This window comes from Nuphar pumila, chromosome 4 (genome assembly GCF_984573655.1).
Source record: "Nuphar pumila chromosome 4, dmNupPumi1.hap1.1, whole genome shotgun sequence".
Classification (NCBI taxonomy): domain Eukaryota; kingdom Viridiplantae; phylum Streptophyta; class Magnoliopsida; order Nymphaeales; family Nymphaeaceae; genus Nuphar; species Nuphar pumila.
Genome location: NC_143252.1, coordinates 129791380 through 129863468, shown reverse-complemented (window position 1 = coordinate 129863468; position 72089 = coordinate 129791380). Strand labels below are relative to the sequence as shown.

At 39.3% G+C, this 72089-nt stretch overlaps 2 protein-coding genes and 1 pseudogene across 4 annotated transcripts; 1 reads left to right on the top strand and 2 right to left on the bottom strand.

Moving 5' to 3' along the window:
• Window positions 1-5788: 5788 nt before the first annotated feature.
• On the top strand, window positions 5789-7096 carry LOC149841044 (plasmodesmata-located protein 6 pseudogene; annotated as a pseudogene). Its single transcript, XR_016431424.1, has one exon. The product of XR_016431424.1 is annotated as a plasmodesmata-located protein 6 pseudogene (transcript).
• Window positions 7097-17666: 10570 nt separating this feature from the next.
• LOC149841043 (ubiquitin-conjugating enzyme E2 variant 1D-like) lies at window positions 17667-36091 on the bottom strand. Of its 2 annotated transcripts, XM_090003547.1 has the most exons (6): window positions 35955-36091; window positions 19478-19617; window positions 19276-19401; window positions 19062-19188; window positions 18914-18977; window positions 17667-18066 (listed from the first exon to the last, which is right to left on the bottom strand). In XM_090003547.1, exons 1-5 carry the CDS (start codon window positions 35980-35982, stop codon window positions 18919-18921), a joined length of 480 nt encoding a protein of 159 aa, XP_089859673.1. In that variant the 5' UTR covers window positions 35983-36091; the 3' UTR covers window positions 17667-18066; window positions 18914-18918. The 2 variants fall into 2 exon arrangements, with proteins under 2 accessions (XP_089859673.1, XP_089859672.1); XM_090003546.1 differs by lacking the exon at window positions 17667-18066 and having other exon boundaries at window positions 18693-18977; window positions 35955-36086.
• A 14886-nt stretch (window positions 36092-50977) lies between these two features.
• LOC149841042 (nudix hydrolase 18, mitochondrial-like) lies at window positions 50978-57268 on the bottom strand. Its single transcript, XM_090003551.1, has 5 exons — window positions 57066-57268; window positions 53655-53766; window positions 53198-53281; window positions 51589-51720; window positions 50978-51501 (listed from the first exon to the last, which is right to left on the bottom strand). The coding sequence occupies exons 1-5, from the start codon at window positions 57134-57136 to the stop codon at window positions 51274-51276; spliced, it is 627 nt and encodes a 208-aa protein (XP_089859677.1). The 5' UTR covers window positions 57137-57268; the 3' UTR covers window positions 50978-51273.
• Between the last annotated feature and the right edge of the window lie 14821 nt (window positions 57269-72089).

Genomic DNA, 72089 nt, shown 5'->3' with positions numbered 1-72089 from the left:
GTAATAAGATTCACAATTTGGAAATGATTCTTGAAAAAATCATGTGAATGTGAAAATTGGAAATTTGTTTCTTGAAAATCCGTGTGAATGTGATAGAATTCACAAATGGAAAATGATTTCTTGAAAATTCGTGTGAATGTAATAGAATTCACAAATGAAAAATGGTTTCTTGAAAATTCATATGAATGAGATAGAATCTACTAAATGAAAATGTTTTTTGGGAAATTCTTGTGAACATAAGGAAATTCACAAAGTGGCAAATGATTTCTTAAAAAAAATATATAGCCATTCAAGACTCACTCAAATTCTTAATCTTTTTGATGAAATGAGTTGTCTAAATTAGTAATGATATGTTTTAAAAGTAGAATGTATGTTCATCATAATGCTTCTCACCTTGTTGAGATTTCTCTTTTGAAAGTAAAACAACAAATACATTTGATAAATTAAGTGTTTGAAGAAAGATGCAATATAAAGAAGAAATTCTTATTGAATACACAATTGGATGTGATTAAAACAATGATGCATTGTTCAAAAATCAAATACGTGTATGATTCAATTTAGTGCAAGATGATTTCGTACATAGAATGGTCTACACTTATACTTGAGACAATGCAACTTGAAAAAATGTGTGCGTCTATGCGTATGAAGGGTGCTTGACCAATATTTTCACATGCCTACGATGAAGGCTAGGCAACATTGCACTAACTATGCTTATGAAATTTTCCATATGACAAATATTTAAGGAAATCATATTTTTTTTATGCTCATAAAAGTGATGAGTGCACTTGATAGCATAACTATACTTATGCTTGACATAAACGCATTGAATCATAATGTCTATACATGGGCCGAGTGCCTTATGATAACACTTGTGTTGTAGTATGCTAAATTGACTATGAAATGATAAAGTTATGCAAAAAAGAAAATTGCATATGATATGTACATGCATATATTGCATAAAATTTTGTGATCATGATGTTCATATTTTTCATATAAGATAATTGCCTCTAATTGGCCATAGTGCCTGCACAAAATGATATGCATAGTACTTGGAAGTACATTTATTTGCATCTTAAATGTTATGCTATGACATGATGAATAGCATTTGACTTATGTGTGGTATGAACTAACTGTGAAATACAATAATGCTCTAATGTGAGCTTGGGTGGGCTACGAGCCTACATCATGATCTTGGTTATCGCCTTCATAGGCAAGGTGCTCACTTGGAAGTACGTGATTTGGGCTGGGCAAGACCTTGTTAAGTTATACTGCCCTACGGGGAATATGAAGGCTATTGAGCCTAACTACTTCATGAAATGAGAGCATGACTACTAATTACCCATAATGAAAATGGATCTGCCTATGTCACCCATTCACACTTTGGTCCACCTAAGAGAGGGTGAAACGATATAACCCCGAGTGACAAATGTCGCATATAGATATTAGCTACATATCATACCAACTTGAAAAATAAGGAGTAGAGGCATCCTTAGACCTCCGTCACTCAGAGTTAAGGAGGTTCAGATCATCGAACAATCAGGATGCCATAGTTGTTGCTGTGATAGGGATTACAATCCATGGTTGCTATAGCGCCAAATATTTCTCGGTTCTTTGGTGGTCGTGGGCTTGGGTTGGTTTATTCGGTCAGGAGGTACTATGGAAAATATATAATTTACATAATAAATATTGTAGTATACTCTAGCTGACACGATGACAAATGTCTCTGCGTACCTAGAGGAGTAAAGACTATCAAAACATAATAATACTAACCCTGTTGACTTACTGACATAGTTAATTATGATTTATTACATATTTAAGATTGTGATCATGTTATTTATATTGTTATTGCATAATTGTGATTATGATCGTGTTATTCATATTATTATTGTAGAATTGAGATTATGATGATGTTATTGATATTGCATAATTGAGACTGATCATGCCGTTCATATTGTTTATTTGATATTCTATGATATGATGATATGACTGCCCTGATGCATGTGATGATAGATGTTTTGATTACTTATCATAATGCATGATGCTTAAGTTTGCTTACCGGTTTATGAGAGTTTTGACCCAAGGTAATGAACAATGATGCAGTGAGAGAGTTCAGTGTGTGGCGAGGCCACAATCCAACATTTCTTAACTAAGTTGTCGATCTTAGAACCAGCTGTTAAGTGTCTCGTTTTAATGAGATATTTTATAAAACATTTGGGTATATATAATATTTGAAACTCATAGAATGATATTTGCTTCCTTTGGTTTATGAATGGATCTCTAATTTAAATTTGTAACTCATTTCTGTAACCCGTCAAAATTGTCCGACTTTTAAAACCCAAACTATTTTTGTTGTGCTATTTCAAGAAAAAAAATTGGGGTTAAAATCTTACATTTTTAAATTAAGAATTTTGGGGCGTTATACAAAAAAAAGTAAAAGTGAAAACAATCATACTCGAAAGCAAGGATTTTACGTTGTTGGGCGAAAACTGCTTACATCTACAACCACACTGAGCCTTCTTGTTTCATTGATTGAGATACACAATACAAGGGAGGGTGTCAGTTCCTTAAATAAGAGGAGTCTACCAATTTTATAAAGTCTACTAGTGTTGTCGGATACACCAAAGTGTTTATGATAAAATTACGTTCTTTTATTGATTGGGATACACAATAAAGAGGAGGATGTCAATTCCTTAAATAAGAGGAGTCTATGAATTTTACATAAAGTCTACTCGTGTTGTTGGATACAACAAAGAGTTTATGATAAAATTACATAACTACCCTCTAAAAACTTTGCCAACAATACCTAAAGAAAACTTAAATCATAGCCATTCATTTTTAAGCCATTGATGCCATTCATCCAAACATTGAATATCATCACAAATTATTGTGTGGCCCCATCTAGGTGGGGGCCAATATTTTTAATGGGTTTTAGGTGTCGTTTATCTTGATGGAACGACATCCAAGGTGCTTGGGAAGTTTTATGACCTGTTAGGATATTTTAGCTATTCCTACTATCATGGATTTAGTCCCTCGTGCGTATGTTTTTGAGTTTGATAACTTTATAAAGAAAAAAATGGAAAAATCCATCCCCTAATAAACCCAAAACCCGTCCACATGTTTTTTGCCTACTTACCGAGAGTATTGAGTCTCGAAACATGGAGGGATGAGCGGAGGTGGTCCTCAATTGAGCTTCATCCTGTATACCAATGGACATCTCATCTTGATTTCTGGTCTCAAGATTGTTAGGGCACCTTCCCTCTTCCCAGTGTAATAAAGGTGGCTTACATGAAGGCATCGAGCCAAGCACTAGATATGCATGTACTCAAAATCTATTGATTGCACTATTAGTAGATGAGCATTTTACCTCCATGAGTTCACTAGTATCTCAGTAGGTGCTGCATACTTTTAGAGACAAACAACACCAACTAGTAGAAGCATTTTTCTTAGGGATGGTAGTGGACAGTGGGAAAACAGCCGTCATCAGGGATAGTGGACATGAAACGAAGAATGAAATGTGGATGAAGGTTAAAATCAAAACTCATGTGAGGATAAAGGCAAGGGATGGACTTACTCTTTCCCCTGCCCATCTCATCCTGCTCCATCCTCGATCTTTGTTAAGAAAATTACTATTAGAGCTCTATGTATGTTATATATATATATATATATATATATTTCTAATCCTAACATAAAGCCTTCTTGAGTTTCTTCTCTCTTCTTTCTCTAAGGAGCCAAGCAAAACTCCTTTTTCTCTCATCTCCTTACTATAAAAGCACAACAGTTGAAGGTGACAACAACAAAATGACCAGAGAAATAGAGTGTTGGATCATTTTTCAGATCGCGCAGTTTTACAATCAACATCATGGTATAAAACATGATATAAATCAATATATGAAGCAGAATACAAATCATGATTAACAGTAAATCGAAACAGGAACAAGGAGCAAGCATGTCAGTTTCCGCATAACACCCAAATTCAGATCACAACAAATACACAAACAGTTGCATAGAACATAATAAAAACAATGAAAGCATGTTAAATACTGTGTAAAAGGCTAAGGCGTACGGAAGTACTCTCCTTAGAGAAGATTCGCCCCCACATACAATGCAAACAGGGTTTGACGTCCTTCCCTCAGGATACAATAGCCTAGACGATCAGAATCGGTGCACTCTGACGGATCATCCTTCGAAGACAACCTCTTTAAACCGATGTTGCAGAAAAATCTCTTCAGGAAAAACTCAGGAGAGAGAGAGCGAGAGCAACAGGGAAAGAGAAAACGCAGAGCCTCTCTTCAGAATGTTGTGCGTCTAGGATCTACGTAACCTCAGCCCTAACCACGCATTTATAACTCACAAACGGTTACAAAACGTGGATGAAGCCCGTTACGAAATCCGAGGCACCGAGACCCGTTAACGGATTTCGAAGAGTCGAGATCTGTTACGTAATTCGCCCCCACATACAGTGCAAACAGGGTCCAACGTCCTTCCCTTAGGATACAATAGCCTAGACGATCAGAACCGGTGCACTCTGACGAATCATCCTTCGAAGACAATCTCTTTGAACCGATGTTGTAGAAAAATCTCTTCAGGAAAAACTCAAGAGAGAGAGAGAGAGCGAGAGCAACATGGAAAGAGAAAACGCAGAGCCTCTCTTCAGAATGTTGTGCGTCTAGGATCTACGTAACCTCAGCCCTAACCACGCATTTATAACTCACGAACCGTTACAAAACGTGAATGAAGCCCGTTACGAAATTCGAGGCACCAAGACCCATTAACGAACTTCGAAGAGTCGAGATCCGTTACGGAATTCGAAGAGACAAGACTCTTTAACGGACACGTACTACGAGAAGTCATGACCTGTTATCATTTTTCATCACCCATTAAAGCATCTAAATAAAAACAGAAACTTTGGGCCACGGCACGACACGGCAGGCGGGCGCGCGCATGTGTGGTAGTCATCACAACATCTTGTTCTTAAGAACAAGTGTGAGAGTTTACATGTAGGTTATAAAGCCTACAACAAACTCAAACCTAATTGGGACTATTTCACGTCATCAAGTCCAAACTTTTTCAAAAAGAAAACAGCCCAAGTATTCTTCATTTGAATTCTCTCTCACCTTCCCTTCTTACACCCAACACAGAGCCGCTCCCCCACCCTGCCTCATCCAGTTTGAATCAGGGATGAAGGACATGAAACATAAATAGAGGAACCCGTGCAGGGATGAATGAAGATGGAAGGCAAAATTTTGAAACTTAGTGGAGTAAGACTCCCATCCGCCCCAGTCCACTGACATCCCTAATTTTTTTAGGGTGTAATTTATTCTGGTTGGTGAACTTGCATTACATGGGTTGCTTAACTTTAGCAAACCAAGCGATTAAAATAAACCTTCCGGCAACTGCTTCAAAACTTATTACGTGGATTCTAATAGTGATTCTCACCCTCTCCCTCCCTCTCTCCATATATACATACATAACCCACCACCGTAATCAATTTAACAACCCAACCACGAGCGAGCGAGCGAGAGAGAGAGAGAGAGAGAGAGAGTATTTAGCAAACGCTACATAATCACAGGCCACCACGGTTCTTCACAGACCATGCATACCACCAACCAATCCTTCTCCTCCCCTTCCTCCAATTCCCTGCTTTCCATGTAAAGCGAAAGAGCTCTGACCAAGAAAAAGAAGGGAAAAGCACAAGCAAAGGAAAACCAGAGGAGCAGAAAGCATCGAATAAAAAAGAAAGGAAGAAGAGAGACAAAACCACCAAAAGAGAGAGAGAGAGAGAGAGAGAGAGAGAGAGAGAGAGAGAGAGAGAGAGAGGAATCACTTGATCCCCACATTCTTTCTCCCCCAACCCACCCTTACGTCGGCACTCCCAAACCTCAAAAAGAAAGAGAAGATGATGCCCAAGCCAAAACCACCTTCCTTCCTCCTCCTCTTACTCTTGATCTCGCTCGTACTCGTCCTCTTCCCCATCACCTCACGCTCCGCCTCCTCCGACACCTTCATCTACGGCGGGTGCTCGCAGCAGCAGTACCTCCCCACGTCCTCCTACCAGGCCAACCTCGACTCCCTGCTCGCCTCACTTGCCAACTCTGCCTTCTCCGCCCTCTACGCCAACTTCACCATCGGCAAGCCCGGCGACCCCAACACCGTGACAGGCCTGCTGCAGTGCCGGGGAGACCTCCCCACCGGCGACTGCTCCCGCTGCGCCCAAGACGCCATCGGCCAGCTCCACCTGCTCTGCCAGAACGCCTGTGGGGCAGCCCTCCAGCTCGGCTCCTGCTTCGTCAAGTACGACAACGCCACCTTCCTGGGCGTCCTCGACACCACCCTCATCTACAAGAAGTGCAGCCCCTCCTCCTCCGCAGCCTATGACTCCGACTTTCTCGGCCGAAAGGACGAGACCCTCCGCCAGCTCTCCTCCGACGACGCTGGTGGGTACTTCCGGACGGCAAGCTCCGGCGGGTTCGTGCTTGGGGTGGCGCAGTGCGTGGCCGACCTGAGCCCGGGGGACTGCTCGCAGTGCGTGTCGGAGGCGGTGGGGAAGCTCAGGGAGGTGTGCGGGTCGGCGATCTCCGGTGACGTCTACCTGGGCAAGTGCTACGCCCGCTACTACGCCGCCGGCCTCTACTCCCGCACCACCCATGGTCAGCCTCTCTGTCTCTCTCTCGGTTAGCCCAGCGAGGTTTTGACTTTGTCTTGGTTCGACGAGATTGGGGAATGTTCGTGTCTGGTAATGTGAAGAGTGATTGTCTTTTGGTTTTGAGTCGGGTTATAGATGGTTCGGATCAAGGGCCAGAACTGACGAGATTTTGAGTAGGGATGGCAGTGGACCGGGGTGGGGGCGGGGGATAAGGTCTCCATCCCCACCTCCATCCTCGCATGGGTTCTGATTTTAACCTTCATCCCCACCACCATCTTTGTTTCATGTCCTCCATCCTTGATCCAAACGGGGTGAGACAGGAAAAGCCCCTGTTTTTCCTCGGTTCAATGACCTCTCTAAAGAAAGATTGGAGATGGGACAAGGTGGGACAAGGCGGGGAGATCGAAGACAAGGACAAGGCGGAGCTGGAAAAAGCGTAGGTCCATCCCTGCCTTCATTTCAGCACCGGTTTTGATTTTAACCTCTATCCTTGCCTCCATTCAGTTTCATGTCCTCAATCCTCAGTCCAAACCAGACGAGGGAGACGGCCCCGTTTCCCCCCTCCCCCGGTCCACTGCCATCCTTAATTTTGAGAAGACGTCATTACTGTGCATAAGTTAGATTAGCTTAGGGTTACAATTGTGAACTCACGGATTTGGGTCCAACCTTGTCAGTCAGTTTTTCACTTTTTCTTTGATGATTGGGTGGGTGGAGCCTTGGAGCCGGGATCCATATCTCGTTATAACAGGAGCGTGCAAGGACCTAGTGTGGTTAGGCGTTGACTTTGGGATGAACTAATTGAGCCTTTGCAGATGGCAATGAGTCGATCGAACCAAGATTGCATAATTCCAGTTGGCTTTGTCCCGGGATATTGTGGCTAGACAAGTACTGTATTAGATAAGATTAATAATTCATGGACTGATTGTCCTACATCAACTGTGGGTCCCAATGGGTACATGGTCCGTTGCTTTTCTAAGGTATACATAAATTCATCACAAGGCATATTTAAAAAAAAAAAAGAGTACACGAGTCATCTAACCATTGGAGCAAACATGCCGCTTTCCAAAGTGCACAACATCTGCATTCTCTCTCTCTCGGTGCCTTTTATCACTTCTACTATACATACGTCATTTTTCAGGGTAGTTCTACGGTACGTAGAATGTCATCGTGTTTGTAAACCCTGTAACTTCTGTACAAAGTTTGGGGTAAAGAGCGTAGTCAGGTTCATCTTCAAGGATTTCACTAATGGGGCGCATAGTTTTTTTTCTATGATCACGAGGAACCCTCACGGAAGCGAGAAAAATATCGAGTGGAGCCCCACGACCACCCTGTCTTTCGTCCCCCCCCCCCCCGCATCTGAAAGCTATGGACACACCTGTGCATCAGCGAGTTTTGATCATACCTTCGCAGACCCGCGGTGGTAGGGATGTGCAGTTACCATCACTTTTGGGTAAATATATATTTCGTATGACACGAAACATGACAAAGTTCATGAAGTATGATACATGGTAGTATCATATCATCATTGACAAGACGGCCATGTTGGAGTTCATATACTTGGAAACATTCTAAACAATGCCAGACCAGCCCTTTAATTTACATGGTATGCTTTTATAATATCAATACTTTGTTTTCTTGCATTCTGGGTTAGATTCCAAACAGTCTAGATTACTTTGGATTCACACTGCTGCTTGTTAAAAAGTTTGAAAATCTAGAAAATTGTGGCAAAATCTCAAGTTTAAACCAGAGCCATTTTTCTTGAAGTAGCGGTAAACCTTTTCTTTATGGTAGAATCGATAGTTTTATGTGATGCTGCAGGTTTTGAAAAATTTTCGCTTGTTCCTTTCTGCTATACAGATTCATCCAACAGAGGAGACGAGGCAGGTAAGACATTGGCCATAATCATTGGATTGTTTGCTGGGGTTGCCCTCATCATCGTCTTCCTTTCCTTTCTAAGGAAGGTTTGCAGTGGCAAGGGTAAGATGTCCATCTGCTCATTCTCCTCTCTTCTTTTTTTTTTTCAATTTTTAAATTCAAAAAAATATTTCTTTCCTTTCAAAATTAAGGAAGAGCATGCTCACGAGAGGGTTCTGCTCATCCATTAGAGACACCTCATGAACGTCATCATGAGTGTGTGTCCCTTGCTGTGAGGCCTAAGCTGGCTATACTCTCTGGTGTGTGTGTGTGTGTTGTGGGGGTGGTGGGGGGCAAGAGAGACTGGGTTTTTACACCAATGAGCTTTAGTGAGTGAGGTAGTTTTTCTTCAGCCATCAATTTATTAACAAAGATAGACGTAGAAGTCCCTCGCTTTTTGCACCATTACGTATTTTGGTCGAGGCCAAAAAAAAATATGACAAACAAGGTCAATTCAAGACTCAAAATATAACAGATATGAGCAATTGATTTTTTTCTTAACGGTTTTACTATTTTGTCACCTGAAAAAATAAGCATCTTGGTCAAACCACTTGTCTAAGTTGTCGCTTGAAAAAAAACAATCAGGTATCATGTAAGTTTTAACCTGAAAAAAACAAGCATCATTTTTTCGATCAAACGAAAGAGAATCTGTAAAGGAAACAATAAATTATTGATGTTTGTTATATTTTTTGGTTGGAAATCAATTATGATATTGTACTAATTAAAAATTAGTGTCATCTACCTCAGTTCGAAAAAAAAAATAGAAAAGCAACCTAGCTTAGTGAGCTGAAAAATAACCCTTGGTTGAGATAGGAGTTGAGTTCTAGATGTTTCTATGCGCATTTCTTAAACATGTAACAAAAGTTTGAGGAGAACGTGACCAAGTTCGTGAACTATAGTCTACCCAAGAGACCTATCCAAGTCTTGACAAGGATCAACACTTGTTGAAACATGTTTTGATCGTTGCAGGTTATTAAAATGGAGACAGATCTTTTGCGTGGCCATCTCGAGATGTCTATTAAAATTGCACTTGCAATTTATGTTCAAGCTCAAATCAACGTGCTTAAGGCTGGTGGGCTTCCACTTTTTTTCTTTCCTTATTGTATTTTCTTTTTTCTTACTTTTCCATTCACAATTTTACCTTTCTTTACCTAAAAGGTTGAAATAATATTGCTACTTTTTACCCTCAAAGGTTGGTGCTTAAATGGTAACAGGTGCATCAAAAGAAGTGTGGATAAAGTTACTTTGGAATGAAGTGAGTGATTCTCCACCATCGCCATCACTAATAGGCAGCATGGTGTAGGGTAGCACAGGCCACGTTTGCTTGGCCCCTCTGAGAATCATTCTCTTGCATTTTATGAAAGTGAAATTTTATCAGAAGCCTAATTTTTTTTTATTTATAATCCAATGAAACGGCACCCGACACAAAGACCTAGTCATGCTGACTCAGCCTGTCACACCTATTAGGGATGGCAGTGGACCGAGGGACAACCGGCCCTGCCCCGTTTGGACCGGGGATGAAAGGCATGAAACGGGGATGAAGGTTAAAATCTAGGGGTGGCAATCGGGTCGGGTTGGCGTGTCAGCATACCTCAACCCGAACCCGACCCGTTTATTAAACGGGTCGGCTGTGGCAAACACGAACCCGACCCGTTTAATAAACGGGTAACCCGACACGACCCGCCAACCCATTTAATAAATGGGTTGGGTCGGGTAAACGGTTTTTCAGGTTCGTGGGTCAGGTTGGCGGGTCGGGTTGGCGGGTTGACGGATCGGGTTGGCAGGTAGTCAGGTTGGCGGGTCGGGTTGACGGGTCGGGTTGGCAGACGGGTTGGCGGGTTGGCAGACGGGTTGGCGGGTTGACCCACCCGCCTAACCCGTTTATTAAACGGGTCAGACGGGTTGGCGGGTTGGCATACCCCCAACCCGAACCCGACCTGTTTAATAAACGGGTTATGTGGGTCGACCCGTTTATTAAACGGGTTGGCTTAAGCCCAACCCGAACCCGCCTAAGAGGCGGGTTGGCGGGTCGGGTTGGCGGGTCGTGTCAGAAATTGCCACCCCTATTAAAATCTAACACTGTGCCGGGATGGAGGCGAGGATGGACTTACGCTTTTCCCTGCTCCGCCCCAATCCCTGCCTAGCCCCACCCCGCCCCGCCTCGCCCCCGTTTGGACCGGGGATGGAGGACATGAAACAGGGATGGAGCGTGCGGGGATGGAGGTTGGGATTTTGAAATGGGGCAGGGGTGGAGACCTTTTCCCCCGCCCCTGACCCAGTCCACTGCCATCCCTAATACCGATGGTCGTCGTACCAGCAGCGTAAAACTCCAAGGCTAGGACCCCTGGCCCAAGAGTCTATGTTGGGTTTTGGCTTGCATGCGCCCATGAAAGTCTAATCTTGACCACCTGTCTAGCGGCTAAGGCCCCACCCACTGCCCCTTGAGGCCAGAAGCCTATTTTCTTACATCATTACAAACATGAGAAAATGGGGCTGTGAGCGAATGAACCAAATGGGATTTATTCTCTTACATTTTATTTTGCAAGAGTCTGAGTCACGGCGTGGAGCTCGTGACTTCGATTCTCAAGAGAGTCGTTCTAGGGCCAAGCGAGACGTCTAATTCTAATAAGAAATTGATACCATGGCCCAATGAGTCTGCAGTTGGTTGCTGTCCAATGTAATTAAGTTAGTGTCTCTCCAAACCTTTTCAGCTTAGTATCTTCTCACTTGTAAATTGGTAGCATGAAGTGATGGGAGCTTGGCCTTTGGGTCCCATTCTTGTTCAAATCTATCAAAACCATTTTTCCCTTTTTCTCTTTTCTTTTTTTTTTTTCTTTCATTTTTGCTTGGGGAGAAATTTTTTGAGAACCTAGTAATTTCGAAGCCTGTGGTAAAAGGGTTACATAGAGCTTGATTGGCTCTGGCTTAAGGATGCAAGTGGGACGGATTCAACCGGATTGGTAATTACCAAATGTGACCTAATTGCGTATCTAGTATGGATCTGGACTTGGACTAGTAGCAGGATCATGTAAACCTTTGCCAGATCTAAACTCTATCACATTCCTGCACTTATCATATCGAAATTTACTTATGAGAGCTTCATCCCATTCAGATATGTAACAGATCTGCACCCTTTGATGTTTCAGTTGGAACCAGATTTGAAAATAGCATAATATACCTTAGCATGTAACTCACCAAGTGTCGAAATGAATTTGATGTTGCTATGATAACCAATGTCAGTTTCAGTATCCGCTCTTTATCGTTTGGCCAACGATTTAGGTGAATCGGTTGACACAGATACTCAAGTAGGGATGGCAGTGGGGCGGGGCTGGGGACAAGGTCTCCACCCTCACCCCACCTCAAGATTAGAACCTCCATCCCCGCCTCAAGATTAGAACCTCCATCCCCGCCTCCATCCCTGTTTCATGTCCTTCATCCCCGGTTCAAACGGGGATGAGGCGGGGCGGGGCTATTGCGGGGAAAAGTGGCGGGGATCGTGGTGGGGCGGGGAAAAGTGTACGTCCATCCCCACCTCCATCCCCGAACGGGGATTGATTTTAACCTTCGTCCCCACCTCCGTCCCCGTTTCATACCCTTCATCCCCGGTCCAAACGGGGCGAGGCGGGGCCCCGCTTTCCCGGGGTCCACTGCCATCCCTATACTTAAGTGAATCGTAGTGAATCAGCTAAAAAATAATTGAAAAATATTACGTGTCAATCAGAATGCAGTTAAAGCCATTAAAATAATTTTAACTATTTTTTACATTTATTAAAAAATAACCGATTCAGGGGGTAAAATGTATGCGATTTTCTGCCGATACAATAGGTATCGGTCGATAAGCACTGATACTGACAACATTGATGATAACAAGGAAGGTTGATATTGACACCACGTCTAGACTGACAACCCCCAAAACTTGGTCAATAATATATTAACGCTTGTTATTGCATTTTAAATGTCGTTTTATTTGTTCATATCCAAAAACAAAATGATTGCACAATCATGGTGCTATTGGACCCTCAATTGGTAGATCCACCATTCAAAACCAAGAACCGAAGTCCATGGTTTACTTTATTGTTAATACACTTTAGGTGTATTATTAGTTACCATCTGGCTATTCTTGACTTCCCATTGAAAACTAACTTGGTGACCAAGAATATGAGTCGTGAGCCTTAGCTTTCTTGGTGTCAATTTGCTTAGATTGGAATCATGAATATCATCATGCGATGCCCTTGATCCTTTTTATACGCCAATAATTAAGGCTTCTCTTGGTGCTTTATATTCTTCCCTTTTGCTACTCGATGGGCCCTACTGATATAATAGATCTCCTTTTCCTTGCTTTTTTTTTCTTTATCCTTAAAGTTTGGCACTGCTCCTTTGTTCTTTCTCATCATTCCATATTTGGAGAATGCTGTGGGCAAGAGGTTTCTAGACGGCATGCCTCATTATGTTTCTTTTGTCCAAGCACACTCAGTTTTGAAGTCTTTTATAAGGGGAGTCCAGGACAGCAATTTCAATCAACTTTTTTTTCTGAACCCCTACCAGTTACACTCCACCATTGGGTTTTGAACCTGCAATGTCCCAACATAAGGGACGTTCACTAGCTGCTCCTACAAGACAAGCAGAGCCCCCATTAGTAGCAATTTCAATCAACTTACCCCTTAGTCTTTACTTCTCGAAGATTAAGTGCTTTTTTTGTCAATATCATGATTTTTTTTAAGGCAAACTACTACCAGATATCTCTTATGCCCCAAGTGGGGGAGGGATTGGAACCTGGGCCTTTAGCTTGGCACAGGACCCTGCTTACCACATGGGATACCACCTCGGTGGTCAATATCATGATCTTATACTTATATTTTTTAAATCCTTCTCCATATCTATTTATGTCGTTTACACTTGAAATAATTTTATCAATAAATGTTAATCCATCTTTTAAGGTAAATGGCTTGCAAGTATACAGTTTGCAACATAATGAAAAAACACAAAAACAAAAAAGGAACCGGCTTGAACGAGTTTGCTGGTTTGGCTTGATCTGACTCAGCTTGTCACAAGCTCGAGCAACGTAACAAGCTGAGCTTCAACAGCCTAAGATCAGCTCATTTGGGTGGTAGGTTTTGAATTAATTTCTGAAGACATCCAGGGTTAATAGTGTTGACTCATTAACGATGACACAAAAAGTCGTCGTTATTGCTGGAGTGGAATTGTTGCAATAACAGTGACTTTATACATTGCCGTTATAGATATATGTATAATGGCAACTTTATATATAGCTGTTAAAGATATGTCCCTAATGATGATTATTAAATATCATCATTATAGATTATCTTTAACAGCAACAGATATGGCCGTTAAATATTATCGTTAAAATACTTTTGATGACAATATTTAATGGCCATTAAATATCACCGTTATTGATCAATAACGATGACATTACGACATCGCCGTTATAGGGTTTTACTCTATAACGATGACCTTGTATGTCATTGTTATCGATGTGTCATTAACAACGACATGTGTGGCCATTAAATATTGTCGTTAAACAACTTTTATGGTTATATTTAACTGCCATTTAATGTCGGTGTTATAGGCTTTACTTTATAATGTTGACATTCAGGTATCGTCGTTATAGGGTTTATAATTAAGGCCCAGTATCATGCCCTAATTCTATTTTGTTTCTCTCTCTTTCTCTGTGATCTCTTTCTATTGTTGAGCGGCCTCCTCCCTCCTCCCTTCATGCTCGGGTGATATCGCCTGACCGCCGTTGGACCGAAGATCGATCCTCTCTTTTTCTACGATTTCTCTGGGTGACACCACTGGCCACCACCTCCGATCTTTGCACAAGGTGACACCGCCTGATCACCGTCGGAGGATATCCTCTCTCTGCAATTTCTCTGGGTGACACCTTCGGCCACCACCTTTGATCCGTGCGCAGGGTGACACTGCCCGGCCACTGTCGGAGGATATCCTCTCTCTATGATTTCTTTGAGTGACACCACCTCCGAACCCTACTCAGGTGAGACTATCTGACCAACTAACCTCATTGCTCACCACACCAACTAGGGATGGCAGTGGACCGGGGGAAAGTGGGGCCCCACCCCGTTTGGACCGGGGATGAAGGGTATGAAACGGGGATGGAGGCGGGGACGAAGGTTAAAATCCATCCCCGTTCGGGGATGAACGTACCCTTTTCCCCGCCCCGCCACGATCCCCGTCCCTACCACTTTTCCTTGCCTCATCCTCGCCCCACCCCACCTCATCCCCGTTTGAACCGGGGATGGAGGACATGAAACGGGGATGAAGGCGGGGGTGGAGGTTAAAATCCATCCCCGCCGGGGATGGAAGCGGGGATGGAGGTTCTAATCTTGAGGCGGGGCGGGGTGGAGACCTTGTCCCCCGCCCCGCCCCATTGCCATCCCTAACACCAACCGTTTTAAAAAATACAGACAAAAATGCGTGACTGGACGTGGATAAATCTTACTATATTCTTTGAAGCTAAACAATGCAGATTATCAAATGGGGCAAAGGAAAAGAACACTATAGCTCAATCGTTTTCAGGATGCATCTATTATTTTACTCAATTAGTACTATGTTATTATATCTAATAATATTGTCATGTTGCCTCACTAGATCATCCATGCACTGATATGGACAGTGCTCAACCTATATCACATAGATACGGATATAGATATGGACACTGACTTGGATACAGGGCAAGAATTCATGGGTTTGGGAAAATTAAGAGACAAGAGGGACGCATAAACAAACACGTGCACACACTCATACACAAAAAAAAACATGCTAAATACCCTTCTTGTATGAGTAGAAATTTATGGCGCAGTCTGATGTAGTAAATCCTTTATTAGAAATTTAAGTTTTGGATATGTAAAAATCAGGAAGAATCATGCATAAGGTCACGAATTCCTAGGTAGGATCAACATCATCTTCCATGAGTTTCTTGGCACTTCATGGATGCCAACCGTACCCTAAAATTAAAAAAAAATCTTAGCCTTTGTTCTATACTATAGTTTGATAAATGGAACATTTATTTGGTTGACCACATCTTTTGTTAAGGTATCTCCAAAAAAGCTTGTGGATTAACAATAAAGGTTTTCGTCTTTATAATAATTCATGATTTTGTTGGCATCAATGATAAACACTACAAAATAAAAAAGTAACAGATACAGAGTATTAGCTAATTAAGGCTACGAAAAACAGTAGTTAAAAGTAGTTATTAATTATGATTTAATAAAGCGCCATAACTAATAATAGGTTTTTTTACCTTTAACTATGGCCCTGGCCATAGTCAATACTAAATTATAACACTTATAATTTTTTAAAGTATTTTTATTCTATAAAATAATATTAATAAGAATTTTTATGTGAAATAAATATAAAAATACAATTTAGTCTAAGTTGAATTATAAAAGGTATTTTGTAAAGAATTAAAATTTGATTTTAGTAAAAATTGTATTTAAAATTAAATTTATAAAAAAATAAAATTTAATAAAATAATTAGTAAATTTAGTGTAAATAAAATCAAATATGATTTTGAATGAATTTAGGTTTAATTTGATATACATGTAATTCGATTTATTAAAAATATAAACTAGATGAAAGTTCATTATCTATCTAGCCACTTAAGAACACCTACTTAAGTCGCGGCTACGTCGACCTAGCTCTAGAAGACCTCTTGAAACCTGCAGTTTTAATTATTAAGGGGGGTGAGTCTACAACTCTGTAAGGAATATATATAAGCAACTTAAACTTTGACTTACAACTATAGTGGGCTCTAAGCCCCTAATCTTAGTTTAGTTTTTTCAGTACATAATACATATGTTTGTCTTTTAACCTCTCATTAACCTTCTCAAAACTCATAAGTTAATACTTGCTCAACGTTAACTATTTCTCTAAATTGGCTATATTAGAAATAGCATACTATTGGCATAGCAACCTGTGTTGAATATCTTAATTCTACAATGTTGGTCAGACTATAAACTACTTTCAATGATCCCACTTGAGATTACTAGGCACTACAGTGAAAGAGGACCCACTGACAACTAGTCGGAGAGTCAGATTGAGGAGCTATATATGTACCTAAGGTTCATGGCTCATGCTACATCCTGGTCTGCCTAGAGTCTCAAATCACTATATGAAATAAACCCTAGGATACATTACACAATTCTTGTTTTCTCACGTGATTTACCATAAGTTCATTATTTACTTTGTATCTTAAATAAGCTTCTCAAGTTCTTTCTAAGGTTCGTATATTCAAAAAATCTAAGCATGCAGGAGATGTAGTGTTTCTACATCAATAAGGCACTAGTGGGTTACGCTTATGGCGGCTCTCACTCTAACTGTCATCAGATAGCCATTTTCATCTGTTGCCTCTTCCAAAATTTATGGGGTTAAGTCTAACATGACTTAAATTGCAGTAAATATAACTGAAAGAAGAGACTCAAGAAAATTATTCAAATATATTCTCATCCATAATAATTCTATTTTCTCAAAAGCATAAAATATAAATTTTTGTCTAAAATCCAATATTTCTCTAACATGCATATTATACTGAAAACTCAAGGATACATGAAATCATTCTCTGCATTGTAGATAACTAATATGCATTCATTATATCTCTCATGAAATATAAAAATACATTTTCATGATGCAATTGTATCACATACGAGTTTCAACTATGTTCACAAACATACACATTTTCAAGTAAGCTTGGGACACATGTTTGGTAAATTTTTCTTTGTGTTAAACATTTCACATTTGTTTCTCAATTCATTGCCCGGTTCGTTTCCCAATTCATTCTCGATCCCCATTTCACATGGACCTAAAAAACCTCATTTCCAGTTTTTGTTTTCCTTTCTGGCAACCTTGCCTGTGCCCCCATCAGCATGCACCATGCCACCTTAGATCCTTGGATCCCAAGGATTTAAAATGCACCCTAAAAGCCAGTGATCCCCACCCTAAACCTTATAAAAATCCATTGCTAGCAGTGAACAAAATCTCACACAGGCAGTGATCATAATCACCATAGGTCAAATTGCAAGATATCCATAATTACCATGAGAACCTATGGATTACTAACTAGCTACAACTTAACTGTGCAAACTGCTTGCAATTTTATATAGTAAATTTCAAAAAGTTCACTGGTACAAACACAACTTGGAAAGTCAAATTTGAGACAGAAGTGATGATTCATTCCTATAAAGGGGCAATGCTTACTCTTTAGAACATTTTGTGAAACAGCATGAGAATCCAAGAGGTCACCAACCTTAGCAGGCTCTTGTTCCTTCCACAAGCCTCAAGCACAAACGTTGCAAGCATATAAAGGGAAATGTAGAAAGAGCTTCCGAGAGGTTAACCATCCAACAATACGCCCTCTTTTCCCTTGTTTTTTTTCGATCCTCAAGATGGGTTATAGTTGAAAGGGGATTCATGCCCAATATGGGTTTATGACAGTGTGACCAAACTGTCTAGTATCTTATTCAACCCATCCAACACTGTAAAAAAATACATGCAAATAAGTCAAAACGCTACTAGTATGTTTAATTCTGGCCACCATGTCAAATTCTTTGCAATTAAACAAACGGACAATGACCTAGATGGCACTAACTTTTGACACAATACTGGAACTGGCCGCAAAATAGAAAATATGACACATCTAAGCAATTAACTTTTTCTTAAATGTTTTGCCCTTTTCTCACCTGAAAAATCAGGCCCCTTGATTTTTCAAGTGAGAAGCTTAGAGAAGTAGTTTTGACCAAGGAACCTAATTTTTCAAGCGAGAAAAGGGCAAAACCATCAAGAAAAAAAATCATGAGCCAGATTTGTCATATTTTCTAGTTCGCAGCCCAAAAGTTAGTGCCATCCAAATCATTATCGAAACAAAGAATCAACTTAGTGGACTAAATATTCTCCATAAAATGAGAGATCTGGCAACCAGCAACATTATTATCAGCATCTAGTGGAACAAAACCAACAGAAGACAGCCCATACATTAACTCCTGGTTTGAAAGACTAGTTGGAGAAATTCATAGAAAATATAATAAAAAGAGCCAATCTCCAAGCTAGTGGTAGACTTTCTTTCGGGTGTTCTATTCTCTCCAAGTGTAAGGGTTAAACCATCTTTTATATTCTTCAGTCTAGTAAGATTCGTTAGTGTTTATGAAATACTGCATAGATACATGTACTTCCAGGGGCAAACCCCAAATTTATCCAAATATGCCTAAAAGTTAACCATGTCTTCATTCCAATACTCCTTACGGGGGAGAGGGGAACCATGTTTAAAGGTCCTCATAAGCTCCATCCACTGATCTTAGTTACATATTTACATGTGCAAATCATTACCTCAATTAGAAAATGCAACACCTGAGAACCACAGTTTTCTGATCCATTCGTTGATCCTCATTTCCTGAAAGAAATAAATAAGAGATGCAGAGTTCGTATTGCAAAGCCCCAGCTAAAATAGATACTGTGAGAAAGTCAAAATAATAACCTTCTGGTGGCTGAACCAGCTTCCGGTTGTGAGGAGATGTCATTTCTTTCTTCAAATGGATCAGGATGTCCTCCATGGTGTACTCACGTTGCCAGTTTCCTAGAATAGAAAATTGATTTGGGTCGACCTAAAACAGGATGAAATGAAAAAGTGATGAAGAAATTCTTCGGCCAAAGACCTGAAAAGAACATTCAGCTAAGATCAATCTGCATACCAGTCCAGTTTCTTGATCAACGCAGGTCATGTTTATTCGGGTCTGGAATCTAACAGTTGGAGGTTTATCTGGATAATCTTTGTCACAGAATAGTTTCAACTGACAGATTTTTCCCTCATGCACAGTCTGAAAAGAGAAAGAGAACTCAGTCATCCAGCCACAAAAGTCATACACCAAAGTACAGCGGTCTGAAGACGCATACACCAGGAGGACCAATAATGGTCCCAGTCCATGATCGCATGTATATATCATCAGCATCATCCATACCATAGCTGACAGTTCCATCACCAATCCCTTTTTCTCCCCTCTCAAGTTCTTCTAGCAATCTGAAATTTCTAGGAACTGCACAGCATCCACCACAATATAGTGGTCATGAATATGCATGAAACATGAATGTGTAACTAAGAATTTTATCTGAAAGCATAGGAAATGCTGATTTTAGTTGCTTGTTCTGTGATGTGGAGAACCAATAATTGCATCTATATATATGCAAAAAGCAATATAAAGGAAACAAAAAGGCTAATACAAGGTATTCCAAAAAACAAGAACTCAGCTGCTGTAAGCACTAAGGCCACCATTAATGGATTAAACCAAAACATATCCTGGACAAAGTTTTCTATGTTTTTTGTCCCCATTTATGTCAAAAACAAAACATTAAGGGGTTGGATAATTTTTATCTTCATGTCAATTCCTTGATATGCTACCAATGAAAGTTCATTGTGAACAAATTTGAGAAAAGAAACAAAATCGCACAGATTGTAGAAGAAAGACCGTGAATCATGTTTTGAACTTAACAATATACATGAGTCGTCACAGGGACTCTTCAACTAGGTGTCGCACCCGCGTCTCACCCACACCCGATGCGGTCAACCTGACCCTGGGTGCAGTCATCGTACCCAGGGTCATTTATGTCCAACTTTTGGTATATATATATATATATAAATTTTTATATTTTTGCCGCACCCCCGCGCCCAAGTTTTTTGAAAGTGCCACACCCCCGCACCCGCACCCATGTGACATAGTACATGACCAAATTTAGTAATTATTGTTTTCTTCAGGATGTAAACACAAGGACAGATGGTGGCACAGTATCTAAGATGCTCTTTTACACCCATCTTTGCTTTTAAGGTATATTGGCTTACAAAGAGTTTCAATTTGATATATTAGACAAATAAGCTTTAATCTATGTCACAGGGATTCGGCTAGCAGGGTGCCGCACCCGCGTCGACGCGACTCGACGCGGATGCGGGTGCGGGTGCGGCACCGGGTGCGGTCAACCCAATCCTGGGTGCGTTGATCGCACCCAGGATCATTTCGGTCCATTTTTGTTTGGATTTTTTTTTTTTTAAAAAATTTGCCCTACGAAATGGGCTGCGAAATTTTTTTTTAAAAAAAATTCTGCTGACAGCTGCTGCTGATAGCAGCTGCCTTTTCAATTTCGTAAAAGATTTTCTCTCTCCACAATAAATGACAGCAGCTGCTGCTCCTGCCTTTTCAATTTCGTAAAGGATTTTCTCTCTCCACAATAAATGACAGCTGACAGCAGCTGCCTTTTCAATCCTTTTTCGTAAAGGATTTTCTCTCTCCATAATAAATGATAATGATGGTTTTTTTAGTAAAGGATTTCCACTGTTCTCCTGTTCTCTTGACGAAATGGGTGCGTGCAGCACTGCAGCTGTATATAAAATGAAATTTGAAAAAACCCGCGTCGCATATATATATATATATATATATATATATATATATATATATATATATATATATATATATATATATATATATATATATATATTTTATATTTTTGCCCATGCCGCACCCCCGCACCCGGGTTTTTTGGAAGTGCCGAATCCCCGCACCCGCACCCGCACCCGCACCCGCGCCCGCGCCCGCACCCATGTGACATAGGCTTTAATTTTCAGTGGAAGAGATTAAAATAATACCCTAGAAGGACGAATAAAGGAGGGGGAAAAGTTGCAGCATGGAAAAATCATTTAAGATGTTTAGGCGTTAGAAATTCCATTTTCTAGTGACAAGATTCATGCATGTGTGCACATACACATGTATGTATGTATGCATGGGTAACACTGTTAGGCAAAGAAAATAACACACTCCTGACCATTATCATTACTAGAACAAGCTGACAGCTATACAAAATTTTCTTCAAAAAGGAGACATGTCTTGAAAATACAACTCCGTTAGTTTCAGGATTAGAATATCTAACTTCCCATTAACTTGTAACCTGTGTTTTGCTTGAAAACCTTTTTGCAAAGAGCTAGCAATGATGACAAAAAAGGCTGCAAGCCAAACATTTTGAAAACAAACTATCTGAGACACTTGTAAAAAGAACGTGATATGGTGCCTCACCTAACAGCTCAAGTTCAGGTTTGATCAATAAGTTAACTGCAATCTAAAAAGCTTTGGTCTAAAGATTTGGCCATAGACCTGATTGATACATCATAATAAGAGCAAACCCAGTGGTGCACCAATACTCTCTCTGCTACACCATTCCAAGACGTAGCATGCAGGCAAAGAAGTTTCATGAATCATACTATCATCCAGTAAATTGTTAATATGTATTGATTCATATATATATATAGAGAGAGAGAGAGTAGTTGGTCCGTGCTAAACCACATTGGTGCTAAATCGGAGCTAAAGCGCGTTGACCGCCCATCGCGCACGTTGATGGATGGTCAGCGTGCAAAAAATGCAAAAATACTGTCAAAAACATGTTTTTTGGGCAAAAATACCTTTAGTGGCGCACTAAAAGCACCAGTAAAGGTCCCGCTAAGGTCTAGGACCTTTACAGGCGCTTTTAGTACACCACTAATAGCCGAGCACATTTTTTAAAAAGGTCTTTAGTGGCGCACTAAAAGCGCTAGTAAAAGTCCAAGACCTTTAGAGGGATCTTTACAGGCACTTTTAGTGCACCAATAAAGGGTTTTTGACGTGATTTTTTTGTGCGCTGATCATCCATCAATGCGTGCGATGGACGGTCAGCGTGCTTTAGCTATGGTTTAGCACCAAATGGGTTTAGCACGAACCCATTTCATTATATATATATATATATATAATTTTAAACTACTTTTTTATTGTAATAGGTTTTTGCCCTTATAGGGGCAGTTTAATCTTTTTACACCTATGTAATAGGTACTGCCTATTAGGGGCAGTTTTGCCTTTGTACATTTTTTTATCTTTTGTCTTTTCCCTCTAGTATGAGGGTATATTGGACAAAGTCCAATATAGTTGTTGGGATCTCCCCAACGGCTATATTTATACTCCCAACTACTATATTGGTTCTTGTAATGCTTAAATAAAGGGGTCAAAATCCCCTCTTGTTTTATAATGCTTTTCTAAGCATTTTCTCATACTAAAGATCAAAATTTTTACATGTTTTGTGTTCCTTTATATGCCCATTAGTAGCTGTTGTAATCTTTTGTATTAGTCATTGTTTGGCTTGTGTATTGTCCCGTTGTGGACTTGTGTTTGAGCACTCTCTTGTTGTCTATTGTACGCCCTTGGTGGCTCTTTTTGTATTCCTCTTGTTTTCATTACATAAATACTATGTGAATGCATCAAAGTTGCATACACCATCAGTCAATGTAATAGGGGTATTTTAGGCTTTTGCTTATGTAGGGGTATTATGGTCATTGTACATATCATTGTCCTCTTTTCCTATTTTTATTTTTGTTTTTATTTATTATTGTACATCTAAAATAGGCCATGGGCCTTATTGTAATTTGGCCTTAGAGTTGTTGAGAACTCCCTAAAGGCTACATTTTTAGCCATTGGGGAGGTCCCAACGTCTACATGGCTCTCCTCTCATGTATATATAGGGGTTGAAATACCTCCTCAAGGTGTGCTTTTCTCAAAGCATTTTATCAATATAATTGACATATTTTTTATGTACATTTTATGCCCATAAGTGGCAGATTTGTGTTCTTGTAATTAACCCATAAGTGGTTGTTGTATTTGCATTTGTCCATAAGTGACACTTGAGCAATTCTTTGTGTTTAGTTACATGGTATCAGAGTTTGGTGCTCTACTATTGTTATTGAGATATCCAAAAGACTTGTGATAGATCATGAAGATTGGATAAAGCCTCAGGAAGCATGCCTAAAGCCTCATTTGAAGATTGGTACTCGATCGTGTGGCTGGTTCTTTGAAGATTGTGGAGCTTTCACCTATTAGACATCTAAACAGGTACCTTCTATAACTCTTGTACTTTTATATTGTTTAGCTTTCTCTCTTCTCTCTTCTCTCTTCTCTCTTCAATGGCTGACAAGGAGGTGGTAACGGTGGTCCCAATTAAATTTGATGGAAATAACTATAACTTATGGGCCACCGCCATAAAAAAAAATTAATAGGAAAAGGTTTGTGAGAATACGTTGATGGTTTCTTAATGGAACCACAACCTATTCTCACAAAGACTATTAGTGTAAAAGATGAAACTACTAAAGAAGTTATTAGAGGAGAAGAGAAAGAGAAGGCTCTTTTGAGCTATAAGAAAGCTATGAAAGAATATGGGAAATTAGACATGCAAAGGTCTTTTCCTTATTTATGAGAAGTATGAGTGAAGATACATGTGAGAATATATTGGAATTCAAAAGATCCGATGAAGCTTGGTTCTTTATCAAGCAAACTTATATTTAAAGTGATGTTGAGTATAAATGGGAATTGCAAGACAAAATTGACACTTACAAGCAAGGTGAAAAGAATGTGAGAGAGTACCATGGGACTCTAAAAAGGTTGTAGGATCAAATGGTCAAGATGGAACCCATATGGGATACTCCAAATGATGCCCAACAAAGCAAGAAACAAATTGTGAATGAACAATTTTTCCAATTTATGACGTGTCTAAGACCCGAATTTGAACAAATGAGTAACATCCTTCATAGAAAGCAAGAAGAAGCTCCACCTATTCATGAAGTATTAGCCCAAGTTTGCATAGAAGAAAAGATTAAAATCTCTAACTGAATCAAATGAGTCCAAAGATAATGTCCCAGCCGTTTTAAGACCGGGTGTCAACTCTCATTCACACAAGCCTCCACATTTCTACAAAAACAATAATTTTAAAAAACCTCGGTCTTATGAGAAAAAAGAGATGGAAAGAAGAAAATTGTTTCTTACAACTTTGGAAAACCAGGACATATTAAGCCATATTGTATGGAATTTAAAGCTAAAGAGCAAAGGAAAATTGCTTCGGTGGATACTTTTCAAGTCGACAAAGAAAATTCAAGCAAATCCATAGGGAACATGTTGCTATCTCAATTGATGGAAGCCTTACAACCTCTTCTCAAAGGTTCCTCAACAACTGGTGTTGATGTCTCCACTTCATCACCTCCTAGAATGACTCCTTGGCTCCTAGATTTTGGTGCTTCATTCCATATGACATATAATGGTTCTATGCTTACTAATCATAGTATCGATTCAAGTAGAAAAAATATTTTCACTGTGGATGAAACCTCTCTTGATATCAAAAAAATTGAAAATTTTGAAAAATCTCCAAATTTTTGTATTCCAAAAATAAAATTTATTCCAAAACTCAATTTAAATTTACTTTCTGTCTCTCAAATCATCAATCATGGTTATAGTGTCTCCTTCACATCAGACCAATGCTTAATACAGGATCTCCAGTCCGAGAAGCAGATTGGAGAATACCATCGAGAAGGAGATCTCTAATATATGGATCAGTTAATTATTCAAAAGAAACTTATTTGTCTCAATATGCAAAAATTGGATCTAATTTTGCAGCACTAAAGACTAGGTCATCTTAGTATTACAATATTATCTAATATATCTCATTTGGGAAATTTTTGTAATGAAAAAATCCAATTTTTTATTGCATACTTGCAAAGATTTGGTTTCAAAACCACTTGAATTAATACATTCTGATGTTTGGGGGCCGGCCCCAGTGAAATCTAAAGGTGGATATATTCTAGATATACATGGATCTACTTTCTTAGGCACAAACATGAAGTATTTGAAAACTTCAAAAAAATTTACAAATTAGTTACAAACCTTTTTAAGACAAACATATCTATCTTTCAGTCTGATTCAGGGGGAGAATACATGTCAAATGATTTAAAAAATTATTTGGATTCCAATAGAATCTTACATCAAAGGTCATATGCAAGCACACATCAAGAAAATCAGTTAGCCGAAAAAAAACATAGGCATATAGTAGAAACAACATGAACTTTGATCATCTCCAAAGGTGTTCCAAAACATTTTTGGGCTGAAGCAGCCCTTACTGCACTCTATCTTATAAATTGGCTTCATCATCATTCATATGAAAAACTTTTTAAAGTTTTCTCCTGATTATTTTAGATTAAGAACCTTTTGGTATACATGTTTTGTATTGACTAATAAAAATGACAAGTTATCCTCAAGGACCATCCCCTGTGTATTTTTGGGGTAAGGTGAGAGTCAAAAGGGTTTTTGATGCTATGATTTTAAAAATGATAAATTGTATGTTTCAAGAAATGTCACGTTCTTGGAACAAGAGAGTTTTTTTTTTATAAAGATGCACCTAAGAGAGAAGATGAATATATATTCCTAGAATTAGATTCTAAGAATAATTATGAGCCGATATCAGAAGAGAATCAAGTTAATAATAATGAACTTCGAATACATGCTCAATATGGTAGACATCAAGATTACTCTGAAATCATTCAATATAAAAGAAGACAAAAGAACTATCATCCTAATGCCTTAGAAAAATATTTCAACCTAAATGACCAAGAAATTAGAAAGATTAGGCACTCTAAAAGATCACATGCAATCCCTAATAGATTTGTGACATATGAGCCTTTGCCCCTTAGAATAGAGTTTGTCTAGCAAAAAAAAAATCCTATTTCGAACCAGCCTCATATAATCAGGCCAAAAACTATCCACAATGGCAAAAAGTTATATGTGAAAAAATAAAAGCATTAGAAGAATCTAAAACTTGAGAATTGACCAATTTGTCTCTTGGAAAGAAATTAATAGGATGTAGGTGGGTCTTCAAGATTAAAACTAAGAGTGATGTAACATTAGAAAGACATAAAGCCAAATTAGTAGCCAAAGGGTACTCACAGGATTATGAGATAGATTACGATGAGACTTTTGCCCCCGTTGCTAAAATGACTGATGTCAAAAATATCTTTCTTAATGGAGAATTAAAAGAAAAAGTTTATATGGATCCCCTACCTGGGTATGAGATTTCTTTTGGAAAAGTTATTCATCTTAAAAAGGGCTTGTATGGTCTTAAACAAGACCCAAAGGCCTGGTATGATCGCTTTAGTTCTGATATGACTAATCTTGGATATATTTCATGTTATATTGACACAGATTTATTTGTTAAGAAATCCGTTGCAGGTATTGCGATATTGTTTCTCTATGTTGATGACATGATCATATCAGGAGACAAACAAGGAGTAAATTATATTAAGCATGTACTCAAACAAATTTTTGAAATGACTGATTTAGGTTTTCTCAGATTTTTCTTAGGGGACTGAAGTAGTCTACTCTCCCCGAAGATACTTATTAACTCAATCTAAATTTGCTACTGAGATTATTGACATGTCTGGACTAACTGACGAGAAAAGAGTGGACACTCTCGAGATTACCAATTCAAAGATGAAGATCGATGATGAAACTCCGTTGGATGATCTCACTCCATATCGACAGATGATCGGTGCCTTGACATACTTGACTATCACTAGACTAGACATATCCCATGCAGTGCACACTGCTAGTCAATTTCAGCACTCTCCTACCTTGGTTCATATGAGTGTTATTATGCATATTGTTAGATATTTAAGAAATTATGTTAATCAAGTATTATTATTGTCTTCCTCCTACACTCTTGAATTGACTGTGTAGAATGAGATGGGATGTACAACCACCTGTGAGTGTATATATATATATATAGAGAGAGAGAGAGAGACGGTTGCACAATAGAACTCGTTAATCCTGATTAGGGCTTCTCTCTATATTAAATAGAGAGAGGCAAAAAAGAAAAATTACATCTAAGTCCTTATGAGAATAAAATTTCAGAAAACCTCTAATATAAGAGAACTTAACCTAAAAACCACCTATTCTCAACACTCTCCTTCAAGCTGGAACATAGATATCAATCATGCTCAGCTTGTCACAACATTTGGAGAAATTTGGCCTAGCAAGAGGCTTTGTAAACATATCTGCAACTTGGTCTTCAGACTTTAGGTATTTTGTAGTGATATGACCAGCTTGAATCATATCTCTTACATAGTGGCAATCAACCTCAATGTGCTTTGTTCTCTCATGAAAGAGAGAATTGTTTGCTATATATGTTGCCGCTTTGTTATCGCACATCATGGTCATTGGAGAGGAAACCTTCACTTGGAGATCATGAAGAACAGTGTGAACCCATATCAATTCAGCAGTTGTTTGGGCCATAGCCCGATATTCTGATTCTGCACTCGACCTGGAAACCACATTTTGTTTCTTACTTCTCCATGAAATCAAGTTGTCTCCCAAAAACACACAGAATCCTGTGGTAGACTTTCTATCTATTACAGATCCAACATAGTCAGCATCAGAATAGGCTACTATCTCCAGAGTTCCACCTTTCCTGAACAATAACCCCTTTCCAGGAGAGGATTTTAGATATCTGAGAATCATTATGGCTGCATTCCAGTGTACCTCAGTTGGTTTGTCCATGAACTGGCTAACTTTGCTTACTGCTAAAGCAATATCCGGTCTGGTCACAGTTACATATAATAACTTCCCTACTAGGGAGCAATAGCTTTTGCTATCAACTGGTTTTGACCCTTCTTCAAACAACTGAACTTTATGGTCCATGAGAATATTTGCTGGTTTAGCTCCCAACATGCTCGTTTCCTTTAATAAGTCAAGAACATACTTCCGTTGAGACAAAACCATCCCTTCACGGCTTCTAGCAACTTCTATACCCAGAAAATACCTGAGTGAACCAAGGTCTTTTGTAACAAAGTGTTTTTGAAGATGAGCCTTTGTGGCTTCAATAGCTTTCACATCATCTGCTGTAAGAATGATGTCATCCACATATACCACCATAACAACTATGCCAGAGCTAGTTTTCTTTATAAAAAGTGTATGATCTGCTGCCGATCTATTAAAGCCAAAGTTTGACATCACTTCAAACAACTTTTGAAACCATGCACGAGGACTTTGTTTCAAGCCATAAATCGCCTTTCTCAATCTGCACACCTTCTGACACTCCCCCTCAACCTCGAAACCTGGAGGTTGTTGCATGTAAACGGTCTCAGATAGATCCCCATAAAGAAATGCATTTTTCACATCTAATTGACACAAGCTCCAACCATGCTGAACCGCTACTGAGAGAACAAGACGGATGGTACCCATCCGTGCAACAGGAGAAAAAGTTTCAAAGAAGTCAATTTCATATGTCTGAGTATACCCTTTCGCGACTAATCTGGCCTTGTACCTTTCAATAGAACCATCAGATTTGTACTTTATTGTATATACCCATTTACATCCAACAATGTCAGCATCTACTGGGGAATCAACTAGATCCCAGTTATGCTGAGATACCAAAGCTGTCATTTCTTCTTGCATAGCCAGCTTCCAGCGATTATCAAGTGATGCCTGTTGATAGTTCAGAGGAATGGTTTCAGCAGACAAGGCTGAAATAAAAGACTTCATCTGATGTCCAATTTTGGCATGGGAGACAAAATGAGATATGGGATATAAGGTGCATTGTCTTGTCCCCTTTCGTAGAGCAATAGGCCTGCTATCATCATCCTGAAGATCACTATTGTCAGTAGAACTTACCTCAGGAGAAGAAGAAGATGAAGGCTCTTGCGGAAGTGGAGCTCTACGCACATATACCAATGGAGGATTATTAAATCTGGAAGAGGATAAAGTTTGGTTCGGTAAGGAGAGCACAGATTCCAAAGGAAAAGGAGGTATAGGTAATGGAAAAGACTCAGCTGGATCAACCTGCAGTGGGGAACCGAAACTAGAGTAATATGGAGAGGATTCCAAGAAAGATACATCTGCACTGACATACTCTCGGCGAGAAATAGGATCATAACATCAATAGCCCTTTTGATTTTTTGGATAACCGATAAATATGCATTTTGTAGCTTGAGCGGCTAATTTATCACGGTCAGGGCCAAGTTTGTGTACAAAACAAACACATCCAAATATTTTTGGTGAGAAAGAAAAAAGTGGGGCATTAGGTTTTAGGATATGTAATGGAATTTGATCACCCACAGAAGACGAAGGCATGCGGTTGATCAGATAGCAAGCAGTGGTAATCGCATCACCCCAGTATAACGCAGGAACATTGGATTGAATCAGAATGGTCCTGGCAACATCAAGGAGGTGTCGATGTTTTCGCTCAGCCACCCCATTTTGTTGAGATGAATAGGCACAGGAAGTTTGGGGTTGGATGCCATGATATTGGTAAAATTGTAAGAGACCTTTTGATTTAAACTCGAGAGCATTATCAGTGCGAACAATCTTGACAATAGATTCAAACTGAGTTTTATTTCAAGAATTAGGGATTTGATAAGACTTGGAACTTCATATCGTTCTTTTATTAAAAATACCCATGATAACTTAGAGAAATCATCAACAATAACAAGATAATAACGACACTGAGTCCTAGTAGGAATCTTACTAGGACCCCATACATCTGCATGAAGAAGTTCAAAAACTTTATTACTAGACTGACTCTGACTCGAAGGGAACGAACTTCGATGATGCTTGCCCAACTGACATGCTTCACACTGAAATGATGTGGTGGAAGAAATCTGAGGAAAGACCGACCGAAGCTTTGACAATGAAGGATGACCAAGACGATGATGCCACTGAACAGGACTGAATGAATGTTCCACTGCAGCATGAACAGAACCCATTGGATGATGTAGGTAGTAAATTCCATTTTCTTCATAGCCTCCACCAATCTTCTTCCCCGTCAGCAAATCCTGAAAATGACAACCCATTGGATCAAATATTACTGTACAATTTTGTTCTTTTATAAGGCAACTAACAGAAAGTAAACTTTGAGGAAAGTTTGGAGCATGAAGAGCATTTTTCAATTGTAATGAGGAGGATATAGAAATATTTTCCTGACCAACAATCGGGGAGGAGCTCCCATCGGCTAATGAGACTCCAAGTTGAGCCTTAATGACCTTTAGATCTGAAAAAACACGTGAATTTCCACACAAATGTCTGGATGCACCAGAGTCAATAACCCACTTACTATCATTCGGATGGAGATGATTTCCGGTTGAATAGCCAACCCCAGCTACAGGAGTGGTGGAACTCAAAGGTCGAAGAGCAATCAACTCATCATATTCCGCACGACTAAGGGTGATACTACTTTCATTTGCAGTGATATTCTCTTATGCATTTGTTGCCTCAATAGTAGTAACATTTGCTTTAGGGGTATATGACTTTGATGAAGAAGAGACTTGCCAACCATGCTTATCCCAGCAACGATCTTCTAAATGTCCAAATTTTCCACAGAATGTACATTGAAGCTTTCCTCTGCCTCCCATACCACGTCCACGTCCTCGTCCTCTGATATTCTTAATATTTCCACGCCCATAACTAGATGGGACAACAAGAGCAGATGACTGAGTCACAGGCTGAGATTGTGGCAGAGAGATCACAAGTCTACTCAGACGATTGTAAGCATCAGCAAGAGTGGGAACATCTGAACCAGTCAACATTTGAACTTTTGCAACAGAAAAATCTGAAGAAAGACCTGTAAGAAAATGAGCAACCATGGTTTGTTCTTGATGATCCTTTTGCTTCGAGCAACAAAAAGGCCTGTGAGCATTAAGTCTTTCAAACGCAGCTTTGACAGAGGCATAGTACTGGGTCAAGGTCTGATCTCCCTGTTGCAAGTTATATATTTCCTGTTCAACTTGCAGGATATGACTCACATTCGTTTCTTGTGAGTATGTATCACGAAGATTGTCCCACATTAATTTGGTTGTATTATAGTAGATCAATCCATCTGCAATATGGGGTTCGACACTATTCATGATCCATGACATAACTATGTCATTATCTTCATCCCAAGTAACATATTTTCCCAATTTCTCAATGGGTTCGCCTTCCAACAAAATATGTTTTCGACGATGTCCAGATACCGACATCATAAAAGTTCTGGACCACCTGGCATAGTTGGTTTCATTCAACCTTACGGAAGAGCCATACGAGAAGGGGTTGGCAAAAGCCTTATACTCCCCAATATGTTCCATTTTGGAATCACATTTCGAAGTTTCAGCCATACTGAAATACCTCACTTGAACAGCAAGTGTTCAAGAGGAATTTTTAACTCAGCAGGAAATCACACCTGCTATTTTCCACGACAAAAGAGTAACTTAAGCTACCATGCTTCCTTAAAAAAAAACTCGACACAGCAGGGAGTTACTGAAAACCACATTCTGAAATAAACCAACCCACTAAAAACAACTAAAGTTCAGTTGTTGTTGATACCACAGAAATCACGAACATTGTTGCACCCAAACACATCACGATAAATGATAGAATGCAGTCGCAAAACAAAATATTCACTACACCTGCTGTTCTCCAACATATAAGGCACGACATCCAGTAAGTATCACAAGTAATCAGCACAGAAAAGAAAGTTGCATTCACGGCAGAATTCTGATCACACGCAATCAGCACAGGCGAGAACTCAGCAATCACGGCAACACAGAAAAACATTTTCTGTTGCTCCCAAACAGCAGGAACACACCTCGACAAGAACTCAGCAATCACGGCAACACAGAAAAAAAAATTCTGTTACTCCCAACCATCAGGAATACCCCTCGACAACTCACGAACCAAAAAAAAAATCACGTCATAGCAGAAACAAGTCTCGGCAACACTAGGTCGCAGCAGGAAATCCAGATGAGGAGAACAAATTTAGATCTTCTCCTTAGATCTGACGACAGATCTGGGTAACATCCCAGATCTGTGATCAGATCTTCCCCAGTCAACCACCACTGAACCTGATTTTAAGAAGTCGTAGGGTTGTTGCTCCTCGTTGATGAAAATCAGTCTCTGTTGATCACGCTCCCAAGATCGAGAGCTCTGATACCATGTAGAATGAGATGGGATGTACAACCACCTGTGAGTGTAGATAGAGAGAGAGAGAGAGACGGCTGCACAATAGAACTCGTTAATCCTGATTAGGGCTTCTCTCTATATTAAATAGAGAGAGGCAAAAAAGAAAAATTACATCTAAGTCCTTATGAGAATAAAATTTCAGAAAACCTCTAATATAAGAGAACTTAACCTAAAAACCACCTATTCTCAACAGATTGTATATTTTGACTCTGATCGAGAAGGTAATCCTAATGATAGATGCTCAACCACTGGTTTTTATGTTTTTGTAAAAGACTCACTGGTGTCCTAAAAATGTGATAAGCAACAAAAGATATCTCTGTCATCCACAAAAGTTGAGTATCGTGCTATGGCCATTACGACATCAGAGATTGTTTGGTTGATGATATTATTAGAAGAGATGAGAGTACCATCAACAACACCATCCATATTATGTTGTGACAACAAAAGTGTCATATGCATTGTTGGAATCATACATTCCATGAACGCACTAAGCACATAGAGATGGACTGTCATTATGTCATAAAATAACTTCTGAAGAAGACCATTTTGTCGTCACATGTCATGTCTGAATATCAACTTGCAAAATTCTTCACTAAAACTCTTCCTTCTCCTAAGTTTGGTTTTTTGTTAGGCAAACTTTCGGTGATCACACTGTAAGTTTGACGGAGAGTGTCAATGTAATAGGGGTATTTTAGTCGTTTGTTTGTGTAGGGGTAGTATGGTCATTGTACATATCATTGTTCTATTTTCCTTTTTTTATTTATTATTGTACATCTAAAATAGGTCATGGGCATTATTGTAATTTGGCCTTAGAGCCATTGGGATCATGCCAACAGCTACATTTCTAGCCGTTGGGGAGGTCCCAACGGCTACATGGCTCTCCTCTCATGTATATATGGGGGTTGAAACACCTCCTCAAGGTGTGCTTTTCTCAAAGCATTTTATCAATATAATTGACATATTTTTTGTGTGTTTTATGCCCATAAGTGATTGTTGTATTTGCATTTGTCCATAAGTGACACAGAGCAATTCTGTGTTTCGTTACACCATCCTACTCCTTTATAGGCAAGAATTTGCAAGAAAGCTTTAATTCAACACAAGCTTTAAATTGAAAGAAAGTAAACGTCCAAGATCTCCAATTTTCAAAAAAACTAAACCAACAAGATCTACTAGATCATGCATATAACTAAGATCTAAGATTTAAGGTGACATAGGAACCTGAAACCTTCAAGGAATTATTTTGAAGGAAATAAAACTATGTTAAGATATTTTATGTTGTCAACAGCTAAAACATGCAAACAATTTGTTTGACCTTCTACTGATATGATTAAAATGAAGCTAGTGGCCTTTATGTGGTTGATAGCTACAACTTGCAAATAATTCCCTTGCCTTTAAGAGAGACAGGATCCTTAACTAAAACAACAAAAGGAGGAAATACTGAAAAAGAAGAGTTGCACTTGCCAACTGCCTAGTCATGCTATCTAGAAACTTGACCTCTTCATGCTTGTATTTCCTCAGTTGACATGTATTCCGATGGCTGCATGAGCAAGCCATTACTAAACTATCTCGATCGTTGCCCTTGACCATACCATCGTTATATGATTGTTTTAGGTAAAGTAGCCCTAACAAACAAATATCCGAATACAGAAGACCAAAAGGTCCTACCAATGTGGGGAAAATAACCAAAGAGGACCTAGAAATTCACCCCAATGAACTTCTTTTCGACCTAGAAAGCTGGGTAGGGATGGCAGTGGAACGGGGGACAACGGGGCTCCGCCCCGCCTCGCCCCGTTTGGACTGGGGATGAAGGGCATGAAACGGGGATGGAGGCGGGGATGAAGGTTAAAATTTATCCCTGTGCGGGGATGGACTTACGCTTTTTCCCGCCCCGCCTCATCCCCGTCCCAATCCCCGCCTAGCCCCGCCCTGCCCCGTCCCGACCCCAATCCTTTAAGGGATGACTATAGGCTAAGGGGAAACGGGGCCCCACCTCGCCCCCGTTTGGAACGGGGATGGAGGCGGGGGGTGGAGGTTAAAATCCATCCCCGTGCGGGGATGGAGGCAGGGATGGAGGTTCGGATTTTGAAACGGGGCGGGGGTGGAGACCTTGTCCCCCGCCCCGGTCCACTGCCATCCCTAAAGCTGGGGTTATGCATATACCTACCTGTTTATTGAATGAAAATTGATTACAAAAACATTTAGAAAGGGGGAGTCCAATCAAGACTCATATCGGACCATTGTCTGTTTGATTCTGAAAATGCAACTCTTGCTAGGAACTGGGCTAAACCGTTTCTGTCCCTATGGACGAACTTAACCATGACTCGCTGAAAGCTAAGAAATCTCGAGATAAGGCTGTCCAAAACCCAAGTTGGTTGGACCTCTTCCTACCATATGTCTATTAATTAGACACACCTGATCCCTTTTTTATGCTTCAATAACCAAGCATAGGTCTGTTGGGACCAGAGTTACCGGAAGCGCCCCTATAGTAGAGGAAGCGCGTTTCCCCAATACCGCGTGGGGAAGCGTCCCATTTTTTTGGGAAATGTGTTTCCCTTTTATGAAAAGCGCGCTTCCCCAATGCTTCCCTCTTTTTCCATTTTATTTTTTATTTATTTATTTTTTCTTCTTCTTTCGCTTCCCCCTCGCTTCCTATGTCGCTTCCGGTTCGCTTCTTAGGTTGCTTCTAAGACTCGTGACTCGATTTTAAGTAGTCCCACGCTTCCCGCTTCCCTCTCCTGCTTCCCGAATCGCTTCCCGCTCCCGCTTCCTCGACTGGCAACCATGGTTGGGACGTCTTCCAAGACCTTCAGCCACATCAACCAGTCCCAGTGAACTTCATTGGCACAAAAATCCCTCACCCAATAAGTCCCAGATCTCCCAATGAAAAAAATTGTAGAAAGCTGACCTAGACTGGATCATCAAAGCGGCCCAAGGAAAATTAAACAGAGGACGAAGACAAGGCAATGGCCTCCATGGCTATGACACACGAGGCTCCCAATATGAGGTCTCAGAACTTCTTCCCATATCTACTGTCCCAGACCACCATGCAACACAAGGACCGACAACGCACAGTACTCCACATTACGGTTCCCACATGCAATTAAAAAGTAAATCAACCACATATCCCATACTGCTTCTACCGAACCGCCAATTATTGATTCTCAATCCCCCTGGACGCCCAAAACTAAAAGAAAGTACAAAAGAAACAAAAAGGAAGAAAGCCCATGCAATGAGCAATTCAATCGATCAAACAAAGCGTCTCAATTATCAAAGAAAACAATTCCAATTGCGTGACTAAGCATTCTCGACAGTCAAAAACAGAGAGGGGCAACAACAATTAACAACCAGAGAAGATAAACCAAAGTAGTCAAATAGTAAAAAAAAATGACACCAGCATCACAACAGGACCCCAACGAATGACAACCACAGAGAAGCGCAAATAACAGAAACAAGAACTAACGATCTAACAAGATACGAGCAATCATGCATATCAATAAGAACAGGAAGGATAAGAAACAAAGAAAGAGAGCAAATGAGGGGGGATTCTTGTAAGAATCACTCACTCACAACCCTAGATCCTTCGGAATCCATCGCCTTTGCCTTTGAAATTTTCGATATTCGAGACGAAGAAGAAGTCCCAAGCTTGGCAGCGTCTGCAAATTCAAAGTAGTCTCTCTCTCTCTCTCTCTCAAAGGTTAAAAGGTTAAAAGGTTTTGTGGTTTATGTAATGGGAGAAGGGCAAGTGATGCCCAAACCCTCTTTCCTGCCTTTCTCCCTTTTGTCCTCTTTTGTTCTTTTTTTTTTTTTAAGCTGGGGGTAAAGCAGACCCCCGCCGGTTATACAATTATACCATTGGGTTTTGAACCTGCAACCCCAACACAAGGTGACGTGGACGACACTGATGCGCTGCCACTTTGGGAACATGTATGGGTGGGATTCGGTTCAGATTAGGGAAGACCTTTGTTAGTAGTTGGTGTGACGTCCGGAAAATCTCCACCCAAAATTTAATGCAAAAATTTGAAATTTGTGTTTTGTCTTTTGAGCAACAAAAAAACGAAGTCTTTTAACTAGAGCTCAGGGTCGAACGACTCCAAGCAGGTCACAGGTAAACATACTCTTCATAAATTAGATTATATTTTAAAACAACGAAACTTTTTAGTTACATATCAGAGTTTGTAAATAGTATATACAACTTATGAAGTGTTTAGGATTCAAAAATAAACAAAAGTATCCTAAAGTGGCCCCTTAGATCTAGAAGTTGGTTTTGAATGCTGTCATTGTCTTGCACTATCTCTTATTCACTGCTCACATGAAATTCTCATAAAAAGGAGTCAAACTTGTGAAAGCCAGGCAGGTAGTCATACTAATTCCAAGTAAAAATTATATTATTTAACATATTATTATTCTAAAATAACAATTATAAAGAATACAATTCAAATGTCACAATTCATCAAGCAGACATTCAGTTAAAACTTGATTAGAATTAAAGCATGATTCCAGATAAAGCAAGATTATGCAACTCAAATATGATTGTGCATCTCAGATGTCATAGTTATGCAGGTATTCATAATAATTGTGAACAAGAAGATCTTATGTTTCGATATTTAACCTTTATTGTGGGTACTCACTTCAAGTTGCAACTAAGACCATATGGAGGTTTATTATGACATGTATTTTAATTCTTTGCACGACTAACTGACTTTGTAACTCCACAAGAGATAGTATAATAATCAAGAGAGAAATTCAGTCTAGACCTTAAACAAGGATGCAGCATAAGTGTGAAAACTACCAACCTAGGATATACTTAAGATAGATTTGGTCCCTTACCTCCTATGACTAGGGTCATCGAATCATTGCTACTCGAGAAGCATATTTTATTAACAACAATGACAATTAGAGTTGTATCACCTACCCTCTTCAAGGTAGGTATAGACTTAGATGGGTGACATGGAATTTTTCTTTCTTAACAAGTATTTTATTATTGCATGTGCTTCTTATAGGCATTTCAGGGCATCGAGTGCCCTTGTACCCTTTCTAGGTAACCAATATTTAATAGTTCAGTTACATGTTTCCTCTCATCTAATACTATTATGTCTAATGGTAATCTCTCATCCAATATTTAATAGTCTAATATTGTGGGAAAGGTGATAGTCGAATTAAAACTGCTAATGGTAATCTATGAAAGTTGCATAACGTTAGACATGTTTCAAGCTTAAAAAGAAATCTAATCTCTGTGGGATAGCTTGATAATGAAGGGTATGTTTTGACCTTTGAGGGTGAATCTTAGAAAATCGTCAAAGGTGATATGGTTATGACAAGAGGCAACAAGATGGGTACCCTTTACATGACCATGAATACGAAAAACATCATGACAATCAATGACTCATCATTTGACTCTAAAATCTGACATTGTAGACTCGAACAAATGAGTGAGAAGGGGATGAAGATACTTTTATTAAAAGAAAAATTATATGGCTTGAAGTTTATAGATGTTGGTCTTTGTGAGTACTCTAATTTCGAAAATTAAAAAAAGGTTAGTTTCTCGAAGACTAGAAGGACATCAAAGACAAAAAAACTAGAGTTTATGTAGACAGATATATGAGGTCATTTTCTTATGTTGTCTCTTGGAGGCTCACACTATTATGTTACCTTAATTGATGACTCTACTTGAAAGATATGGAAAAAAATAAATCTGATGTATTCTTTACTTTAAGAAGTTATAAATGAGTCAGGGGTAAAAATAAAGTAGTCAGGGGTAAAAATAAAATGCTTGAGGTCTGATAATGGGGGTAAGTACAATATCAATGAATTCAAAGAGTTCGGTGTTGTAAATGAGATTTATATGAAAAAGACAATTTCAAGAACACCACAACATAAAGAAGTTGTTAAACACATGAATAGAACCTTGAACAAACGAGTCAGAAGCGTGAGGATACATGCTAGATTGCCCAAAACAATTTGGGTTGAAGTAGTGAGCACGACAACTTACTTGATTAACCGAGGGTCTTCTATTCCTTTAGACTTTGAACTACTAGAGGAGGTGTGAACAGACAAAGAGGTAAATTCGTCACACTTGAAAGTTTTTTATTGTGTTTTATATGTATATGTAGATTTTGATGATAGGGATAAACTTGATCCAAAGTTCAAGAAGTATTTTTTTTATTGGATATGATAATGATGAATTTGGATATTGGTTATGGGATGATCAAAACAAGAAGATCATAAGAATGAGAGATGTTATATTCAATAAAAGTGTTTTGTATAAAGATAGATCTATTATAAAATCTGACAATGTAGGAAAGGGTGAGCATGTTGAATTGGAGGAGATCTCTGAGCATGATGTGGCAAGGAGAGTTTTGGAGAATCCTGAAAATATTATGCCATAACCAGAACCTATCACACTTATGATGGAGTTGAGAAGATCGTCTAGAGCCTCTAAACGTACTCAACGATATTTTTCTTATTTACATTACTTACTGTTGTCAGATGGTTGTGAGCCAAAATGTTTTAGTAAAGCAATGCATGTTAATGATTCTCTCCAGCAGGAGCTAGCCACCGAAGAAGAGATGAACTCATTACATACAAATCAGACATGGGTTATGATCCAGCTGTTGAGGGGCAAAAGGGCACTTCATAATAAATGGGTTATAGAATCAAGGAAGAACATGATGGCAACAAGAGATACAAATTGAGGCTAGTTATGAAAGGATTCCAATAGAAGGAAGGTATTGATTACACCGAGATTTTCTTTCTTTTAGTTAAGTTAACTACAATCAGGCTTGTATTGAATATTGTTTTAGTTAAAAACTTGTATTTAGAGCAGTTAGATGTAAAAACTATTTTTCTTCACAGTGATCTGCAAGAAGACGTCTACATGATGCAACCAGAGGAGTTTACAATGCAGGGTAAGAAAGAGCTTGTGTGCAAGATAAATAAAAGCATGTATGTTTGAAGCAAGCCCCCAGGCAGTGGTATAAAAAGTTTGATGGATTCATGTGTAACCATAGTTCCATGAGATGTCAGATGGATCATTGTTGTTACCTTAAGAGGTTTGATGATTGCTATATCAGTTTGCTCTTTTATGTAGATGATATGCTCATTGTAAAATCTAACATTCAAAAAATCAATAAGTTGAAGCAATAACTATCAAAAGAGTTTGCAATGAAGGATCTAGGAGCCGTAAAGAAAATACTTGTGATGAAAATTTCTCGAGATTGAGAAGCTGACTCTTTGAAGTTGTCTCAGGCATATTATATTGAAAATGTGTTAAGCAAGTTTCATATGGAGGATGCAAAACTTGTAAGTACTCTTTTGGCAAGTCATTTCAAATTATCGAAAGAGCAGTCTCCCACGTCAGATGAGGACTATGAATATATATGCAAAGTTTCATATGCTTCAGCAGTTGGCAATTTGATGTATGTTATGGTTTATATTAGGCCAGACATAGCACAAGCAACGGGAGTCGTGAGCAGGTACATGGCATATCTAGAGAAGCAACATTGAGAAGCTGTGAAATGGATCTTTCACTACTTGAGAGGTACCACATACATGGCACTTTGTTTTGACAAAGGTGACATGATTTTGCAAGGCTTTGTTGATGCAGATTTAAGTGGTGATGTTGACAATCGTAAAAGCAACACAGGTTATGTCTACACTTTGGATGACACTACTATAAGTTGGGTCTCTCAATTGCAGAATATTATAACCATCTCTACCACTGAAGCTGAATATGTTGTTGTTATTGAAAACATCAAGGAGATAATATGGTTGAAGAATTTTCTGGAAGAGTTTATCAGAAAGCAGAGCATTAGTGTTCTTTTCTGCAATAGTCAAAGTGTGATTTATCTAGCAAAGAATTCAACATTTCATGCTAGAACGAAGCACATTCAAATAAAGTATCACTTTATTTGTAATTTGTTGGTTGATGGGGCATTGACGCTCTAGAAGATTTGTGGATCAAAAAATCCGGCAGACATGTTGACCAAGACAGTTACTGCAGAGTAGTTGAGGTTGTGCACAACCTCAGTTGGCCTTCATGGATAGTAGTTGGAGGTGCTACACTGCGATTTTTGAATTGCATGAGGAGAGAAGTCGCAAGGTGTGGTTGTTGAAAGAAAACCAGTATCCAAGTGAGAGATTGTTGGAGGAGTGTTGAGCCAGTTTCCTACCTTGATATAAATTCATGGGCTATCGACCCGATGACTTAAGCAACCTAATTAAGTTTTTGGTAGTTGGTTGTGTAGTAACTTCAGTAACTATTACTATTTACCTAATTAGTTTTATTGATTATATGGAAAATAGAAAAATAATTAGATGGGTGCATTAATCTTTCATTAAATTCATTGTTTTTGGCATTATAGAAATTTATTTATGAACTTAACTCGAAAATAACCTATAAATGGGTTTAGGCTGGGCTGGACCGACCCACTCAACATTGTCCCATTAGGCCAATGTGATGCTCTTCAAAATTGGTTTGGTTAAGAACTGTGCCAAAACCGGGCCCATTAATAAATGGGTCGTACCATCTATGAGTCGGGCCACACTTAAAACCCAATGGGCCAAGCTATAAACGGGCTTGGGCCAGGTTGGGATGGGCTTGGGCCAGGTCGTGTTGGGCTAGGCCGATGTTGTTTTTGCATAGCAAGCTGAAGGGTGACTCCTGTGGGATTCGGACTCGTGACCATGACAGTGTGACCTAATCAACCAGTTGTCAAATAGGACCCCAACTTGGATAAATTAGTTTTTTTTTGAAAGCCAAGATGTGGTTAGGCAAAACCCTAACAGATTTGATTAATTAATTATAAGTAAATACAACATTATATCTCCACTCTTGAAGGATGACAGTAAGGGGGTGGTCCTTCCAGGACTTCCTCGTCCCCACTCTAGCTAGATTGGCTAGCCTCCTTAACATAGAATTTGAGACCTAATACAAGAAGAGCATTAGAATCCAAATCTGAACAAAACTCGAAGGACAAAGTTTGGCGTTACTCATTACGAACATTTGTGGGGAAATTGGAGTTCATGAACTCATGCTATGTCCAGAGCCCAGACGCATTGGTAGCCTGTTATAAGAAAAAGTGAACCCAAACCTCACTGACATGACGTTTAGAGTAAGTGTAATGGGTGACACGAGTTTGACATGCAATGGCACACCGAGGCTGTCATTGCCTTATCATGATTGGGGCACTTAAGGGTGGGTGGTCCTGTCCTCACACTGCAAGAAAAACTGTTTTTGCTGGCACACAAAAACCTTTCTGGAGCAAGAATGAGCCAGCAACAGCGCCAGGAAAGGCATTGTCGTTAATGCATTTTCTGGCGCAACTTTACACTGCTAGCAAATGTGGTTTTCACTGACGCACTTCTTACGCCGACAAAAAATTAATACTGCACAGTTGTGCGCCAGTAAAGATATTTTAGAAAACTGAAATGTGTTTTACTGGCAGAGTTCTACGCTAGTAAAAAATATTTGATGGTGTAACACTCCAAAATTTCTAACTTAAAAAAATTAGGATTTTTTTTTTAAATATGATTCTTTCAAACAACAAAACTATTTGAATACAAGTTAGACAATTTTGAGCGAGTTACAATGAAAAAAAAACTACATATAACTGGATCCATTCACCTTAGGACTTGGATCCCGGTTCGAAATCAATGATTTCATACATCCAACTTTAATATCCATTCATCAAAATTAAAAAGACAATTAATTTAACATCAGAGTATCACAAGAACGTAAATTGTCAAAATGGTTCCCGCAGGAACCCCAAAATAGTTCTATGAATAACTACTGATAGTGTCATGGTTCACCGGCTTTGGTCCTGCACCGCATCATCACTTTAACTAATGTTTCTTACTGGCATTCCCCATAAAACAGGGTCTGTCTTTTTTGAGCTAGTAAAATACAACACAACATAAACCTTATATATTCTAAAGTATTAATTTTCACATGATGGTCACAATTTCAGACAAGCATTCACAATATATAGACAACATGATTCATTCTAACATATCCATGAAATGATAATAATATAACAATTGCATAAATCTCACAATTCATCAACTACGTATCCGTGATACGATTTACATGATATGAAATCTCAACAAATAATAACAATTCTCAAATTGTATACATAATTCTTTGTTTTATCTTAATTACTCAACTTGTGGTACTCGAGCCCTCATTGCATTCACAATGCTATTTCGAGGGTGTATTATTTGATGTACCCGAAGAGTTAATCTGACCATGGGTTCCAAAACGAACGGCCTATGACCGCAAGAATTTCCGTAATGGCAACCATAAATTAAAAGTGGATGCATCAAACACTACTACAATAGATGAAGTAATCACTTAAGACACACTCAAAACCTTGGCCTCCCTAACTATGAGCGATTGAAGACCAATGGGATGTCTCACTCTCAAAATAAAGTGGCAGTGCATGTGAACCTACATGCACAACATCACTCGAGGAGTTATTTGGTCTATTATCTTCATTAGATATATTATTATGTCATGCACCTCATTCCCTGCCGCCATTCAGGGCTCAAAAGCCCAAGCGCCCTCTTAGGACACAATTACATCAAGGTCACTATGTGAACCTAACCCATTTTCACTTATGCTCAGGTGCTTTTAGCCCACAAAAGCATACCATTAGTAAAGGTGGCTAAAATTTTTAAGTGTGGAGTTATTCATGTATTATGGGACTTCCTTATGTACTTCACGGGTTCTTAATAAACCCCAATTCGCTCACGAGCATACAATGTGCAATCAATGGCACATGAATCATACATCAAGTTCAACATTAAGAACATTCACACAAATGTGTGCATCACACCGTAGAGGTCCCTTGAACCCTTCATGCAAACTTAAGCAAGACAATGAAAATATGCATATTATTTATATGGTTTTTAACAAATGTGTTTTTCATGAAATTCCAAACATTCATAGACATTTACAAGCAAGTGTAACATTTGTGGAGGTGTAAGTGTGCATATCTAGACATATAGATATAGGCTCTTCTTGGACTTGCACACTACTCTTGTACTCAAATGCATACACTTAAATTGAAAAATACATGTATAGATAGTTTTTCCAAAATGATATATATATATATATCGAGAGGGTATATACTTTTCAAAAAACAACATATAATCAAAATTTTAAATCTTATCCTCATGGTTTGGTTTGAATCGCATACTCAGCCTGATAGGGACATTATACTTGATTGGAAACCTCATGTCAAAACAAGGTTAAAACATGTTTCTGATTATATTCTCATTTTTTTAATGTCAACAAATATGGTTTTGAACCATCCCTGTACAAATTCTAAAAAGAATCTATCTGGTCTTGATTGATATGCCAACATGTTTTTTTCTTTTGTGCAGGCTTGCCATCTCACACCACGATCAGCCATGGTCTGCATAGGGTGTTGGCTGCCATATTACTAAACCATAGCCTACGTGTGTAAAGTTTTTTTATATAAAAAAAATGTGCAGACTTGTGCCTATGCAGTCAAAGTATGAGACATAGCCTGCATAGGGTGTCGGCTGCCATGTGTGTTGCCAACCTCCGTCTAAGCCATGATCTGAACTCACGCGGGTTCAAACCTTGGTTTGGACAGACCAACTGAAACTAAAAGAAATCAGTCCATTATGGACCTGATAATCCTCGCGTAGTTCTAGATTTAGAACCTAAGCAAGGTTCATCATTGAATCCATGTTTTGAAATCCAACAAACATACAACTCGCCAAAACACGCACTTAACAAAACAACAGATGCATATATAAAATTTGTTTTTAAACGTTGGTCATACACAAAAATTATTGTTTATTGCGAATAACAATGCATTTACACACAAAACAACATAGAACATAAAGAACACATTAGAATGCATATAAATTCAAACAACCATGAACATGAACTAAAAATTTGGAAATCATTGTTAGAAATATATATGAATTGAAACAACCATGGACATGAACTAAAAATTTAAAAATCATTGTTAGAAATGTATATGAATTGAAACAACCATGAACATGAACTAGAAATTAGGAAATCATTGTTAGAAATATATATGAATGAAACTTACAAATGAAGAATATAGATCTTACCGAGAATGACTACATTAAATGTATGCATGAGTTTTTCCCTATACGTACCCATGCTCTTACCTTCATGTATTACTAGAATACATGGATGTAAGAGGGGTAAACTAAACTTTAGAATGTACAAGAGATATGTTGGATTTTCTAACCTTAGTCTTTCGAAAAACAAGAACGAATGGGCTGATTGAGTGGATCCTTTCCTTAACTCGTGTAGAGAGGAGTTCAAATGCACCTCTCTCTACACATTTTAATTAGGTGAAGTTCCTCAAAAACGAAAAAGAAGGTTGAAGAGAAGAAGAGGAAGATGGAGGAGACACAAAATATGGTTTGAGCTCCTTCTTCAAAACTTGTTCTTATAGAGGTTTAGAGAGAGAAAGGTAGATAAGGATGGATTATTGGGAGAGGTTTAAGGGAGATAGAGGGTTGACAAGAGTCAACACCAACCTCTTTTTCCATCTTCCAAGACCCTTTTCCTACTTTCACAAAAATAGAAAGAAGAGGAAAGAGGTATACCCCGGATGCCCTCCAATAGGATCAAAGGCTGCGGAAGGGGAGAGAGGGGTTGTCCCCATCATGTAGGCTCCACTCCTTCCCACCAAAAATTTGAAATTCCATGGCCCAAACATTTGGATCTCAAGCCGGTTTGGTCCAAAACCAAAACCGATATGGGTCCAAACCCACAAGGATATTAATATTTTTATTTTTTATTTTTTGTTAATCATCTACATCTTAGGTCAAAAAAAATAATTATGTTCATAAATTTAAATTAGAAATTCACTTAATACCTTAGCATAATTTACATTATATACTTGTTAATTAGCAAACAAATCACTAATTAATCACAAATAGTGAATAAATGTGTAATGTCTAACCACCAAAAGCTAATAAACCCTAATTATCAAACATAACCACTTAATCACAAATATTGTCAATTAGACACCAATTTAATTAGCCACTAATTTAATTAATTAAACAGTTTAATCACCATTCAAAATTATCCAAAATTCTTAATTTAATTATCGGGTGACCCACAAGGTCAACTACACCAAAAATTAAAGCCAAGAAAAATAAATTCAAGCACACATGTAAAAAATAAGCTAATATTCAATAATTCACAATGACCAAGAAATTTTTCTATTAAAATATTTTGAAAATATTTTGGGTTTTACATCCTACCCCCCTTAAAAAGAATTTCTTTCTCAAAATTCTAGTACAACGATTAATCAAAACAAATTGGGATATTTTTCTGTTATACTCGCCTCTGACTCTCATATGCATTCTTTAATGCCATGGTGTTGTCAATACACTTTGACTAGAGGAATGGTCTTCCATCACAAAACTTGGTTTTTGCAATCTACGATCTCAATCGACTGTACTCCTATAGTCAAGTTCTCCTGAACATCTACATCTTCATATCGAATGACGTATGAAGGACCATGAACACACTTTTTCAACATAAACATGTGGAAGGAGTTATGAATCTGAGCATATTGTGGCAGCAATTCCACACAATTTGCATCCTTGCCAAGTTGTTTCAGTATTTTGAATGGTCCAACTAATCTCAAACTCAACTTTCCTTTTTTTCTGAACCAAAAAATAATCTTGGTAGAAGATACTCTCACAATGACCATATCATAGACTGAAACAGTGATTTTCCTATGCTTATAATCGACACAACTCTTTTGCCGACTCTGGGTTGCACACAGCCTCTCTCGAATCATCTGCACTTACTGGGTGTAGTGTTGTAGTACCATCGATGACTCAATCTCTAGCTCGCCAACGTCATCCAAAAAAAGTTGGTGATCGGTAGGGCCTTTCATACAAAGCCTCATACAGAGTCATCATGATGCTTGCATGATAATTATTGTTATATAGAAACTTTGATAGAACCAGATGTACATCCCAGTCACCTTTTCAGTCAATCATATAAGCTCGCAACAAGTCCTCTAAGGTTTGAATCATCTGCTCTAATTGAACATTTGTCTGAGGGTAAAAAGCAGTATTGAACTTCAACTTAGTATCCAGAGCTTACTGCAACTACCCCAAAACTACGAAGTGAACCTCGAGTCACGGTCCGATATGATCAAAATCGATACTCTATGCAAATAAACTATCTCCTTGATGTACAAATCAACCAGTCCCTCAAGAGATTGACTGATCCAAATAAGGAGAAAGTGGGCAGACTTGGTGAGTCTATTTACAATAACCTATATTACATTGTGGTGCCTACAAGTCTTTGGTAGAACCATCACGAAATCCATGGTAATACCTTCCTATTTTCACTATGAAATCTTGATCTATTGCATCACTCTGTCAAGTCTCTAGTGCTCAATCTTGACTTGCTGGCAAGTCAAGCACCTTAAGATAAACACATAAATTAATTTCTCCTCACTCTCTAGTTGTCCCTCTCTCTCTCTCTAATGTGTTGAGTATCTCTATGTCTCCTCCCTCTCTTTTCTCCCTTTCTCCTCTATGGTTCAAGTGAAGACCAAGTCTCTAGGGTCGATCGGTCATCCTTCCTGGAGAGCCCGAGCTTCTTCGACATCTCGGGTAGTGCAATCCTGCTTCCTTGATGAATCAACTGGCATTGCTGCATTGCAGGTCGTGTGCCTACATTTTAGAACAAGAGAGACACTCTCCCAACCTACTGCAAATATATAAGTTGACCTTAAGACTTATTCACTATCCTTAGTTAAGCTTTGGCCTAATTTTTTGACCCCAAAACCGTATCATGTCGAGATCCTAACTTACTCGATAGACCCGCTTTGATGACCTCTAACGATGAATAGCCTACTCCCATGTTCAGTACCTATCCCAAACCTTCTCACATATTCATAAGTCTTCCTAAAACCCGAACCCCTAGACCAGGTCCTACAAGTTTTGGACCCTGATCCTACCTGAACAGTCTATCAAGCCCAAACTGTATCTACCCGATTATTGAATTTGTCATATTTTGTATGTATCGCCTCATTCACCATAATGTGGAACCTCTGGCCTCTTTTCCATCGTGTCCACTAAGGATCATACCCTAGGACACGTAATGCATAGGCCCCAAGGCCGAGGAATAGCAAGTTTGATCCACTTGAGTCCAGCGGATTTAGTTTGAAATACCCATCGGTTGCATATTTGAATCTTTCCACCGAACTCTCTTCTAGTTTCAACCTCGATCGACCAGTAAAAACCTTGAAATTTCTGAGGATACAACATATAAACACGCTAATTTCAAAGAGTTTATTTGCAGTCTTGCTCCTCAAATAATTGTGCTAATTTCTTTTGTTTAGAGAAATAATTGGGTTAATGTAACAAAAGTTGTTTATTTTATGTCTTTTTTAGATAAATAATTATATTAACTTAACAAACGTTGTTAATCTTAATATGAATGACATTCAAAACACTCATGGCTAGGATGTATGTCTCTTAAGTAGGCCCCACCCTTTTTTTATCTGAAAGTTGGGGTTAGGCAGACCCCTGCCAGCTATCTCTTAAGCCCCATGTGGCGGAGGGGTTCAAACTTGGGCCTTCACCTTGGCACAGGACCCTGCTTTCCACATGGGATACCAAATGAATGGTTTCTGAAGGCCCCCTCCCTCCCCCAACGATGTTACCATGAAGGGTGTTGCCGACGTGATTCTCTATTAAAAGTATCATGATTTTATTGTGGTGCTTTTCAACCCCCTACCTTTTAAAAACATGATGTTTTCATACTTTTTATAATATCAAGCTACCTCTCCCGATATGTGTAAAAGGTGCTATGAATAGGGATGGCAATGGACCCGAAAAAAATGGGGCCTGCCCCGCCTCACCTCATTTGGACTGGGGATGGAGGACATGAAATGGGGATGAAGGCGGGGATGGCGATTAAAATCAAAACCCATGCAGGGATAGAGGCAGGGATGAACTTACGCTTTTCCCCGCCCCACCCCGTCAAATCAAAACTTGTTTGAGGATGAAGGCAGGGATGGAGTGCAGGGTTTTGAGATGGGGCAGGAGTGGAGACCTTGTCCCCCAGACCAAATTTTTTTAGGGCCTTGTATAATTTTTTTATTTTTTTCCCTCTTTTAACTATCAAAAAAGAGCAATAAAGCGTTTTGTTTAATCGTGGGGCTTATGTTTCCTTCGGTTGTTTCTTGCTCGAGGTTTTCGTAACACCCCTTTCCACGTTTTTTCTATTTTTCTTTTTTTGTTTCTTTTTCAAGATTTTTTCAATGACTCCCCTACAATGATTTTTAGTGTTGTCGGGTCTCCAACGAGCCCCACAATGATTTATAGTGTTGTCTGGTCTTCCAACAGTGATTTGTAGTATTGTCGGGCCTTCCTACAACGATTTATAGTGTTTTCGGGTCTCCAACGAGCCCCGTAACGATTTATAGTGTTATCTGGCATTCCAACAACGATTTGTAGTATTGTCAGGCTTTCCTACAATGATTTGTAGTATTTATGGGTCTTCAACAAGCCCCACAACGATTTATAGTGTTATCTGACCTTTCAACAACGATTTGTAGTGTCTTCCGCAAATCACTATAGTGATTTATAGTGTTTTTAGGTCTCCAATGAGCCCCACAGCGATTTATAGTGTTGTTGAATCTCACTATAGCGATTTGTAGTGTCTTCCACAAATCACTATAGCGATTTGTAGTGTTATTCAGTAAGCAAATCGTTGTAAATCGCTACCCAAATTAGGACAAACTTGTCAGGGCCATATCTCTCTAACCGGAGGTCATATTTCAAATACGTAAAAAGTGGTATCTTTGTTATTGAGTCTAGTTTATTCTTATAAATTTTCAGTGATTTCTATTGTCATTTTATTCCCCATTTTAACTAAAAACTAGACCCTTATTATTCTGTATTATTTGAGTAGGGACCCACGCCGGGGGGGAGCCCCCGGACCCCCCTCCTGTAAGGGCAAAAACTCTAAATCAGGCTCCACAATGAATCAAGTTGAACGATGCTACCCACGCTGGGAGAAGCCCCCAAACCCCCTTCCTATAAGGGCAAAAACTCTGAATCAGGCTCCACAACGAATCAAGTTGAACGATGCTATCCACGCTAGGAGGAGCCCCCAAACCCTCCTCCTATAAGGGCAAAAACTCTGAATCAAGCTCCACAACTCATCAAGTTGAATGTTGCTACCCACGCTAGGAGGATCCCTCTGACCCCCCTTCTGTAAGGGCAAAAACTCTTAATCAGGCTCCATAACTCTTCAAGTTGAATGATGCTACTCACGCTGAGAGTAGCCCCCAGACCCCTCTTCTGTAAGGGTAAAAACTCTGAATCAGGATCCACAACTCATTTAGTTGAATGATGCTACCCACGTTGGGAGGAGCCCCCAAACCCTCCTCCAGTAAGGGTAAAAACTCTGAATCAGGCTCCACAACAGTCAATGTACAGGTCAGTCGGTGCTTGATGGAGTAATATAGGATCTTCTGTTGGATGTGCACAGAAACAGAAAGAGAAGGGAGAGAGAGAGTGAGAGGGTTGATGTTCATGGCCTCCTCCAGGAGAGATTTCTTTCTCGGATAATCCTGCAGTGCAGAGACTGAGTCTTAAATAATCATCTTCGGAGCACTTAAGTCTTTACAATCACTCCTTTTCTAGAATCGTTATTTTTTTTTGCACCAATGGAAGATAGGGTACTTAAGTCTTTTCAATCGCATCAAACTCCAATGCTAATTAATGCTGACAAACATGGGGATGCGAGACACACATGCTTAAATACGTGGTGCTTTTTGGGACCCCCGAGCATGAGATGCCCTGTTCGGGGGGGGGGGACATATAACCTGCTTCGGTCTCTACTAGATAGTTTCAGGCAGCTTGTGAACACCTTTGTTCTGGTGTTCGTACCATTTCTTGACCATCTGTGGTTAGAAAATCACGAATTCAGATTCGTTGGAAAGGTAAACTTGTCGCCTACAGATTTCGAGTTGGCACTTTCTGTTAAATTGGAACGCATCTACGTCAGAATGACCCTGGACTGATTACCTAAGGTTTGGTTTGCTGCAAAACATAGAGGTTGGCATAATAATACAAGGATGCATGAGAACGCATGCAATGTAGTTGATTGGGTGCAGCTCAATCTGGATTTCAGTTGGTTCAAATGACAACTCAGCTTAAACGACAACCTGGGTTGTTGCCTGGGTTGGGTTTCTTTATTTTTTGACTATTTCCAATTTCTGAACTTTTCCAAGCCTATATGAATCTGCTTTCTGATGAATTTTAACATTGTTCTGAACCTGATTCTTCAAAGTTCAATATGGAGATCAAACATGTTCATGTTTTTCCTTCCTTTTACAGTCGTGAGTACGAGTACTTTTGCATTTGGGAGGAGACTTTGGTAAAACATCGAGACTTTCACCTCTCTATTGCTTTTTGTCTTCTTTCTTTAATAATGATATCTTCTTGCTTCTTTTGACATGTGATGAACACAAATAAAGTTTTTCCTTTGCATGCGAGCATTCCGGATTTGTACCAAGCATGGGTGAAGAGGTTTCTGATGTAACGGAAAGTGCATTGTAATAACCAACTATGTACATAATTACTAAATGAATACAGATTGCCTTCTAAAAAAAAGAAGTTATTTCTCCCATTCAGCAAAGAGATCCTCATCACTAAACGAATACAAGTAAAAGAACTGCAACTGTTTACATTCTGTGATTCTGACCTAAATTTAGGGGGACATCTTTATCTGCACAAATGAATGAAAAATGAAAAAGATAAAAATTTGAAACGCTACATTTCTTGTTGTATCTGAATGTTCCAAGAAGCAACAAAAACCTTCTCTTATTACGTTAATCTTTTCATATTGCGCCAAAGTGACAATAGGCTCAAGAGGAAGTCAGTCCTTGGCCAAAGGTCTAGCATTGTTGGTACTTGAAGATGAATCATCTGTCGAATGCTGTCAACATGCTGCAAGAGTGAGACACTTGGTTTGTTCGCACGCCATATTAGTCGTTCAAGTGCTTCTCTCATCCACACATACTGGCAAGACACTCTTGCTTCACTAACAGTTACCTACCAATAATTTGCAAACATAATTGAGCAATGCCTTATTGGTACATCCAAGAGCTTATTAATTTCCAAACCAACCTGTAGACTTACCCATTTTCGTTCGCGAACATTTTTTTCCGGCCATGAATCCAGCTGCTCGGTTACGTGCAAGGGAAACATGTATCCCACTCGATATGTGTCTTTGTGGCTTTTGCTTTTAAAAGTCCATTTCCCGAGCAGTGCCTGCAACAATTCATGAGTACGTGTAAAATTTTTTGCCTCTCCTGTAACGTGCAAATGGTTTGAGACCAGCATTTTCTCTGTAGAACGGGGCTGCACATTAGGCAAACCTGGGTCAGGCTTAACTTGACCTGTAAGTAAGGTTTTTGTGAGGCTTGGGGAAAGAGTAGCTTGACCAGCATTAGGCCAGGTCAGTCCGTTACTTCTTTGGATCTTTCTAGACCTGGGTTATCTTAGCTCAGTTCTCAAAGTTTGTGACAAAACATATGCCATCTGAGAGAGAGAGAGAGAGAGAGAGAGAGAGAGAGAGAGAACTTCGTTTATGAGGGATGAAAGGAGACTAAAGCCGTGTTTGAATTGGGGTACAAGTTCTGCGCTGAGAGAAAGCAGCGTTTATCCCTGCACGGAGCTTGTATTGCGTTTGAATAAGTGGGACAAAGCGGTTCTTCTGCACAGAACGCCGCCTGGATGTCCCAGCGGCGAGCGTTCAGCGCATCAAACGCTCCCTCCCGTTTGTTTCAGGTCTTATTGCCACGGTGACGACAAAGTCCACAGTTTTTCCACCACTACTGAAACAAACACCGCAGCAATGGGGTTGGGAAACGTCCACACTGGCCGGTATGGGTCCCATCTCTTCCCTCCCCTCGAACAGAAGTCCATTCACGCCTTCCTCATGTGAAAGGATTTTCACGAGAAAGCTATGCTGATAGGAGTTTTAGAAACTCGTACCCTTTCTCACGAAAGGGCTTCCTTTCTAGGGCATGTTTGTTTCAAAGGACATGAAACGGAAGCTGACTGATTTTACAGCATGTTTGTAACACATGGTAAATTTCTCCGTGGAGCCAGTGATTTTATTTCCCCAATAATGGCTCCACAAAAAGCCGAAAAAGTGTGGGGGTGGGAGGGAATTTACAACTGTTTGATAGCAGACATACGTCCCACCAAAAAAATAAAGCTTCTCCATTAAGAAATTGACTATGCCATCAAACAAGCCTTAAAGGCACAAGAATTGTCTTTCATGCCAAAGTGCTTCCATGGGGGAAGGGTATGAAGCATGAACACAATTTTTTTATAGAATACATTGTTTCATAGGAAAACCCATGGTTTCACATGGGGCCCACCTTATTAGTGTTTATTTCACTTATTCGGTGGACAGTTAATGCACCTTATTTTATGAGCCTCAAGCGACCACATGAAAGAAGAAAATGCTACCTTTTAGTCAACGTCTATCCGAGAATAACCAAACTAATAAATAAATGTTAGTAAGTTACCAAATGCATGTGTAGAGTCAGATATCCTGATATTGCTTGAGTGGGTTCAGATTTGCATATAGCAATTTTATAATGCATATGACTTGTGGATATTTATCTAGATCCACACATACACTCAAATGGCTTCTGGTCTGATAAGCTAAAGCATCCAAAATTTTCACAGCTTAGACTGTTAATCACAAAGAGACCAAAGTCAAGGCATAACTAACCTCAATATCTCCTCTCACTCCTGCTTCCTCTAATGCTTCCCTGCAAACTGCTTCTGGAAGTGATTCATCTGTCTCCCAACCTCCCTGCAAATACAATCACAAAGTCACGACACAAGATTTTTGGTTCATGATTTCAGGTAATTGACTGTACTAGTGGGCTATTATATAGTAAGAGAACTCATTCTCTATCCCATGGGCATCACTCCTTGTGCAAGCTAAAGGGTGGCAAGTTCCCGGGGGCAAAGGAGTAAACCCACGGAGTTTTATGCTGCCAGGACATCGACCGTAAGTATGACAGGCAAAGCCAGCATGGCTAGGTCTCTAATCCTGAGGTGGTTTCTCCATGTAAATATAAAAAACAAGAAAAAGAAAACTCATTCTCTTATACCTAGAGAATCTTATCTTGGTACACCAAACTTATTCCTAATGAAACAATGGATATGACCAAGTTGCGTACCTTTGGAAACAGTACTCCATTGCCTTTTTGCGAGCTGATCATAAGGACTTCCAGTTTCTTTTCAACACCATTTTCGTTAGGATCATTCGTGGTATATCTGTATGGAATGCATCTGAAATAGTAAACAGTAGATCAGCAGAAATTTTTTCATAGTAAATAAGGTTGCAGTTTTCTTAGAAAATTAAGTTTTCGATGATCAGTAGCTGCTGAGATGTTCCAGTAATTGCAAATAAGCCTACTTTGTCACCCATACGAAGAATACATAGGAGTTTTAACAAAGTGTAAGAAATAAGTCTTAATAATAATAATAAACTACATGATTTCCATAGAAAATCAGTGAACATGAATGATGGATATTTCTGTGGAGCAACCAATCGCGGATCAACATCGTTTGTGAAAATCAAGACCAGTGTATAAATTTTAGACAGGAACCTGAGAGGCAACTTCGGCTCCCCCAGATTAAGGAGTAAATTAAGGTCCCTTGCCATTTTTATTGGCACACTACCCGTAGTTAACAACAGTTTTTTAATCCAAATTCAACGCCTACATTTAAAAAATAAAATAATAGAGTTTGCAGGATTATATTGAGAAATATAATCTCCAACCTACATTTTCCCAACTTAGATCAATTTTCACCATGAACTCGAGTTTGATATAGAACCACAGCGGGCCCCATCAAAAAATTCAGGCAGGGTTTCCCCTTATAGCAGTTTCCAGCCAAGTACATGTCATAATGGCTCATGGGGCAGGGATAAGATAATGGCCCATTAAAACTTATCCCATACTCCATGTGATGGGTGCACCAACCCAACGCCAACGGATGGCACCAATCTTCTTGTTTTAGTCCATGCCCATTGCTGGAGAACTTCTTTAATGCACCGGTGTTTACAGGGGCGGGGCCAGAAATTTACACCAGGGTGGGCATAACACACAGTAAAAAAGAAAAAATAATTATTAATTAAAATATACTAACAATTGTTTTTAAAAAAATCAAATAGTTTTTGTAAATCCTAACAAATATCATTCATAGATATGCTAATTGGAAAAAAAAGAAACAACACCCTTAATTAAATATATATTTATGTTATTTGAAAAACCAAAGCAAAACATTTAAATCCTAAAAAAATCAAAGATTTAGGGGTTTGAGAGCCAAAATCAACTACTCTTTGAAAGAACAGGTTTAGAGAATTAATGGAATCATGTTTAATTATAGTGGAAAAGAAAAATAGCACAAAAACCCTAGAACCCTAATTGAGCGTTCATGTCATTTGAAAAAAATCCAAATCAATACCCTAAATCTTAAAAAGAAACACATATTTATGCTAATTGAAAAAAACTAAAATCCCTTAATATTCTAACCAAAATCAAGTATTTATCATTCATGCCTAACGCTGATTGAAAAAAAACACAAAAAACATGAAACCCTAATTTAACAATATTCATGCTATTAAAAAAATTATTTAAAAAATTATTAAAAAAATTAATAAAAAATCTAAACCCTAACAACAATCATATTCACACATTATGCTAATTGAAAAAAATTGATACCAAAAGAATAACAATATTGATTTTATTCTTTCATTTTATCCATAAAAGCATTTACCATTACACAACCAATACCAAGAGAATAGAATATCACATTGAAACAACTCCAATTATTATACTAATGATACAAAACAAGAAATACCATTTGGTATATATAACATGATTCATTAATAATTCTTATATCATCTTTGTTGCTCCAATACACAATGAAAATGAAAATTACCTATTGAACAAATATTGCCAATTAATTCAGAAGTCACCAACAAAACAATAACCATCTTCCCCTATTTAAGTATAGAGATGACTTCTGATAGATAATGAAGCCTTTTTTTATGATCATGATAATGAAGCCTTCAAACCACATTTAGTAACAATGATTTCTTTAAATCTGATAAGATTCTACAGGCATTTGACCCATACTAATTTACAACATAAATTTGAAAGAACAATAGGAATCATGCAATTATCTTCAACAGATCATCAATCTTGATGAAAAAAAGAACCAATGAATCATCGACATATGCACTACATCAATTGGATTACAAATACAAAATTAGGGGAAAACCCTATACAGTATAAAGCATGAACATAGAAAAATAAAATTGAGAAAAAGTATGCCTAAAACCCAATTCCGCAAAAAGAAAAGAAAAAATTAAACTTAAAACACAAAAATCCCCTAAAACCTAATTATTGAAATGCAACTATTTAAGAAAAAAGCAAATAAAAAACCAAAATCCTAATCCTAACAAACATCAATCAGAATTTCATATGGTAATTGAAAAAAATCATATAAAAAATCTAAATCAAATACTAATTTAAAAAAACACCAAAAACCCTAGCCCTAAAAAAAAGCTCACGGAGAAGAGAAAGTCCTGGCATCTGCATGTTGGAGAGACCACCAGATGGTGGATGGCCGAATGCAGTCACCAGAGAGAGAGAGAGGACCTGTGGTGCACCGAAGGTCATGTCCAGACGGCGAATGGCCGGATTCTGGTGGCATTTCAAGGAGATACTAAAGAGAGAGGTGGGGTCGGGGTGCACGCAGAGAGATAGAGAGGTGGGGGCATGCAAAAAGAATAGAGAGATAGAAAGAGAGGCGGTGTTGGGAGTAGGGCTTAGGGTTGGGGTGGGGGCATAATCATTCCCTGCCTTTCGGTCCAGCCTACCCCAGAATATACCTACACACATTGAACCAAAAATATGTAATAACCTCTTTTTTCTTTTTTTTCTGGGAGCATTATAGATTTCTTGTTTTCCTCTCCAAAAATTGATTGAACATTAAGAATGCATCCATTGGAAGCCTTGAATTGTAGGTATGTTGGGGTTCTTTCACAGTGCTCCCGTGCTCTGTACTGGGAGCAGTGGTGTTGCCAAGACACTGCATTGATAATGGAGTTAGCAGCCCCCAACACCACATCTCAATAGCATTCACAAGAGGATATTTTCTGAAACTCCATTCTCAAGACCACTTGGTTTTAGATGACAAAGAACCCTGGGGCCGAAAACCGGGTTAGTTAATGGTTCTGCCTCCCTATCAGGTAAACCCCGTGTAGGGTCACGAACACCCAAGCCCTTGCGGAACCAGCCAGTTAAAGACACTAACTAGCACACCCCGTGAGAGTCGAACACGGAAGGAAGGGATCAACACCTTCTGTCCAGGCACACCGCCACTTAGGCAACCTGGGCGACTGTGAAAACTCCTATTTTGCCAACACAGGGAAATGGTGTTTAATCTCATGCCAGTCTCCTAAACGAAACCTTACTGCTTCAACCTGATTTTGTCACCCATTTCAAGCATTATGCAATGTAAACATCAGGATTTGCGTTAGTCGAGAGAGAGAGAGAGAGAGAGAGAGAGAGAGTTACCCAGCAACGAGACGATGGCCCTTACAATAACGTTGATGGTGACGCCCAGTCCGTGAAACCAAAGGAATCATTGCTACTCGCCAACCCTTCTTCAGAAATGAGAGATAGAGAGAGGAATCAGAAGAATATGAAGTCTTCTTAAGAAATGAGAGATGAATCAGATGATGATGATGAAGCCTTGTTAAGAAAAGAGAGAGAGAGAGACGGTAGAGCACTTTAAAACAGATAACAACCCCAACTCCCCTTTTGAAGCTCTTACTTAACCGCGTGAGATCACACGTGTCGCGCATCTACTGGTTGTTGACATGCGCTAGTGTCGGTTGACGCTTTGGCCAGTCTTTCGACGGAAGCTGATCAGGTCATGCTGAACATCAGCGTTTTTACTCGTGCTGACATCGTGGCCAACCGATTTGCAATTTTAAAAGATCAAAAGTCAGCAAAACCACGTGGCATTGATCCAAAATGCAAACAGACGGCCACGATGTCGGCATGAGCAAAAACGCTCATGTTCAGCATGACCTGATCACGCTCAATTTTTAGATGAAGCTGTCAAATGAATGGCCAAGATTGTTTCTAGCTACTTTTGTTTGGTGGATTTGCAAGTGTTGTCATCTTGGTACGCCATTGTGTCTGCGTGTCCCTGGTGACACGCTCGGACATGCCGATACAGAAACTGACACGTATGTCATTATTTTAATATTTGTAAAATAATATTTTATTAAATTTTAATTTTATTTCAATAAAAAAGTCTTTTTAATATTCAAATATTTAAAAAATAGTTTTTATTGATTAAAAAATTTAAAAATTTGTTCTCATATCCTTTTTTGAAAAAAAAACGAACTTTGGTATGGAATCTAAATCCCGCATCTTTGAGTCCACGAATCATTAGGACATAGCAAATGAGGTGGCTGAATAGGTGAAATGGCTGAACCAAGTTGCCTAGCTAGTAGACTAGACCAGGACCTTGCTTTCTTTTTACGTACAGCATCTAGACTTAGCCTGCTTAGTTAACGCCTGGGCACTAACACGTTTTACTGGTGGATTTTAAAAGTATTTTCAGATCAACAATTATTTTTTTTAACTTCGCAAGGAAGCGGGCCCATTGAGCGACCCGGTTAACGTCGGTGAGGGTTTTCCATCGTTATAAAAAAAAAAAAAACGACTCATAGCCCAACGGTTTAATTTTTCATGCAGGCCAAGTCAATGGCTGGTAAGTCATCCCTATCTCCAATCACGTTGCTCGAGTTCGATCTTGGATAGTGGGTCAGCGAATCCTCCCCCATTAGAAAAGGGACCAAGTATACGCCATAGTTAGGGGTGGCAATCGGGTCGGGTTGGCCGGGTCAACCCGGCAGGTTGGCGGGTCAGCATACCTCAACCCGATCCCGACCCATTTATTAAACGGGTCGGCTGTGGCAAACACGAACCCGACCCGTTTATTAAACGGGTAACCCGACACGACCCACCAACCCGTTTATAAACGGGTTGGGTCAGGTAAACGGGTTGGCGGGTTGGCGGGTTGACCCATCCGCCTAACCCGTTTATTAAACGGGTCAGCCGGGTTGGTGGGTTGGCATACCCCTAACACGAACCCGGCCCCTTTAATAAACGGGTTAGGCTGGTCGACTCGTTTATTAAACGGGTTAGTTTAAGCCCAACCCAAACCCGCCTAAGAAGTGGATTGGCGGGTCGTGTCAGGTTTTACCACCCCTAGCCACACTGACAAAAGTTTTTACGGACAATTTCTCATTTTTTTAAAAACTCGTGAGAAATAAAAACAAATTCATAAATTCAGCATTTTTTTGGCAAAAATCTCGGCAATAAAAAAATTAATTAAAAAATATAAAAAAAAACTTATAAGAAAATATTAGTAAAAAAAATTTAAAAAAAAATGCAGGATTTTTTCATGATAAATAGTCGTTTAAAACGTAAATATTGTGTTTAAATCGCGGTATTTATATTTTTTCATAAATCTCACGATATTTTGAAAATCTCACAAGAAATTACCGTTTTAAACTTTAATGCAATTTCTCACGATATTATCGCGAGAATTTCATAAATCTCATGATATTTGTCACTATGGTATAGGGGTGGCAATTGTGTCGGGTTGGCGGGTCGACCCGACGGGTTGGCGGATCAGCATACCTCAACCCGAACCTGACCCGTTTATTAAACGGGTCGGCTGTGGCAAACACGAACCTGACCCGTTTAATAAATGGGTAACCCGACACGACCCGCCAACCCGTTTAATAAATGGGTTGGGTCGGGTAAACGGGTTCTTAGGTTCGCGGGTCAGGTTGGCGGGTCGGGTAAACGGGTCGGGTTGGCGGGTCGACGGGTTGGTGGGTTGACCCACCCGCCTAACCCGTTTATTAAACGAGTCAGCTGGGTTGGCATACCCCCCAACCCGAACCCGACCTGTTTAATAAAAGGGTTATGCGGGTCGACCCGTTTATTAAACGGGTTGGCTTAAGCCCAACCCGAACCCGCCTAAGAGGCGGGTTGGCGGGTCGTGTCAGGTTTTGCCACCCCTACTATGGTATACGCATTTCCATGCTACGGCGCCCACAGAGAAACAAAAAATTGCCTTTTAACTGTTCGTTGACACCAACCCCTCCGAGCCCCCAACGAATCTTCCCGTAATTCCTATTGGTAGAAAAGGTCCTCTGCCACCTTCGTTTGTTAATCAACACTACAGTGGCGGTGTTTTCTCAACATAAAATCAAAATCATCTACCTATGTCAACAATACGTTGTAAAAAACGTGTTTTTGTCATTTGGTTTCAGAGTTTTTTTTTTAATCAAATTTACAAACGTGGTTGACAAATTTTGTTTAGTAGAAAAATGGATTTAGAATCATGTGATGGTAACATATATGCATGTTTTCCAACAACTTTACACATTAAGGACCCCACATTATAGCAAATTTTTAGGATTTAACAATCACAATTTTGTTTTTATTTCTACTCATACAAACCATCTCAGGCATAGACCTAGTCGGGCGAGCACTTACCCAAGGAGTCACCAAACTTCAGCTTATGCAGAGGGTGACACCCATAAGATTTGAACCTAGGCTGTCTGTCAAACGGCCTAGGCCCCATCCCACTAAGCCAAAACCCCTGAGGTCTAACAAATCACATTTTTAATAATAGAAACATGCCCATGCAAACAAGCAAATGTACACTTCCAATAAACAGTAGGACAGCAAGAGTTAAAAAATAGTTCCAATATTAAAATATTTTTAATAACATTGCTTTCCACTACTAGAAAGTAAGTTATCCTCTCTTTCCCACATGAAAAGCGGGCTTCTAGTAACCTTGCATGAACGATTTTCTAATGTTGTATTGTCCTCATGGTACGATACCCCAAAGTGGAAAACCGTCATTTCTATATATGTTTTGCAAATCTGACCTTCAAGAAACAATCAACATGTTTGGTCTAATTCTGATCAGCCCTTGTATTATGCTTTTTCAACGTGTTTGTCAGATTTTCTTCGAGTTGAAAAATCAGCGGCTTATAGTGCAATAAATTCACAACCATAAGATGGCAGTGGACCCAGGGGAGACTTGGACATGGAATGGAGGACATGAAATGGGGATGGAGGCTGAAATTAAAACCCATGCGGGGATGGACTTACATGTTCCCCCGCCCCCGTCTCCAATCCCCGTTAGTAAAATAATTCGAATACCCTTCGACAGTTCAACCACCTTCTCTAGGGATGGAAGTGGACCGAGAGGAAACAAGGCAGAGCCCCGTCTCACCTCGTTTGGATCAGGGGTAGAGGACATGAAACAGGAATAGAGGTTAAGATCAAAACTCATGCGGGGATGGATGTGGGTATGGACTTACGCGTTCTCCCACCCCACCCCTTCCCCGATCTCCGATCTCCGATCCCCGTTAGTAAAATAATTCGAATACCCTTCGACGGTTCAACCTCCTTCTTTAAGGATGACAGTGGACTTGGGGGAAATAGGGTTTTGCCCCACCTCGCCCTGTTTGGATCGGGGATGGAGGACATGAAACGGGGATGGAGGCGGATATGGAGGTTAAAATCAAAACTCGTGCCAGGACGAAGGCAGGGATGGAGGGCAGACTTTTAAGACGGGGTAGCGGTAGAGACCTTGTCCCCCGTATCTTCCCTTGTCGACTGTCATCTCTATTCAAGAAATCATATTTTTACTCAAAAAATAATACAATCAAAGGGCCGACACTTACTATTTTAACCATGCAAAACCGAAGCAGGTTATATGTTCTCCCCCCGAACAGGGCATCTCATGTTCGGGGGTCCCAAAAAGCACCACGTATTTAAGCCTGTGTGTCTCGTATCCCCATGTTTGTCAGCATTAATTAGCATTGGAGTTTGATGCGATTGCAAAGACTTAAGTACCCTCTCCTCCATTGGTGCAAAAAAAAATGACGATTCTAGAAAAGGAGTGATTGTAAAGACTGAAGTGCCCCGAAGATGATTATTTAAGACCCAGTCTCTGCACTGCACAATTATTCAAGAAAAAAAATCTCTCCTGGAGGAGGCCGTGAACATCAACCCTCTCACTCTCTCTCTTCCTTCTCTTTCTGCTTCTGTGCACATCCAGCAGAAGATCCTACATTACTCCATCAAGCACCGACTGACCTGCACATTGACTGTTGTGGAGCTTGATTCAGAGTTTTTACCCTTACAGGAGGAGGGTTTGGGGCTCCTCCCAGCGTGGGTAGCATTATTCAACTAAATGAGTTGTGGATCCTGATTCAGAGTTTTTACCCTTACATGAGAGGGGTCTAGAGGCTCCTCCCAACGTGGGTAGCATCATTCAACTTGAAGAGTTGTGGAGCCTGATTCAGAGTTTTTACCCTTACAGAAGGGGGGTCTGAGGGTTCCTCTCGGCGTAGGTAGCATCATTCAACTTGAAGAGTTGTGGAGCCTGATTCAGAGTTTTTACCCTTACAGAAGGGGGGTGTGAGGGCTCCTCCCGACGTGGGTAGCATCGTTCAACTTGAAGAGTTGTGGAGCTTGATTCAGAGTTTTTACCCTTATAGAAGGGGGGTCTCAGGGCTCCTCCCAGCGTGGATAGCATCGTTCAACTTGATTCGTTGTTGAGCCTGATTCAAAGTTTTTGCCCTTACAGGAGGGGGGTTTGGGTGCTCCTCCCAGCGTGGGTAGCATCGTTCAACTTTGATGAGTTGTGGAGCTTGATTTAGAGTTTTTGCCCTTACAGGAGGGGGGTCCGGCGGCTCCCCCCCCCCGGTCGACCAAATTTTTTGGGGGCCTTGTATAAGTTGTTTATTTTCTTTTCCTCTTTTAACTATCGAAAAAGAACAATAAAGCGTTTTGTTTAATCGTGTGGCTCATGTTTCCTTTGGTTGTTTCTTGCTCGAGGTTTTCGTAACACCTCTTCCTACGATTTTTCCATTTGTCTTTTTCTGTTTTTTTCCCACGATTTTTTCAATGACTCCCCTACAACGATTTTTAGTGTTGTCGGGTCTCCAACGCGCCCCACAGCGATTTATAGTGTTGTCCGGTCTTCCAACAACGATTTGTAATATTGTCGGGCCTTCCTACAACAATTTATAGTGTTTTCGAGTTTCCAACGAGCCCCACAACGATTTATGGTGTTGTTGGATCTTATTACAACAATTTGTAGTGTCTTTCGCAAATCACTATAGCGATTTATAGTGTTATTCAGTAAGCAAATCGCTGTAAATCGCTACCCGAATTAGGACCAACTTGTCAGGGTCATGTTTCCCTAACAGGAGGTCATATTCCAAATTCGTAAAAAGTGGTGTCTTCGTTATTGAGTCTAGTTTATTCTTGTAAATTTTCAGCGATTTCTATGGTCATTTCATTTCCCATTTTAATTAAAATCTAGACCCCTATTATTCCATAATCTTTATTTTTTACTAGAAAACCTTCTCACACTGAAGCCAACTTTTAAGGCATAATCATTGTAAAATTTATATGCAGCTTCATCATTATTAAACTGCATTCCTTTTACCAGAACATAGTCAAGTGTACTTTCATGTACATTCTCAGTGCCTACACTTTTGTAGTGTTATGCAACTCAAATAACACAAAATAATAGGGGTCTAGTTTTTAGTTAAAATGGGGAATAAAATAACTATAGAAATCACTGAAAATTTATAAGAATAAACTAGACTCAATAACAAAGACACCATCTTTTACGGATTTGGAATATGACCTTCGGTTAGGGAGATATGGCCCTGACAAGTTGGTCCTAATTCAGGTAGCGATTTACAGCAATTTGCTTACTTAATAACACTACAAATCGCTATAGTGATTTGAGGAAGACACTACAAATCGTTGTAGTGAGATCCAACAACACTATAAATCGTTGTGGGGCTCGTTGGAGACCCGAAAACACTATAAATCGTTGTAGGAAGGCCCAATAATATTACAAATCGTTGTTGAAAGACCGGACAACACTATAAATCGTTGTGGGTCTCGTTAGAGACCCAAAAATACTAAAAATCGTTGTAAGGGAGTCATTGAAAAAATCGTGGGAAAGAAACAGAAAAAGAAAAATAGAAAACTCGTGTAACCTGCTCCGAATTTGGGAGGGTGGTATATGAGAAATGAAATGACTATAGAAATCGCTGAAAATTTACAAAAATAAACTAGACTCAATAACAAAGACACCACTTTTTACGGATTTGGAATATGACCTCCGGTGAGGGAGATATGACCCTGACAAGTTGATCCTAATTCGGGTAGCGATTTACAACGATTTACTTTCTGAATAACACTACAAATCGCTATAATGATTTGCGAAAGACACTACAAATCGTTGTAGTGAGATCCAACAACATCATAAATCGTTGTGGGGCTCGTTGGAGACCCGAAAACACTATAAATCGTTGTAGGAAGGCCCGATAATATTACAAATCGTTGTTGAAAGACCGGACAACACTATAAATCGCTGTGGGGCGCGTTGGAGACCCGACAACACTAAAAATCGTTGTAGGGAGTCATTGAAAAAATCGTGGGAAAAAAACAGAAAAAGAAAAATAGAAAAATCGTCGGAAGAGGTGTTACGAAAACCTCGAGCAAGAAACAACCGAAGGAAACATGAGCCACACGATTAAACAAAACGCTTTATTGCTCTTTTTCGATAGTTAAAAGAGGGAAAGAAAATAAAAAAATTATACAAGGCCCCAAAAAAATTTAGTCGGCCGGGGGGGGGGGAGAGCCGCCGGACCCCCCTCCTGTAAGGGCAAAAACTCTAAATCAAGCTCCACAACTCATCAATGAACGATGCTACCTACGCTGGGAGGAGCCCCCAAACCCCCCTTCTGTAAGGGCAAAAACTCTTTGCTGGAGCAATGTAGGATCGTTTGCTGAATGTGCACAGAGGTAGAAAGAGAAGGGAGAGAGAATGAGAGGGTTGATGTTCATGGCCTTCTCGAGGGGGAACTCTTTGCCTCCCTTGATTTCTTCTAGAGAGAGAGAGAGAGAGAGAGAGAGAGAGAGAGAGAGAGAGAGAGAGAGGGTTTTACAGCGTTTTACGGAGAAGGAAGAAGAAGAAGATGACGATGAAAAGTTCAAACAGACATTTTTGATGGCTCAGGTTCGTTTCGTCGGATGACCATCGGATCGCCGACTCACCATCGCTTCGTCGGATCACCATCGCTTCGCCAGATCACCATCGGATCGTCGGCTAATGTTCATTTCACTGTGTAGACTTTGAAAAGTCAACATCATCCTCGACTTTCTGGATGAAAGACATGTTTGTCCTTTTTTTGAACCATTTTTTTCTTTTTTTGAATGAAGGACATTTTTGTCATTTTTTCAAACCGTCGTTTTATGGCAAGAATATCAAGAAAGGGTACTTAAGTCTTTGCAACCAAACTAGACTCCAATGCTGAGTGATGTCAACATACACGGGAATACAAGCCCCATATGCTTATATACGTGGTGCTTTTTGGGACCCCCGAACACAGACGTGGGATTCAGTGAATCATCGGGGGAGAACATACACCACCCTCCCATGCAAAACACATTCATGGGTCAGATTTGATGTTGTGTGTTCCAATTAGGAAGTTTCTTACCGAGTGTAGCAAATTCTTTCTTTGGTATATTCATAGATTTTTTTCCCTCTTAAATCTAACCATACAGTTGTCATCTAGATGCTTGGTTTTATAATTAAGGATCAGCTTTTTAATCATCCAATTATGATGCATAAATAAGTTTTTTTAATATTTTAAAATCAACAACTCATAATCTTCATAAATATCGAAGCATCCAAAAACTGTTATTTTCTTCAAAAATAGAAGTTCCAACAATTGATTCCTAACAAATTCACGATGCCGAATGCATCTCCATGGTTGGATTTGAAAAAAAAGTGTTGGAAATGCCCAATTATTGTAGTAGTACTCATATTTCTAGTTTTTATATTCTAGTGACTATATGTTCTTCAAAAAAAAAATCTAATAACTATATATATATATATTATATTTGCTACAATCGATAATACCTAAAGAGTTGGAAGACACAATACCTTATAGGTGTGTTCAACATGCTTTATTTAATAAGAACCAACTCTTGGATGACATTTTTTTAGGAAAAAACACGTTTTTATGAGAGAAAAATCAATAAATTCAAAGCACTTGAATTTTGGATGGCCAGAAAAACTGAATAGGTTAGATTTCGGTGATCCAAAAGTCAGTTCTCACTAAATGAATCATGTAAGTCACAACTATGGTGTTAGAAGTGAGAAAAAACAAATAAAGGACCCGTCACTTTGCTAAGTATATATATATATATATATAATTTTGAGGTTCCAAATATCATTTTTTTTCATTGAAAACACATGATCCAGATGTAGATTCCTCGTAAATTAAATCGATCATGCTCGGAACTGCGAAAAAAGCACCCGAGGCACAGAAAAACCCATTTAGCACATATCATTTAACACCTAAAGTGTGAGCATCTACCAAATTCTCTCTCTCTCTCTCTCTCTATATATATATATATATATTAGAGAAATGGATAAGTGCCAAATCTCCATTTCACTCTTCGTTCACACCAACCTCTCCGAGTCCCAACGAATCTTCCGATAATTCCTATTGGTAGAAAATGTCCTCTCACACCACCTTTTTTAATTTCTTCATCGATAGTGGCAGTGTTTTCTCAGCATAAAATGAAAATCATCTACGTAGGTCAACCATACGTTGTAAAAAACGTGTTTTTGTCATTCGGTTTTCGAGTATTTTTTCTTTTATCAAATTTACAAACGTGGTTGACAAATTTTATTTAGTAGAAAATGGATTTCTAATCATGTGATGGTAATGACCCCACAGTATAGCAAAATTTAAGGATTTAACAATCAGAAATTTCTTTTTATTTCTACTCATACAAATTAACCATCTCAGGCACAAACCTAGTGGCGCCTGCCATACTTACGGTCACTGTCCTATCAGGCATCAAACTATGAGCACTTACCCCTCCATCCCAAGGAGTCACCAAACTTCAGCTTATGCAGAGGGTGACGCCCATAAGATTTGAACCTAGGCTGTCTATCAAACGGCCTAGGCCCCATCCCCTTAGGTCTACCAAATCACATTTTTAATAATAGAAACATGTCCATGCAAACAAGCAAGTGCACACGCCAAATAAGCAGTAGGAAAGCAAGAGTTAAAAAGTGATTGTGGTAACAAATGGAAAGCAAAAAAAATGAAATGTGTGGAAAACAGTAGGAAGCTGAATTGTAAACTTACAAAAGATAACGTACGTAAAAAATGTAAGAGTAAGAAGCAAGGTAAAATCAAGTATAACAGTATGACACAATGTAGATTAATATGAAAAACATATGAAACGACAGAGAATCGCGTGAGAATCAAATTGGAAATAAGAAAGAAGCAATTGGCAAGTGATTTGAGAAATCAGTAGCAATAATACTTATTATTATTATTATTATATAAGAGGAGAGCTTTGTGAATCGACAATGTCAATTGGTTTCTTTAAAAAACCTAAGAATCCAATCGAATGGACAAGGACAACTTTTGGACATCATATGATCCGTGTCATTTGAAAATACAAAATATTAAAAATATTTTTTAATAACATTGCTTTCCACTACTAGAAAGTAATTAAGTTTTTCCCATGTTATCCTCTCTTCATAGGAAGTATCGTCCTTCCCACATCAAAAAGCAGGCTTCTAGTAATTAACCTTGCATGAATGATTTTCTAATGTTGTATTGTCCTCGTGATTTTCTATATACGTTTTGCAAATCTGACCTTCTAGAAATAATCAACATGTTTGGTTTAGTCGTGATCGTATTATGGTTTTTCAACGTGTATGTCAGATTTTTCTCTGAGTTGAAAAATCAGCGGTCAATAGTGCAATAAATTCTCAACCATATTTGGACCAACGATGGAGGGCATGAGACAGGGACGAAGGTTAAAATCAAAATCTATGTGGGAATGGACTTGCGCGTTCGCCCCGTCCACGATCCCTATTAGTAAAATAATTAACATACCCTTCGACGGTTAGACATCAGATTGGGTCAACCAATACCTCCCATTAGAATTAGAAAACAAGACCAAGTCTACGCATTCCCATGCTACAACGCCCACAGAGAAATAAAAAAAATCGCCTTTTGACTGTTCGTTGACACCAACCGCTCCGAGCCCCCCCAACGAATCTTTTGTTAATCAACAGTGGCAGTGTTTTCTCCACATAAAATCAAGATCATCTACCTACGTCAACCATACGTTATAAAAAAACGCGTTTTTGTCATTTGGTTTTCGAGTTTTTTTTCTTTTTTATCAAATTTACAAACGTGGTTGACAAATTTTCTCTCGAAGACGTTGACTAGAGAGGGCTTTCTTTGATAATTACATGTCTTAAGCATCCTACTTCATCTATTAAGGCACAGTAAAATCAACAAGAAAGTCAACCAGTAAAAGCTCAAGCCCGCCGCTCTTTTTATTCTAGTTGTTAACATTTCTTCCCTTCGATAAGTATTCCTTGGGCGAAGAGGGTATTTGTGAATCCAAGGAGAAATGGCTTTGTTTGCCTTTTGTGATCTGCCAACTGCAATACATGAAAAAGGCTTACACAACCCATTCAAAGAGCTCGTATATACTATTTCATGCACACTTGGCATATCTTCTCCTCCTTTTGAAGTTGAATATCAAAAATGTCTTTTCAACCTAGCTAAAGTGAGGCATCACTATTTGATAGAAAATCATGTGAGCCTATATAAGTTGAACCACATATTGTAAAACTGTCTCAGGTTTAGGCCCGATTTATGCAATCTAATTTTGATGAGTTCTGTGGTATCTCATATGGTATGGTATACTATCTGGAGAGACCTGCCCTATCTACAATTCTGTAATAGGTTGAATTAGAGACATATTCTTAAATACATTAGGTTATGGTCCCCAAACCTTATATAAAGGCCCTCTCTCCAAGCTCCTCATAAGTCAAAAAGAGATTCAGTCCCTTTCATTAGGTTTAGAGAAAAGAAAAGGGCCAGATATACAGGTTTTGAAAGATTATACTGTCAACGATCTACCAAAGCGATATGGATTCAGGTAACGCTTCCGCATTAAGTTCTATTTTGTTTTTAATTTCAATGGCTTAACGAGAACATAGATTCAATCCTCTTTTAGTTTTTGATGGATTAATAAATCCAACAATTGGTTTCAGAAAACATGTTTTCGTTGAATCGTTGAAAATATGATTTTTTTTTTATAAATATTTTTGTTTTTGACAACGGTCCATCGCGATCTTCGGAACGTCGTCACACGATAAGGAGGTTTCCCCCATTTAGCCTTGCCAGAAAGGAAGGTCGTTGGGCCTTTCCTCTCTCTACAAATCAGACAGAAAGGCCATTTGAGCCCTTCTCTAATTCGCCGATCATCAGTCTGTCATCAAATAGTATAGGGCTTACCCCTATTTAGACAACTGAATGGATAGACGCTCGGTCCGATCGCGAATGGGCATTTGCCTGCTTCCATCCCTAGACGGCTCTGGCGATCGGATGATCAGGTTCGGTCTTGTTGCCGATCAACCTCTCTGGAGGAGATGGTTTTGGCCTGGATTGACTGTCCGCCTGTCGGACATTGGGATCCAGTTCGATCCCCAGCTGAGAGGGTTCGACACCGATCATGGGGTTCGGTTCTCAGGCCCTCAGACGGAGGGGTTCTGATTCCCCGCTCGCCCCCTTCCGACCACTGTTGGCAAGGGACTTGTCCTCATCAGGATTTTTGTGGTCGAAGAAGTTTTTTTTTCCTTTATGGTTGTCAGGTGGGGTACTTCTGGTTTGGATCATCGAACGGGCGCCTGTTCCTCAGAGCGTCGTCTTACATATGCTCGAACGTTCATTCAAGCTCGAGTTCACCAGCATCTAGGGTCATTTTCGACCATAACCAGATACGCTCGACTCGTCGGCCATTCAGACCTTTTTTGGGTACCATCGGGTTCTACCTTTGTCCCCCAACGGCGGTAGTTAGTTTCTGGGTTCAGTCCCTTCGTCGATGGAAGTTTACGACATTTTGTTCAGTCATCCGCTGGTGTGTATCGAGGTTCATTCTAGACCTCGTGTGGTTTTGTCAGGTGAGCCGACTGGTTCGGTCTTCAGGGATTGCAGCGATCCGAGCGAATCACACTTCACGATCAGTTCAGTGCACCTTTGAATGATTCTGTCGTGCAAACCGGTTAGGCTGCCTGTCCCAAGTCAATTCGACCATTTGGCACGAGACGGTTCGACAGTCTTCAACCGAGATAGTATGTTGAGTCAGTTCTATTACTAGTACAGGGTTGTTTGGGTGTTGATCCTGGCCTAGTTCGACAGTTTGATATAGGCCATCTCAGCCATTAAGATGGGACCAGTTTGGTTCCAAGTCAATCGAGTCGACCACCAGTTCGGCACCCATTAAGTCATTCCAGCCGAAATAGGTGGTTTGATAACCAGTTTTAGTTGGTTCTTGCATTCCATCTCATCCCAGTTTGATCTTTAACCGATCGAATTTGAGTCGGTTCGACCTTCATCTGGGGCTCGAGCAAGTTTTCTTTCATTCAGATCTTGGAGCATCTGACCCGGTTCAGTCCCCATCTGGCTGCGGGGACTGAACTGTGTCATATGATGTGGTTATATGGGCCAGGCCTGTTAAGACCCCACCTGATGAGGCAGTGGCTGAATCCGGGTATAACAAGTTTGGTCTGACCTGTATCAGGTCAGACTAGTTTTAGAACCATGTATAGGCCTTATAAAAAAATGAGGATTTTATAGGGCTATTTGGCGTTCATTATGGGTCACTTAGGTGGGTCGATATTCAGTTACTTTTTGGCCCATGTATGTTATTATGCTTGTTTTGTTGTTCATGTACATCAATTGACATATTTGAATATTGGCATTATTTCTGATTCTAGGTCCAATATTTTAAATTAAATTAATTGAATCAACATGCTGCCAAAGTAACCTTTGTTATGTAGGTTAGTTCATTTTGAAATATTGTGATGTTTATATGTTTGTGATTCATGCGAATAATGATCGGTCCAAAGGAAGATCACTATTTGGTCGAGCCCAAATATATACTTTCAGTAATAAATATGGGACAATCAATCAGTTTCTATATGAATAACGAGTCGGTCCAAAGAAAGGTTCATTGTTTGACAGGACTAATTGTCTATGTTTTGATTACTGTATTGAGAGTACCACTTACAAGTTGACACTTTTGTCCAAAGACTAATTAGTGTCAATGTTGTGCTAGGTATCTTATAATGGGGTTCACCGTTGTTTAAATATATTATTTTATGTGAATATGAATGTTAATCATGAGTTTGTTTGTTTGTTCTTTATTCAGTTAATACCTGTGTTTCTATGATATCTGCAAACATTAATTCTATCCCTATTTTGAAAGGTTCCAATTTAAAGAACTAGAAAGAAAATGTTATGATTGTGCTTGGATGTATGGATCTGGATCTTGCAGAACTGGAAGATCAACCACATGTTCTTACGGATAGGAGTTCTACTGAGGATAAAAAACCCTGAGTGGTGGGATCAATCTAATCGCATGAGTCTCATGATCATGAAATGTGCAATTCATAAATCCTTCAGGGGCACTATGTCCGAAGAGGCCAATGCCAAACGTTTCCTTAAAGAAATTGAAAAACGTTTTGTGAAAAATAAAAAGGCCAAGACAAGTACTCTTCTTTCGAGTCTTGTCTGAATGAGGTATAAGGGCAAAGGAAACATTCGAGAGTACATCATGGAGATGTCTCATATTGCTTCAAAACTGAAGGAACTAAAGTTAAAGTTGTTTGAGGACTTACTTGTGCACTTGGTTTTGATATCCCTTCATGCACAGTACAACCAGTTTAAAGTTAGTTATAACTGTTAGAAGAAAAAATGAACTCTTAATGAGCTCATTTTTCACTATGTGCAAGAAGAGGATATGATGAAGTAAAAAAGGCTGAGAGTGCTCATTTGGCAGTAACCTCTAAGGACAGGTTTCAGAAAAAGAAAATGACTAAGAAAGTTGCAGTGGTCCCTAAATCGCAGAAGAAACAGAAAAGATATTAAGACTCAAAGTCTAGTTATTTCTTTTACAAAGGGGAGGGTCACATGAAGAAAGATTATACCAAGTATCATGCATGACATAAGAAGAAAGGTACACTCCTTACTTTGGTTTGTTCTGAAGTTAATTTGACTTATGTGCCCAAACACACTTAGTGGATGGATTCTGGTGATACCACTCACATAAGTGTGTATATGCAGGGTTGCCTAAGTTACCAACTGCATGGCGTAAGAAGAAAGGTACGCTCCTTACTTTGGTTTAGCAGAAAAAAGTATTTAGCACGTATCATTTAACACCTAAGGTATGAGCATCAACCAATCTCTCTCTCTCTCTCTCTCTCTATATATATATATATATATATTAGAGAAATGTGTAAGTGATAAATGGTACATGCTAAATGGGTTTTTCAGTTCTTTTGATTTTTTTTCGCAGTTCCGACCCCATAAATGTGTTGGGCATGAATGCGTTGGTCATGGTCAATTTACG

Coding starts and splice junctions, on each gene's coding strand:
- LOC149841042 (XM_090003551.1), bottom strand. CDS start 57,136: ATGATTCCTTTGGTTTCACGGACTGGGCGTCACCATCAACGTTATTGT. Junction 53,767..57,065: donor GGCCATCGTCTCGTTGCTGG/GTAACTCTCTCT, acceptor TTACTATTTCAG/ATGCATTCCATACAGATATA. Junction 53,282..53,654: donor ATGGAGTACTGTTTCCAAAG/GTACGCAACTTG, acceptor TTGTATTTGCAG/GGAGGTTGGGAGACAGATGA.
- LOC149841043 (XM_090003547.1), bottom strand. CDS start 35,982: ATGGATTCCGAAGGATCTAGGGTTGTGA. Junction 19,618..35,954: donor CGAAGGATCTAGGGTTGTGA/GTGAGTGATTCT, acceptor GATGCTGTGCAG/TTCCTAGAAATTTCAGATTG. Junction 19,189..19,275: donor TTGATCAAGAAACTGGACTG/GTATGCAGATTG, acceptor ATCCTGTTTTAG/GTCGACCCAAATCAATTTTC.